The sequence below is a fragment of the Pinus tabuliformis genome, chromosome 8 (genome assembly GCF_031772625.1).
Source record: "Pinus tabuliformis cultivar Carrire ecotype Pingquan chromosome 8, CPIR1, whole genome shotgun sequence".
In the NCBI taxonomy this organism is placed as follows: domain Eukaryota; kingdom Viridiplantae; phylum Streptophyta; class Pinopsida; order Pinales; family Pinaceae; genus Pinus; species Pinus tabuliformis.
Genome location: NC_142294.1, coordinates 169,066,846 through 169,138,934, shown reverse-complemented (window position 1 = coordinate 169,138,934; position 72,089 = coordinate 169,066,846).

Below are 72,089 nucleotides of genomic sequence, written 5' to 3'. Positions count from 1 at the left end.
TTACCGGCTCCTTGACAACAATCCAAGGTTTACCGATAAGTGACCCCTGGCTCCTCGACAATGGTTAATCCGAGGTTTACCGTTTGTAATACGTACTGTCTGGCGTTGTTCCCAACGAGGGGGGAATGATCCCCTCACTGGTTCGGACACGAGCTCGTGCTTCTCCTTTAAGAGGAGCTTTCCCAGAGTGCAATTGAAACAATTGGATTTATTCTACTCAAGATAAACTATCTGTTTGGTTTTGTAGTCTTGGAGAGTTAAGTACTCACCTACTCCAAGACACTAGCCTAAGCTATGTTGGTGTTTCAGAGCCCTAGAAATGTAAAAATTACTAGATGAATTTTAATTAAGCGCTGTGTTATTAAGGTTGTTATTACTCAAATGGGTAAATGGAGATGAAACCAATGGTGTTATGACCCGACTCAACTGAATGCAATCGAATATGATAATGTGATCTTTTCAATTCGATGAATCCTATCTAAAGTAAGGAGAGAGTTTCCATTCACTTCCAACAATGCAAAAAAATTGATCACTAAGAGAAAATATAACAAATTCTCTAATGCACTAATTTCATCAAGAAAAACTAATGCAAATCAATTCCAGACCATTTTTTTATTTTTATTTTGTGTAAATTCAAATCAAAGAAAGCTGATCTAAATCTACGATTGATTTTTCAGAATGTAAACTATGCAATTGTAATCTATGCACAATTCACATGAAAAGTATGCAAATGTAATCTATGCACATTTTTCATTCATATTCTGAAACTGAGAACTCTAATTATGCAAATGTGATCTATGCAAGAGAATTCTCAAACACAAGATGATTCTAATGTAATCTAAGAACCAATCAAGTGCAAGTCGAGAAAATTGGGTGAGAGTTCCAAAGATCAAAACATAAAAACACTCAAAGGCGATTAACACTCATACACAATTTAGCCCCCCCCCGGCGAATGAGGGGGAAATTTTTTTGCAAAAACAAAAGCAAAAAGATGCAAAATTGTGAAAAGACTGAGAGAAACCTCCAAGTAATGACCAAAGGAAATCAAATTAAGAATTTCTCAAAAAAGAGACTCAAAACACCCAATTGATGAAAGCTAAAAGCAGGAATGCTAATGAAACAAGTTCAGGTGAAAATTTTTGACAGGGTACTAAAGGATCTGGGCAGAAAACACTAAGAAAAAACCAAAATCTAAAAGAAATTTAAAGCAAAAATGGAATTTTCTTAAATTTTACAGGAAGACGCAGGCCACCCATTATCACAGGTGCGGGCCCGCTCTGTGCAAACGACAACAGCGCGTCCAAAGACGCACTGTGCAGTACTCAGAGGGTGCGTCCTTCTGGAAAAATGAAGAAAAACCAAATCTAACTAAATCTAAAGCTAAGCCACCCAAATACTAATTCTCACAGTCAAAAACCAGAAAATAAAAATGATTTTCTCAAAGCAAAGTTCATATAAAGGAAAAGACTCTCTCATTAATGGATTCCCCAGCGGAGTCGCCAATTTGTCACACGGAATTTGTCAAGGGTGCGGACACGACTGACCTTCCTAGAAGTCTAAGACGTTCTAATGACAAACAAGACAAAATGGAGTGATCTTTCTCTAAATACACCTTTTACAACATGAAAACTACAAGTGTTTAGGCTTACCTTATTCCAAAACGCTGTTGTTGAAGTCCGTTCTTGACGATCCGGATGAGCTCCTCCTTCAAGTCAATTCCTGCAACCACAAACAATCAAACAATTACCAAGCACTTGCATTTCATATAATAAAACATATATTCAACATGCAGACCAAGGAACACATGAAATAACTCATTAACACAAGCTATTGAGAAAAATAAACCAGTTTGTATTAATAACGAAACAAAGAAACTCTTACAACCTGGCCTTGGTGTTGTGCAAGTTCCTCCCAGGGTCCATCAAGGGTTTTCCTCTACTTTGACAAAGCTCACCCTCTCCCAAGTAGAATCAAGTGAAGACAATCTCTCCTCACAAAGGCTCTAATGGAAGACCTAAATCCTGCAGCATTTACCCAAAGAAAATGTATAGCTCCAACCTCTCCTCCTTCTGGCTCAATGCCTTTATTTATAGTGCTGTAAAGAGGTTATTCAGGTCCACCATCAATGGGATAATCCCCCTCTTTGGGTGGGATAGCTCCCTTATTGATGGGATAAGTTCCTCCTTAATAGGGATACATGAACCAACTGGAGGCGCATCCATTTCATCAAACCGACCTCTAGAAAGTTCTAGAAGTAACCACAAGTAACTTTTTTAAGATGAAACTTGCGCATTTTGCCTTTTACAGAAGGACACACCTGTCCCTTAACATACAGAGCATCCAAGGACGCAGCCTTTGTGAACATTGTGAGCGTCCCCGCAGGTAAGGCTTGAGAGAACCTGCGTCCCCAGAGATAAACACATTTTTTACAAGACTTTCTCTCTTTTTTGAGTTTGAGATGGATAACAGAGGCATAAGACTTGCCTAAGAGGGTAGCATGACTGTTGATTGAGCCATATTAACTGTAAATAGTCATGGTGACATTTTTTAGTGTAACAGTGACTTGGTGAAGCTGTTGGATGGTCGAAACTAGATTGCAAAAGAAGAAGCTGTTGGAGATGGCGGCTGAATCTCAGGCTGGGTCTAGTCATGGACAAGATGCTACTCTAGCACTTATGGAAAAGATGCTGTTAAGAATGGAGGTTATGGAAACTTCCTCGGATAAGAAGATGGACTTGTTTGCTAAGGAACAAGAGGCCAACTTGAAGATGAAGGAAGAGTTTGATGAACTCCGAACACAGCATGAGTACACTGATCTTATGTGTACACAACTTGAAATAAGGGTCAAGGAGGTTGAAGAAGCAAGGCATCAGGGTCTTTCAGAGATCGTGAACTTGAAGAAATCTTTTGATAAAGCCAGGGATGAGATCGCGTTGTTGAAGAAGGCCGTGAGGCATAACTCAGGTGGAGGAGTGCCTCATGTGAAAGTCAAGGAACTGGAATCTTATGATGGAACAAGGAATTCAAAGACACTTGGAAACTTTCTATGGGACATGGAGCAATACTTGGAACGGTTGGGCCTATCTGATGATGAGACGAAGGTCAAGATAGCTACTCAATTCTTAACAAAGGATGCTAAGATGGACTAGATTGCCAATGGCAGTGCTGATGACATTACTTCATGGGATGAGATGAAGAAGGCTTTGCAGACCCATTTTAGTCCTCAGGATGAAACATGGGAAGCAAGGACGAAGATTAAGTACATAAAGCAGACTGGGAGCCTACAAGCATATCAGCGAGAGTTTGCAAGTGCATCTCTGGAACTTCCTGACATGGTGGAGAGGGACAAGGTGTTCAACTTCATTATTGGGTTGAAGCCTTGGGCGTGCAATGAAGTGAAGAGGCAGAAGATTAGGACACTTGAGGAAGCTTTTGCTGCTGTTGATAGGTTGGTGGAGCATTATGATGAGACTTCTGATGACAAGAAGAAGAAGTCTGATAAGCCAAAAGAGAAGAAGAAGGATGATGCTTTGAAATCGGATGATAGTTCGAAGACGAAGAAAGCCTTGAAGTGTTGGATATGTGCTGGACCACACACGATGAAGAATTGTCCTTCTATACCAAAAGGTGGCTGCTATTGCACAATCTGGTGCGAAGAATGAAGGTGCTTCTATGGGGATGATGCAGATACTTGGTGCTTCTGCTACTACGGAGGTGGTCTCTAGGAGGGATCCTGAGAGGAACATATTGGAGTATGTTCGAATGAAGGTTTGAGGTACTGATGTACTCACTATGGTGGATAGTGGGGCTTCTCACAACTTCACGGGCGAGGATACTGCGAGAAGGATTGGGCTGAAATTTGTACCGGAAAAGGCACAAATGAAGACAGTGAATTCTCCTCCTATTGAAATTCTTGGTATAGCTGAGAGGGTGGACACTACACTTGGTGAATGGAAAGGGAAGGTTGATTTCACTATAGTGCGGATTGACGACTATGAGGCTGTGTTGGGGATGGAATTCATGAAACAATTTGATGCTATGATTGTTCCACATTTGAAGAAGCTCTACATTTATGATGGGAGGGAAGATGTACCCATTGGTGTGCCAACCATTGGAATAACAAGACCTGATTGTAAATTGGGAGTGATGCAAATGGAGGATGAGAAGAGAATGGGAGACATGAGTAAGCGGTTGTCTACTGTTGAGGCAAATCTTACCGAGCAGTCATTTGTCATCAGGTCACTTTCAGATAGCATCTTGGACTTGTCAAGAAGGCTAGAGTTGGTTAAGGATGATGATGATGATGAGGAGGCATATGTGAGGCCGGATGTACAGAAGGAAGACCGGGTTGCTTATCTACAAAGGATGGAGATTGAGGATCCTGATAGATGGATCGAGTTGATTAGTGAGGGAGAGCCTTCAGGCTCTACTCCCTCTACATCTTCTTAGGTGGATGAGAGATGGGACTCATTGTTAGTTGCTCATGGCAGTGAGTCCCTAAACATGTTGAGCAGGTATGATTGATGGTGCAGGGATGGCTTGGCATCAAGCATCATGACATGTTGCAGATGAGATGGATGGAGTTTCCATGGACCTGAGCATGGATTACACTTATGGAGATAGATTCTTGATGAGTCAAGAATGTGGCAGGTTGTTTTGAGAAACGACTGGTGGTGATGGAAGAATGTGCATTCTTGTGGTTTGGGCGTATGGTTGGATTAGCTACCCAACTAGCTTGAGTCATGAGGGGATCCAGTGTACAGGATGATGTTGCTATTGGGATGAGATGTTGGCACATGATGGACATGTGTTAGCTCTTGTTGGAGTATCATGACAGAGGTTCACATGATGACACATGATGGGGTCGACACGAGATGTTGCAGTGGAGATTGTGACAGAGGGGTCGATGATCATGGATCGAGATGATATCTGATGTATGACATACCGTTAAGGTGTATACCTTGGTATGTGGTCTTGGTGACAGATGGTTGCTAAGGCGAGACATGATGGAAATGGAGCTCTACATATGTTGCAGGGATGTTTGCCTTATGTGGAGGAGTTGACATCATGGATAGTGATGATCTTGGTGGATGGCTATAAAAATGGTATGTTGTTGAGGACGACACCGATTTCAGGTGGAGGAGGATGTAAGGTCCTCAAGTTAGCCGGGCACAATTGGGCGAGTAGGCGTGGTTGGACGCGGGCAAGCCGGGCCGCATAGCAGGCGAGCTGGGCCGCACAACAGGCGAGACCGCGGGCACGTGGGTGCGCGGGCGCACAAGTGGGTGAGCGCACAAGTTGGAGTAAATGCGGGCGGGCCCACGATGCACGAGCGGGCGTGCGGTGAACAGGCGGGTGCCTAGGTGCACGGGTGTGAGCGCGGTGAACGGGCGGGCGAGCAGTGTGTTAGCTACCTAGACCAATAGGTTTCATTTTTCATGATTGGCAGGGGAAGTTCCAAATATGCTCTACTTTGGTGATGCAAAGATCTCATATTTTTTGCAAAACACCTATCTACAGTTGTTTGATGCTGTCCTACTTTTGAATGGGTGATCCAACAGTCTAAGCTGGGTCATGCCATATTTCAATTTTTGTTGTAGATTAGAGAAAGAAATCTATCCAAACTGTTCAATCTTGGCAGATTAGTAGTTAGGTAGAGAATGAAGGTTCCCAACTGCTTAATCTGGGGCCTTGGAAGTAATAAGGCTAGCCTTAGATAGAAAATCAAAAGAAAATGCAAAAAGAAAAAAAAGAGAGCAATTGAGGATTTGCCAGTCTAAGTGCACCCTCCTTGAAGTAATAAAAAATGCTAGGCAATAGAATGGGTAGGTAGATGGGGTTGCAGAAGCATGATTTCTTTCATATCACTGGCCTAAGCAAAGGAAACACATGGTGGCCAGTGCAGATCTTCCTATTCAGCAATTTTGTAGCAACAAAGTGAAGCATGTCTAATTTCCCAATCATTCCCTATCAAACTCCTTTCTAACATCCCACTATCACCTTTGTTCGTAACAGAAATCAAACTCATTTGTTCATTCTTGTTATGTAGAAGAGCCACATTTCTTGTGTAAAAATCTTTTCATTTTGATCTACTCTCATAACTAAGTTTGTTCCCTAGAAACTTAGTGTTTGCTTCCCCTCTTCCATATCTCCCATCCAATATTAACTACTAACCACATTATTACTTAACTCCCTATGTTACCCTTTTCCCTATCATTATATCACTATTGTATATAAAAAAACCCAAAAAAAAAAGTATATACCCCTTCCCCTAGGCAATATAGCCTTATAGCTCCAAAAGGTCAGAGCGCAAATAAATTGAAGCGCTAAAGGCAAAATAGCGCTAAAACTATGTCTCGGGATTAAATCAATACCTGCTTGGTTTAACAGCCCTAAGCGCGTCTTATTAATCAAATGTCCAAAATCCGTTTTGTCCACAAAACGTTGCAAAAACCCAAAAACCTGTCGATGGCTAAAGTTTCGCCCTGGCGCGCATTCCCAGAAAAAATAATTGTTTATTATCCGCTCCCCATCGTATTGTCCGATCAGATCTGCTCCCCGTCGACCGTCGGATCTGGGCCCTCCCATCCGACGGTCCTCTGCAATAGCGGGCTGCCTCCGGTGGCGGTACTTTAGCGCCCGAAAATATCAGAATGATGACGTAGGGCGCTGGACACGCGTCACAATTTAATTGTATCGGGCGGCCTCCTGCCAAAACCGTGCCCGTACGTTAAGCGGTCCGAAATTACCACTTACCACCTTTTGTTTACCGCCTGCCAAGTCGCCTTTACGTCACCTCCACTTCATTTCCAAGTCAGCACCACATCAGCGCCCGACCCACCATCGCTCCAAGCTGTCTGCCACGTCCCCCGTCCACGTTGACCACTCACAGACCGCCACGTCATCATTCCGTACCATGACCCCACCTATGACGTCATCCGACAAAAGCGTGCCAAAGGCCAAATTTTCTATATTTTTGCCCAAAATCACGTTTTTTCGCATTTTTCGCCAAAAAACTACTGTGCCTCCTACATGAAATTTCACGACGTTCCCGCCGCCAACCTGTAGAAACTGATTCAAAGCCATGGCCACCCAGAATTCAGCTTGGAAAAGCTTCCACCCATCGCGCCGTGACCAGGTATTTACCAATTCTTCCTGCACCTGGTTCAGTTTGTTCTTCACTGTAAAAACACCCGGAACTGCCATTTTCTCCTGAAAGTCAAGTTTCCTCGTCCTGCAAGTGACTCAATTTCTCCCAAGAGTGACCAATTGTGCCCCTTTTATGCCAGAACTTCCCTTTTTTCGTTGTAAATCCTTTTTACCTCAATTCGCCGCGCAAGGTCGCATTTGCCTACATTCCTAAGTGAAATTCTGCTTGAAGAGCACCAAACACATGGAGACACCAGTAGCTCTAAACATTGCACCTTTAAATGCCCCACACAGAGAGCTAGAATGGCTGCCCCTGGCTGATAGAGACTACCAGATGGCAGAGGTAATCCCAGATTACAACAGATACCATATTCATTTAATCAATGAGCTAAAAGCCAAACATCTCAATGGAACTAATATTCTAGGGATTTGGGACTCCTATTTGCCCATTTTCAGTCTTCCTCAAGTCAATGTTCTCCCGGATTTAATCCATCGATGTAGTGCCAACTACGATCCATGTCAGAGAGCTGTCCTCAGTCCCTCAGGCTCAGTCTTGTTCTATGTCATCCCTGAGGCTATAAATCAAATGCTGCCCTTTCATACTACAAAGCCATTGACTCCTCTATCCATGATGCACTTGATAGACCAAGGAGGCAAGTTGTCCAGTGCCCAAATCGTAAAGATTAATTAACTATTCATTCAATCAGGCTCTCAAATTGTGAGGTCTCCTCCTATTGGAAATGTATATCTCAATGAGTTGGGCAGGATTCTTGTGGATATGATCAGTTATATCCTGGGTTACAAGTCAACTGAGGATGTTGATGAAACCATTCTGGTTATGATGTCTGTCTTCTCCCCTGGAAAGCCTCCTTCGGTTCACTATGATTATGCTACACTCATTGCCAAAAAAATTCACGAGCAATTGATGAATTTAGAGAGGGAAAGGATGTTTAGATACACTTCTTACATCTATCACTTGTTCCTATTTAATCAGCCTGACAGCTTCCCTATTACTCTCAAGAAGTTTGATGCCCAGGGGAACCAAAGGTCTGTGGTATTTTGGTCTTCAATCTTTCATCACACATATTTTTCACCATATAGCTACTGTGACTTCATAGACCTTTTCATCCACCCGGCCATGTCCTTGTTGTTGAGTTCTCCTCCTCCAAGATTGACAGATGAGATGCAAAGAATCCTCCAGCTCTCAAAGGCCTACAGCATTGGGGATTGGTACTTCTACCAACACCATACAGTGATCAGGATATATGGTTGTGAGTTAGCCCCATACAGGCTACTGAGATATGTCCCTATGAGACTTTTTGCCTTAGAATATTTCAGACAGTTTGGAAATGCAGACATGATCCATTTCCATAGCAAAAATAAAAAGGCACAGCTCAAAGTCAAAAACCAGCTAGGCCCATTTATTTATAACAAAAGAGAAGAGGCATGGCAAGAAGCAGATAAGATCCTGAAGTGCCTCGAGTTGCAAACCAGTTTCCTCTGGTTACCCTATGACCCCAATCACTTCATTAGTCTTAGAAGGGTCAAATATAAATTGGCTAGCTATGATCATCTCAGGTTACCACATATTGAAAAATATGCAAATCAATTAGAATGGAAAGAGGGCACCCTAGAAGACGCAAGTTCTAAAGAGGAAATAGCACAAAAAGCAGCAAAGAAACTTGAGAAGGAAGCTGACTTGGAATATTGTGGGCAGGTTTCTTCTTTTCATCATACTCAACTTGGAGCAGCTGCCTCATCTTCTATAGCTCCCCAGCAAGCAACTCAAACCACTACTCTAGCAACTAGCACAGATAAGGGGAAAGAAACGGAGCAGGATCAGACACTCCCAACAGCAGAACAACAGAAAGAACAGACAGAGCAGCAAGAAGAAATGGCTGAGGCCCCTGTATCCACAAAGCAACAGGTTCAAGAAAGTGTGCCTCCAAGGTAGGAAATACCAGTGGAGACCTCGGTGCTCCAAACCCCGATGAATGAAGAGAGAGCCAGGAAGAGGGACAGACAGCAAGAAACTCCCCTTACTACATCAGCAATTCAACAAGGGGAGAAAAGGCAAAGACTAAACCCTTTTTCTGAAGAAGAGATGCCTATTGGACCATCCATGGGTATGGGCCCCCCTAGTATGGAAGCATCAGCCAATTCCTTCCAGCAGGAACAAGAGAGACCACTTGGAGGAGAGGTCAGCTCCTCAAGCCAGCAAAGAAGGGCAGAGTCTGGAATCAAAAAGCAATTTATGGATATAAAAGCTAGGAATGAGCCAGTTAGAATCCAGCTTTACAATCATTTGCTCAAGATGGCTCCCACCAATCAATAGAGGCTCATGTCAGCATATGACATTGTAGAAGGAAAGATGACTATGAGCCATTTCATGCCTGCCATGCTGCAGCCACAGTCAGTTGCAGATTACATCAGAACCAACCTAGAAGTGTTTGCAAAAGACATCCACCCAATGGACCAAATAGAGCTGCATAAGCAAACGGGTGAGATGGTCTACTCTACTCTTGCAGATAAAACACTTCTAGCACACAAACTACAAAATTCTCTCCATAATACTACTGCCCAACTAGAATTGGAGAAAGCTTCTTCTCAAGCCAAAGACAACAGGATTAAGTCTTTGGAAGATATCATCATAGAGCTTGGGCATGACCCAAGTGATCCCAAACCTATGCAGGTGCTAATGAAGAAAAAAGATGAAGATATATCAGCTTTGAGGAAGATGGTCAAACTTCCAGCAACCCTTCACCCCCAAACAGAAGATGTTGTTTAGCAGAGAAAGGATCAAGATGTAGTGGCCATGCTGTTGACATTACATAAACAATTGGTAGAGACAGAAGGACGATTGGTAGCAACAGAGGGTGCATTAGAGGCAGCCCTGAAACAAAAACAAGGAGAGCGGATACCTCAGCCCTCTCAACTAGTAATAAATCTTGAGGAGCCTCCTCAAATTATAAGTCCTCCCCTAGTACAAACAACAGAGGCAAGTGCCTCAATTGCTGGGCCTCAAGCCACAGAAAAGGAAGTAGCAGCAGAGCAAGTCCCAGGCCTCGGTATGCGAGATATGATGAAGGAGCTGCAAGCTCTTGAAACCCAAATGATTGAGCTGAAGGATGCCAAAGAAAAGCTAGCCCAGCTGGACGAGAAATATGACAAATCTAAGCAGCAAGTGGCAGAAAAGACCAGGGAAGTTAGGACACTAGAAAGAAGGATAAAAGAGCTTGAAAAGGAGCTCACCATGAGCAAGGTCATAACTGAGGTCAAAAAGATCCTGTGGGCTAAGATTGGCCAGTTAATCACAGATCAGTGGCAATACATAGAGACAATTCATGAGAAAATGGATCTGCTGAACAGGGCTCATGCTGAAAGTTAAAGGGCCAGAGCCTCTCTGGGAAGTATGCCTGATATTGCTACCAGGATGATCAATGTCCTGAATAATAAAACTGGCCTTCAATTGGCAACAATGGGTATCAGGGATAGGACTGATACAATTTTGTTAATCAAAAGGGTGCTCACCCTCAGGAACTATGTGCAGACATTAGAAAGAAAGTGCCAAGATATTCAAGTAGAGATCAATGCTTTTGCCACCAAAATCACAGCATTGCATGGCAGAGGGCTTCCCAGCCTAGTGACCAGTGCAGGAAGACTGTTGTCCCATGAACAGTATGCTAAAAGGGTCAACAATTATGCAGCTAATCAGTTGACAGCTACAGCAAGCAGTCCAGAAGGTGCTGGGCCACCATCAGGGCAAGAGATTTATGATAAATTAGAGAATTTATTCTTCAATGGAACATGAAATTAAGCACCTTTTTGAAGTGCCCCCTAATTATTATAAGTATACAAAGGCAGATGAGACCCTAATCAAGATGCAGAGACATCAAATGCCCACTGAAGAGTGGTGGACGAATATGATTAAAACTTTGCTTTAAATCAAGTCTAAATTTTGGTCTAAAAGTTTTTCACAGCAACAAGAAAACAGTTGAATGAGGTGGACAGTGGCTATGCACAGCTTGAGCATCACAGATGAGCTATCTGAATACAGCAGTGCCTTGATGCGGTAGCATAAAGGCAAAGACAATTGACATCTCTGCAGAGGAGCTCAGATGGCCCATAAACCCAAAAGTCAAGAATTTCTGACAAACAGCAAACAGCTGTTGTATGTTTATTTAAGTAGCTTTTAATTTTGTAAGAAATATCTTAGAAAGTTGGTAAGAGCAGTTATTGTGCAATAACTCATTGCTGAGATATTTTTGTGATATTTTGTATATATGCACCCCCGCATAGCTTATTGGGGGTTGTTGTTGCTTAGTTGTTCAAGAGAACTCGGCTATATATCCTCTGAAAGATATAATGCAAAGGAGCTGTTGGTTTCCAAAGGAATGAGTTTGGCTTGGACATGATGTGATGAAACTATTGACTGCTGCAGGATTCTCGTGTTATGGTGTGATACAATAAGTGTTTTCTAACTGTATTTGTGTTTCATATCTTGCATAATCTATCTGTGATGTATGGTGATTAGTCTTGGTAGAAAAGAAAAAGAATAGTTCAGGATTTGTCCACTAAGAACACCCTAAACTCAATCTTTACTACTAAATATGTTTTCTCCAGGGTTAGCTGCAACTATGGAATTCTTAAATGCTCCTATTTGCTCTAATCACATGATAAGTCTTTATTCAGTAATTCTCACTTGCTGCTGATTAGGATTTGTCCGTTATTCCCTGTTGCACTGTGAAAGAACTCTTAATTGCCTTTTACTGGTGTAATTTATACTGTTTCTTGTCTAAAAATCAAAGTTTGTATCATGAATACCCATCTGGCCCTGCAATGAACCTCTCTTTATCACAGATATCAAATGCTATTCATTTCTGGACTCCACATGCCCAATGGATTAAACTCTTTTTGATACTTGCATGCCCTTCTTTGAACAATAGCCGACAACCAAAATTCAAGCAAAACTCTCACCTCATAACTAGCCTAAAATCTTCAAAAAAAACAAAGTCAAAACTAAAAGAGAGAGCCCTCTCTGATTATAGGTAGGCTAGAACCTGTAATCCAAAGCTTGGTTAGTGGTTACCCCGGCTGTATTCCCTCAGGAGTCAAAGGGAACAACCTGGGTGTTAACATAAATGGCGACTCCATTGGGGACCCTGAATGAAATTCATAAGCCCCTGTCTGATTCTTAAAACCGTAGATAAAGCCTAAGTGATAGCCATACAGCCTCAGAAACTGCCTTTGCTTTCCATTTGTAGGACTATATAAAGGTTGCCTTAGTCAATCTTTATTCAGTCTTAAGTTCCATACAGTTGTGCTATACTTGATTAGTCCTTTTCAAAGATTAATATTGCTTAGAAAATTCTCCCAAAGAAAATCATAGAAGCTGGCTCCTAAGAAGAAAACTCATTATACAAGATCTAACCCAGATCCAGATCCATCACCTGAGTTCCAAAATCCAAACCTGATTCCAAGAATCCTTAAGAAACAAAAATCGGAAGAGACTTTATCAGATTCAGGTTCTGAGGCAGGATTTCAAACTAATATTCCAACCCCTGCTAAGGTTTCTCTACATCCTCATACCACCGTTCCACACTCTCCTAGTTCTTCATCCACTTCACAAGGTGTCCTTTCAACCCCTCCATTAACTACACATACCCTTCTCATCCCCTTTCCTCCACTTGTCCCATTCGTTCCTGTTATCCCTATTGTCCCACCAAACATGGCTAATAGATATGCTCCACTGCAGTTACCTGCCAATCCAGGGCCTATGCCTCAAGATTATCAAACCAATATATCATATTTTGATGGTACTGGCTCTTCTTCAGCCCTTCAACATGCTAAGAAAATGCAGGATTATTTTGAAAATTATGAGATAGATGATGATGGGGTTAGAATGAAAATATTTGTGCAAAGTCTAACCAGAGATGTAAGATCATGGTTCAGGTAACCTCCAGCAAACTCCATAGCTGACCCCGAAGCCCTGTATCAAACCTTTATCAACAGATGGGAGAAAAAAAAGGATCCACTCCATATTTTATCTGAATACAATGCTATCAAAAGAGGTCCCCAAGAAACTGTCTTGGACTATTGTGCTCGATTTAACAATGTGTACAATGCTATTCCCCAAAATCTGAGACCCCCACCTGATCTAGCCTTATACACCTTTCCTGATGGGTTTGATCCAGATATGGCATACCAATTGAGAGAAAGGGCTCCCCGAACTTTAGCTGAAATGCAAGATATAGCAGTTAGTGTAGAAGCCAACCTGATAGCTAGGAGAAACAGGACCAGAACGGAAAGAAAAACTACCTTCAAAGAAGCAGGCTGGGATCAGAAATTAGATACAATAATCTCTGGTATGCACAGATTAGGTGACAGAGTAGAATCAGTGGAGAGGAAGTCATCATGGGAGGCACCACAGAATAATCCTATCAGGAATCCCAATTTTAGAAGAAATCAAAATCCTAATGCTGGCAAGCTCAGCCTTGAACAAGAGATTAGACCTCCGTTCCAAGAAAACTATGCTGAAGCATCCACTTCTAGTGAGCAGATAGATGATACCCACATTAATTTGATGGGCCTGAACGATGATCAGCAAGTTTTTCTGAGTCAAGAAGATCATAAGGATGATGACATTAATCAGTTCCAAACTAAATCAGGTGAATCATTTGATTTCAAACAAGGCTATGACACAGCTGTTTTTGAAGTTCATAAACAATACAAATTGAGAAGCAGAACTATAAACGTGACACAGCCTGAGAAAACAAAAGATAGCCAACAGCCCAGGAAGGTTATTATCACAGAGCCAATTGACAAAACTGATTCAATTACAAATGAAGTAACAGTTGAAGAGGTAACCGAAGCATTTCCCTCAAATCAACAGCCATTGGCTACACTGCCTTTACAGCATAATCCAAGTAACACTTCTCAAAGGTTGAGCAAAAAAGATAAACCTCAAGATCAGATAGAAAGTCAAGAAGAAACCTATAAAAACTCAATTGACAAAGAAAAAGTTGTTAACCAGAACACCAAGATCCAATCTGAAAAACCTTTTGACTTAGAAGCTGAAATTGGTAAATTAAAGATAGTCATTCCTCTTTCAGAGTTGGCTAAACATAACATTTACAAGCAACAAATCAAGAAGTCCCTTCAACTGACCCACAACAAGGATGATGTCAATGTGTTGGATGACACCCCAGAATTGCTTTTCGGTCCAGAAGTTGATGGAAAGACAGGAAGTACTGGAATCTTACCTTTTTATGTCAGTCTGCATGTTCATGATAAGATATTACACAATGCAATGTTTGATTCAGGCGCCTCTCATAACCTTATGCCTAAGTCAGTAATGGAGAGATTGAATCTAGACATCACAAGACCATATAAGGACCTATTTTCATTTGACTCCAGCCAAGTTAAGTGTTTAGGCTTGATAAAAGATCTGTGTGTTTCCCTTGTCCAGTACCCAAATAAAACAATTTTAATGGATGTCGTGGTTGCTGATATCCCACCTAAATATGGAATGTTGTTATCAAGATCATGGGGAGCTAAACTCCAAGGTTCCCTACAATTAGGCATGTCATATGCCACCATCTCTGTCTTTGGGAAACCAAAGAGGCTATACAGAGAATCACTCATGAAATACATGGTGAGCAGTGAAGAAAAACCTCAAAATTTCCCTATTTATGCAGTCCATTCTGACATGGATTCCTTCATTCTGTTCAATGATGATATAAGTCCAATAAGTGATGACAAATCTGTCATACTTGAACAAGATCTGCATATGAATGAGCAACCAAGTTCCCAAGAAATCGAGGTTGAGCAATCAATTGATGAGACCGTTCTAGAAGACAAACCAGATGAAAAACAAGACCTCCAGCTTTTAATTCCAAGTCATAGAGAGGCTGTTAAACCTCCCCTAAATCAAGAAATCCTTTGGTTTCTTGAGTTTGATGGATCAGTCAACAAATTAGGGGCAGGAGCTGGAGTGTGGATTCATAACAAACAAAGCAATCATGCAAAAGGTCGAGCCTATAGGCTTAATTTCAGATGTACTAATAATGTGGCAGAGTATGAGGCTCTTTTGCTAGGCCTCAAACTGGTAAAATCCTTACAGGCCACAAAAGTTTCAATCCTGGGAGACTCAAACCTCATTATTCAACAAGTGAAAGGAAATTTTGTCACCAATGACAAAAGACTAAGATCATACAGGTCTGCTGCTATTGAAATACTCAAGGCCTTCACTGAATTTCAAATGACCAAAATATCTAGAACCCACAACCTTCATGCACATAGTTTAGCTACATTTGCCAGTACATGCAAATTACCTTTTGAACCTAACCATTGTTTTACAGCTGAGATAAAACACAGACCTTCTATCCCAAACAATGTCAAAGATTGGCAAGTATTTGAGGATGACACACAGATAAATAGTTTCTTGACCTTGCAGCATGAATTTTCAGGTTTAAACATTGATGTTGATTCTGTGAAAGACACACAACCACTAAGTGAACAGGACCAAACAACTGTATCACCCAAAACAACAAATCAAATACTTTGTCCAACAACCTTTGACAAGGTAAATATACAAGAACTCAAACAATTACATTTGGATGAAATAGCTGGCGCAGAGGCTGAAGTCATACAACTAAAAGACAATTTTCTACCAACAGGTCTGACTCCGTTGGAGGACATTTTTTACTCAAATGATGTTCCTAGGAAACCAAAAATGCAACCCCTTAATGCTGCCATTGAAGAATACAACATTGGAACTACTGAAAAACCCAAGATAATAAAATTGTCTACATCTTTACCTCTCGACCAGAAGCCCAAATACGTTGTTCTCTTTAAAGAGTTCCAAGATGTGTTTGCATGGAGTTATGAGGATTTGAAATCCTATGACACCTCTGTTATTCAACACACCATCCCTCTCAAGCCTAATCAAAAGCCATTCAAACAAAAATTAAGAAGAATCAATCCTATGCTTCTCCCTTCAATTGAGAAAGAGGTACAAAAAATGTTTAAAGCCAGTATCATAGCACCAATCAGGTTTTCAGACTGGATTTCAAATTTGGTCCCCACAAGAAAAAAAACTGGTGAAATTAGGCTTTGTGTTGATCTAAGGAATTTGAATCAAGTGTCCCTCAAAGACAATTATCCCTTACCCAAAATGGATCACATTCTCCAAAGAGTGGTGGGGGCTTCAAGGATCTCATTACTCGATGGATTCTCAGGCTTTAATCAGATCCTAGTCCACACTAATGATCAGGATAAAACAACATTCACAACCCCATGGGGAACTTTCAAGTATGTCAAAATGCCTTTTGGGTTGAAAAATGCAGGAGCTACATTTGAGAGAGCAATGGATATTGCTTTTGCTAAAGAGATTCGTGATTTCCTTGTTATTTACTTAGATGACCTCACACCTTTTTCAAAGTCTGACCAAGAACATCTGAAACACTTGAGACAAATATTCATAACATGTAGGAAATATGGAATTTCCTTAAACCCCAAGAAGTATCTATTTGGCTTGGAGGAGGGTAAGCTATTGGGTCATATCATTTCAAAGGATGGCATTAGAATTGATCCAGACAGAATACAAGCCATTTTGCAAATGCACCATCCAAGAAATATTAAAGAATTACAAGCCTTCTTGGGAAAGATCAACTTTTTAAGGAGATTTATCCCAAACTTAGCAGAATTGATCAGATTACTAAACAACATGCTAAAAAACGATTCAAAATTGAAGTGGACAGTAGAAGCAAATCAAGATTTTGAAGGTATTAAATTGGCCCTTACCCAAACCCCAGTCTTAACAAATCTTCAATTTGACAGAGAATTTATCATTTTCTCTTTTGCCTCCCAGCATACCATTGCTGCTGTCTTATTGCAGAAAGATGATCAAGGGAATGAAAAACCGATTGCTTTCTTCAGTAGAGCCCTTAGAGATGCACCTCTGAAATATCAGATCATGGAAAAGCAAGCTTATGCTTTGGTCAAGGCCATCAAAGACTTTAGGATTTACATCCTATACTCCCATGTTATTGCTTATGTACCAAATGCCATTGTGAAAGACATATTGACTCAAGAAAGTTTAGAGGGCAGAAGAGGAAAATGGATTGCTAACATTTTGGAATTTGACATTGAAATAAGACCTACAAAACTGATAAAAGGGCAAGGTTTGGCTAAATTGATGTCTGAAGCAAACTTCCAAGCCTTGGATATTAACCAACTGGACAATGAACCGGAGCTGGCGACTCCAAAGATCAGTGCAGCCTTTGAACAATCCCTTTGGTATTCTGATATCTGTTATGTATTGCAAAACCTGTGTGCTCCCCCAGGATTGTCCAGAACCAAATCTAGATTTTTAAAAATGAAAGCTTCAAGATTTTGTGTTATAGATGGTAATTTACTATGGAAAAATCATGAAGGTATATTGCTGAATTGTTTGAATATGGATGAGACTAACAATGTTATGAAAGAATTTCATGCAGGTGATTGTGGTGGACATTTGTACTGGAAGTCCACTGTGGATAAGATATTAAGGGCAGGTTACTATTGGCCCACTCTGTTCTCTGATGTTAAAAATTTTACCACTTCATGTCACAAGTGTCAAATGTTTGAGGGAAAAAGAAAGTTACTGCCACTTCCCTTAAAGCCTATTGCAACAGAAAGGCCCTTTCAGCAATGGGGCTTGGATTTCATTGGGGAGATTCATCCTTCATCTTCAGGCCAACATAAATAGATCCTCATAGCCACAGATTATTTTACTAAATGGATTGAGGCTGTTCCATGCAGACAAGCAAGTGATTCTACTATCATTCAGTTCCTGGGAACTAATATTCTTTCCAGATTTGGTTGTCCTGACAAGATTATCACAGACAATGTTGCTGCTTTCAGATCCAAGAAGATGGTGAACTTTTGCCACAAATTCCATATTACTTTGGGCCATTCTACTGCATACTACCCTCAAGGCAATGGTTTAGCTGAATCATCTAATAAAAGTCTTATCAACATCATTAAGAAGATATTGGAAGAGAATAAGAAAAATTGGCATAAGAAGCTTGTAAATGCCTTATGGGCAGATAGGCTAACAACTAAAAGATCTATTGGGGTCAGCCCATATGAGTTGGTTTATGGAATGGAAGCCAAATTCCCTTCATCATTAGGGGTCCCTGTCATGAAGCTACTTCAAGAAAGTCAGGCTGAACCAAATAACATGCAAAGAAGAATCAACCAGATAATTTGTTTACAGCAAACCAGAGATCAAGTGTACAGCAGAGTTCAAGTCCTACAAGAGAAGCTGAAGAAAGCCTTTGATAGAAGATCAAAGGCCGAAGATTTTTTCATTGGTGATAAAGTGCTTAAATGGGATTCAAGAAGAGAAGACAAAGGAAAGCATGGAAAATTTGACTCCCTTTGGAGGGGACCCTTTGTAATTCAAGCAGTACAAGGAAATAACACTTATTTCTTGAAGAATTTGGATGGTACTGAAGTAGAAGAGGGCCCTGTGAATGGCCAGATGTTAAAACATTATTTTGACTACTTTCCATGTATATAACATGGCTTTTCCCTGTACATTATCAGTTGTATATAGTATTTTCTTTTATCATATAGATACTGTAGCTTCACAAGTTTTGTAATAAGCAGGAAAAGGCCTTTTACTTCAGAAGTTCCACAATGGTGGAAGATTCCAATTTTGAAATCCAAGGAGAAACCTTCAAGTTTTGATAAGAATTCAAGAGCCAAGGCATTCTGACCTGCTGTTCTTGGTCTTTCAAGCAGAAAAACCATCCCCAAGTGGAGCCACTGTTAGCTACCTATACCAATAGGTTTCATTTTTCATGATTGGCAGGGGAAGTTCCAAATATGCTCTACTTTGGTGATGCAAAGATCTCATATTTTGTGGAAAACACCTATCTACAGTTGTTTGATGTTGTCCTACTTCTGAATGGGTGATCCAACAGTCTAAGCTGGGTCATGCCATATTTCAATTTTTGTTGTAGATTAGAGAAAGAAATCTGTCCAAACTGTTCAATCTTGGCAGATTAGTAGTTAGGTAGAGAATGAAGGTTCCCAACTGCTTAATCTGGGGCCTTGGAAGTAATAAGGCTAGCCTTAGATAGAAAATCAAAAGAAAATGCAAAAAGAAAAGAAAGAGAGCAATTGAGGGTTTGCCAGTCTAAGTGCACCCTCCTTGAAGTAATAAAAAATGCTAGGCAATAGAATGGGTAGGTAGATGGGGTTGCAGAAGCATGATTTCTTTCATATCACTGGCCTAAGCAAAGGAAACACATGGTGGCCAATGCAGATCTTCCTATTCAGCAATTTTGTAGCAACAAAGTGAAGCATGTCTAATTTCCCAATCATTCCCTATCAAACTCCTTTCTAACATCCCACTATCACCTTTGTTCGTAACAGAAATCACACTCATTTGTTCATTCTTGTTATGTAGAAGAGCCACATTTCTTGTGTAAAAATCTTTTCATTTTGATCTACTCTCATAACTAAGTTTGTTCCCTAAAAACTTAGTGTTTGCTTCCCCTCTTCCATATCTCCCATCCAATATTAACTACTAACCACATTATTACTTAACTCCCTATGTTCCCCTTTTCCCTATCATTATATCACTATTGTATATAAAAAAACCCCAAAAAAAAAGTATATACCCCTTCCCCTAGGCAATATAGCCTTATAGCTCCAAAAGGTCAGAGCACAAAGAAATTGAAGCGCTAAAGGCAAAATAGCGCTAAAACTATGTCTCGGGATTAAATCAAGACCTGCTTGGTTTAACAGCCCTAAGCGCATTTTATTAATCAAATGTCCAAAATCCGTTTTGTCCACAAAACATTGCAAAAACCCAAAAACCTGCCGATGGCTAAAGTTCTGCCCTAGCGCGCATTCCCAGAAAAAATAATTGTTTATTATCCGCTCCCCGTCGTATTGTCCGATCAGATCTGCTCCCCGTCGACCGTCGGATCTGGGCCCTCCCATCCGACGGTCCTCTGCAATATCGGGCTGCCTCCGGTGGCGGTACTTTAGCGCCCGAAAATGTCAGAATGATGACGTAGGGCGCTGGACACGCGTCACAATTTAATTATATCGGGCAGCCTCCTACCAAAACCGCGCCCGTACGTTAAGCGGTCCGAAATTACCGCTTACCACCTTTTGTTTACCGCCCGCCAAGTCGCCTTTACGTCACCTCCACTTCATTGCCGAGTCAGCACCACATCAGCTCCCGACCCGCCATCGCTCCGAGCTGTCTGCCACGTCCCCCGTCCACGTGGATCACTCACAGACCGCCACGTCATCATTCCGTACCATGACCCCACCTATGATGTCATCGGACAAAAGCACGCCAAAGGCCAAATTTTCTATATTTTTGCCCAAAATCACGTTTTTTCGCATTTTTCGCCAAAAAACTACTGTGCCTCCTGCATGAAATTTCACGATGTTCCCGCCGCCAACCTGTAGAAACTGATTCAAAGCCGTGGCCACCCTGAATTCAGCTTGGAAAAGCCTCCACCCATCGCGCCGTGACCAGGTATTTACCAATTCTTCCTCCACCTGGTTCAGTTTGTTCTTCACTGTAAAAAACGCCCGGAACTGCCATTTTCTCCTGAAAGTCAAGTTTCCTCGTCCTGCAAGTGACTCAATTTCTCCCAAGAGTGACCAATTGTGCCCCTTTTACACCAGAACTGCCCTGTTTTCGCTGTAAATCCTTTTTACCTCAATTCGCCGCGCAAAGTCGCATTTTCCTACATTCCTAAGTGAAATTTTGCTTGAAGAGCACCAAACACATGGAGACACCAGTAGCTCTAAACATTGCACCTTTAAATGCCCCACACAGAGAGCTAGAATGGCTGCCCCTGGCTGATAGATACTACCAGATAGCAGAGGTAATCCCAGATTACAGCAAATACCATATTCATTTAATCAATGAGCTAAAAGCCAAACATCTCAATGGAACTGATATTCTAGGGATTTGGGACTCCTATTTGCCCATTTTCAATCTTCCTCAAGTCAATGTTCTCCCAGATTTAATCCATCGATGCAGTGCCAACTACGATCCATGTCAGAGAGCTATCCTCAGTCCCTCAGGCTCAGTCTTGTTCTATGTCACCCCTGAGGCTATAAATCAAATGCTGCAATTTCATACTACAAAGCCATTGACTCCTCTATCCATGATGCACTTGATAGACCAAGGAGGCAAGTTGTCCAGTGCCCAAATCGTAAAGATTAATCAACTATTCATTCAATCAGGCTCTCAAACTGTGAGGTCTCCTCCTATTGGAAATGTATATCTCAATGAGTTGGGCAGGATTCTTGTGGATATGATCAGTTATATCCTGGGTTACAAGTCAACTAAGGATGTTGATGAAACCATTCTGGTTATGATGTCTGTCTTCTCCCCTGGAAAGCCTCCTTCGGTTCACTATGATTATGCTACATTCATTGCCAACAAAATTCACGAGCAATTGATGAATTTAGAGAGGGAAAGGATGTTTAGATACACTTCTTACATCTATCACTTGTTCCTATTTAATCAGCCTGACAGCTTCCCTATTACTCTCAAGAAGTTTGATGCCCAGGGGAACCAAAGGTCTGTGGTATTTTGGTCTTCAATCTTTCATTACACATCCTTTTCACCATATAGCTATTGTGAATTCATAGACCTTTTCATCCACCCGGCCATGTCCTTGTTGTTGAGTTCTCCTCCTCCAAGATTGACAGATGAGATGCAAAGAATCCTCCAGCTCTCAAAGGCCTACAGCATTGGGGATTGGTACTTCTACCAACACCATACAGTGATCACGATATATGGTTGTGAGTTAGCCCCATACAGGCTACCGAGATATGTCCCTATGAGACTTTTTGCCTTAGAATATTTCAGACAGTTTTGAAATGCAGACATGATCCATTTCCATAGCAAAAATAAGAAGGCACAACTCAAAGTCAAAAACCAGCTAGGCCCATTTATTTATAACAAAAGAGAAGAGGCATGGCAAGAAGCAGATAAGATCCTGAAGTGCCTCGAGTTGCAAACCAGTTTCCTCTGGTTACCCTATGACCCCAATCACTTCATTAGTCTTAGAAGGGTCAAATATAAATTGGCTAGCTATGATCATCTTAGGTTACCACATATTGAAAAATATGCAAATCAATTAGAATGGAAAGAGGGCACCCTAGAAGAGGCAAGTTCTAAAGAGGAAATAGCACAAAAAGCAGCAAAGAAACTTGAGAAGGAAGCTGACTTGGAATATTGTGGGAAGGTTTCTTCTTTTCATCATACTCAACTTGGAGCAGCTGCCTCATCTTCTATAGCTCCCCAGCAAGCAGCTCAAACCACTACTCTAGCAACTAGCACAGATAAGGGGAAAGAAATGGAGCAGGATCAGACACTCCCAACAGTAGAACAGCAAAAATAACAGACAGAGCAGCAAGAAGAAATGGCTGAGGCCCCTGTATCCACAGAGCAACAGGTTCAAGAAAGTGTGCCTCCAAGGCAGGAAATACCAGTGGAGACCTTGGTGCTCCAAACCCCGATGAATGAAGAGAGAGACAGGAAGAGGGACAGACAGCAAGAAACTCCCCTTACTACATCAGCAAGTCAACAAGGGGAGAAAAGGCAAAGACTAAACCCTTTTTCTGAAGAAGAGATGCCTATTGGACCATCCATGGGTATGGGCCCCCCTAGTATGGAAGCATCAGCCAGTTCCTTCCAGCAGGAACAAGAGAGACCACTTGGAGGAGAGGTCAGCTCCTCAAGCCAGCAAAGAAGGGCAGAGTCTGGAATCAAAAAGCAATTTATGGATATAAAAGCTAGGAATGAGCCAGTTAGAATCCAGCTTTACAATCATTTGCTCAAGATGGCTCCCACCAATCAACAGAGGCTCATGTCAGCATATGACATTGCAGAAGGAAAGATGACTATGAGCCATTTCATGCCTGCCATGCTGCAGCCACAGTCAGCTGCAGATTACATTAGAACCAACCTAGAAGTGTTTGCAAAAGACATCCACCCAATGGACCAAATAGAGCTGCATAAGCAAACGTGTGAGATGGTCTACTCTACTCTTGCAGATAAAACACTTCTAACACACAAACTGCAAAATTCTCTCCATAATACTACTGCCCAACTAGAATTGGAGAAAGCTTCTTCTCAAGCCAAAGACAACAGGATTAAGTCTTTGGAAGATATCATCATAGAGCTTGGGCATGACCCAAGTGATCCCAAAGCTGTGCAGGCGCTAATGAAGAAAAAAGATGAAGATATATCAGCTTTGAGGAAGATGGTCAAACTTCCAGCAACCCTTCACCCCCAAACAGAAGATGCTTTTCAGCAGAGAAAGGATCAAGATGTAGTGGCCATGCTGTTGACATTACATAAACAATTGGTAGAGACAGAAGGACGATTGGTAGCAACAGAGGGTGCATTAGAGGCAGCCCTAAAACAAAAACAAGGAGAGCAGATACCTCAGCCCTCTCAGCCAGAAATAAATCTTGAGGAGCCTCCTCAAATGATAAGTCCTCCCCTGGTACAAACAACAGAGGCAAGTGCCTCAATTGCTGGGCCTCAAACCACAGAAAAGGAAGCAGCAGCAGAGCAAGTCCCAGGCCTCGGTATGCGAGATATGATGAAGGAGCTGCAAGCTCTTGAAGCCCAAATGATTGAGCTGAAGGATGCCAAAGAAAAGTTGGCCCAGCTGGACGAGAAATATGACAAATCTAAGCAGCAAGTGGCAGAAAATACCAGGGAAGTTAGGACACTAGAAAGAAGGATAAAAGAGCTTGAAAAGGAGCTCACCATGAGCAAGGTCATAACTGAGGTCAAAAAGATCCTGTGGGCTAAGATTGGCCAGTCAATCACAGATCAGTGGCAATACATAGAGACAATTCATGAGCAAATGGATCTGCTGAACAGGGCTCATGCTGAAAGTCAAAGGGCCAGAGCCTCTCTGGGAAGTATGCCTGATATTGCTACCAGGATGATCAATGTCCTGAATAATAAAACTGGCCTTCAATTGGCAACAATGGGTATTAAGGATAGAACTGATACAATTTTGTTAATCAAAAGGGTGCTCACCCTCAGGAACTATGTGCAGACATTAGAAAGAAAGTGCCAAGATATTCAAGTAGAGATCAATGCTTTTGCCACCAAAATCACAGCATTGCATGGCAGAGGGCTTCCCAGCCTAGTGACCAGTGCAGGAAGACTGTTGTCCCATGAACAGTATGCTAAAAGGTTCAACAATTATGCAGCTAATCAGTTGATAGCTACAGCAAGCAGTCCGGAAGGAGCTGGGCCACCATCAGGGCAAGAGATTTATGATAAATTAGAGAATTTTTCTTCATTGAACATGAAATTAAGCACCTTTTTGAAGTTCCCCCTAATTATTATAAGTATACAAAGACAGATGAGACCCTAATCAAGATGCAGAGACATCAAATGCCCACTGAAGAGTGGTGGACGAATATGATTAAAACTTTGCTTTAAATCAAGTCTAAATTTTGGTCTAAAAGTTTTTCACAGCAACAGGAAAACAATTGAATGAGGTGGACAGTGGCTATGCACAACTTGAGCATCACAGATGAGCTGTCCGAATACAGAAGTTCCCTGACGCGGTAGCATAAAGGCAAAGACAATTGACATCTCTGCAGAGGATCTCAGATGGCCCATAAACCCAAAAGTCAAGAATTTCTGACAAACAGCAAACAACTGTTGTATGTTTATTTAAGTAGCTTTTAATTTTGTAAGAAATATCTTAGAAAGTTGGTAAGAGCAGTTATTGTGCAATAACTCATTGCTGAGATATTTTTGTGATATTTTGTATATATGCACCCCCGCATAGCTTATTGGGGGTTGTTGTTGCTTAGTTGTTCAAGAGAACTCGGCTGTATATCCTCTGAAAGATATAATGCAAAGGAGCTGTTGGTTTCCAAAGGAATGAGTTTGGCTTGGACGTGAAGTGATGAAACTATTGACTGCTGCAGGATTCTCATGTTATGGCGTGATACAATAAGTGTTTTCTAACTGTATTTGTGATTCATATCTTGCATAATCTATCTGTGATGTATGGTGATTATTCTTGGTAGAAAAGAAAAAGAATAGTTCAGGATTTGTCCACTAAGAACACCCTAAACTCAATCTTTACTACTAAATATGTTTTCTCCAGGGTTAGCTGCAACTATGGAATTCTTAAATGCTCCTATTTGCTCTAATCACATGATAAGTCTTCATTCAGTAATTCTCACTTGCTGCTGATTAGGATTTGTCCGTTATTCCCTGTTGCACTGTGAAAGAACTCTTAATTGCCTTTTACTGGTGTAATTTATACTGTTTCTTGTCTAAAAATCAAAGTTTTTATCATGAATACCCATCTCGCCCTGCAGTGAACCTCTCTTTATCACAAATATCAAATGCTATTCATTTCTAGACTCCACATGCCCAATGGATTAAACTCTTTTTGATACTTGCATGCCCTTCTTTGAACAATAGCCACAACCAAAATTCAACCAAAACTCTCACCTCATAACTAGCCTAAAATCTTCAAAAAAAACAAAGTCAAAACGAAAAGAGAGAGCCCTCTCTGATTACAGGTAGGCTAGAACCTGTAATTCAAAGCTTGGTAAGTGGTTACCCCGGCCGTATTCCCTCAGGAGTCAAAGGGAACAACCTGGGTGTTAACACGGTGCACGAGCGGGCGCGTGGCACGACGGGTGCATGCTACACGACAGGCGGCTGTGCGACAGCATTCTGACGAAAGGTGCGACGAAAGTGAAACAAATGAAGGTTGTGCAATGGACTTATACCCACACAATGAGTGCATTACAATGAAGGGTGGTTGACTTGCAATGGGCGAGTGAGGCTGACCTATGGAGCACGGAACGGGTGTGTGTATGGGGTGTGTGGGCGGTCGGCTGGGCAGCCCACCCACGCACAAAGATGGCTATATATATGTATTGCGATGGAGCTCAAAACTCATCATTTGATCACTTGGAACTTCGGTCAAGGATAAGGAGCTGTTTTAGGTGCGCAAAAATAAGAGAGCCAAGTGCATAGCTCATGCGCTCTCTTGGTAAAGTCACACTTGTGGAAAACGCACTTGGTGAAGGGTGAAGTCGTTGGGCAAGGTGTGCCTGGGTGATTGTGTGAAGGTGCACAAAGGTTGTAAACTACAGGTTTGCCTCTATTGTAAATTTGGCCAAGTATAGACTTGGATTTTGCCAAGAATACTTGTGAAGCTTGTATTATTGAAGAAAGACTGATTAATATATATTGTTGGGTAGACTCATTGTTCAGGGAGTTGCCCCTCCCTTTATACTGTGCAATTTTCTTCTTTATTTATAATTGCTGATGATAATGAATGAGTATGGGTGTTCATTAGTATAAAGGACAAACATAATATTGCTTGGTTGCGAAACACAAACTAAGTAAGGAGAAGTGAATTAGGCGTAGTCCATGAACATTAGTATTGCTGAAAAGAAAGTGTTTGGTGGTGTCGCACCTCGCTATAAGTGGTTGGAAGACTACCGCAGGTGTAGGGGCGTGACACTTTGGATGATGGCAATTTTGTTGGGATCCACCTGTAATCCTTGCTAAGAAATTGTATGACTGAGTACAATCCCTTCAGTCATCAGGAATTCACATTTTTCAGGACTGAGGGACAGGTTCATTTCAATGCACTTGTCTAAAACTTTTCCCGGGTTAGTCAAAGCTTCCTAGAAGTTGGAACGATAAGGGGTAAAGTCATCCATATAAATTTCCACTGAATCATGAACTAGTTCAGTAAATATACTCAGTACTACTCTTTGGAAAGTGGCGAGAGCATTGCACAACCCAAAAGGAAGGACCCGGTATGCAAAAGTACCCCAAGGACAAGTGAAAGTGGTCTTATATTGGTCTTCCGGGCTGATTTGGATCTGGTTGCACCTGCTAAACCCAACTAGGAAGGAGAAGAACTTATTCCCCGCCAGGCCATCTAACACTTGGTCTATGAAGGTAAAGGAAAATGGTCCTTCTTGGTGGCCTTGTTTAGTTCTCGATAATTGACACAAATTCTCCACTTCCCATTTTTCTTTGGGACTAGCACCAAAGGAGAGACCCATTCACTGTCAGAGATGGGGTAGATGAATCCTGCATCCAGCAACTTTTGCAGTTCTTCTTTGACAAAGTCCTTAACGGCTGGATTCATCCCCCTTTGAGGCTGCCTGACTGGTTTACAATCTTCCTTAATGTAAATGTGATGAGTGCAGACTGAAGGGTGCACTCCCTTCATCTCCTTATAGCTCCAAGAAAAATCATCCAAGTGGTTTTTCAATAAGCTACACAGTTCTTTCTCCTGAGAGGTGGATAGGGATGAGTTGATCTTCAAGGTTCTTTCTGGGCCAAATTCCACATTTTTAACTCAGAGAGAGGTCGGATCAGCCACACAAAGATCAACTAAAGGATTGGCTTGGGTTTCTTCCACCAGCTCTTCTAATGGCAACACACTGGGGGGTGGATTCTGAATCAAGTTTTCAATAAGATCATCCTCAGTTTGTGGGCCCCCCATGGTAGCTTCTACTGTACACAATGGTGTGGAATATATTTCATCCTCATATTCCTCCTCCAACCAGAGAGGTAAATCATGGTCTAACAAAGGTTGGGAAGGAGGATATAGGACTAGCTGCTTGGACATATGTCCATTCTTGATTTTCATGTTCCCAGCTCGACAAATGATGTAGGCATCTGCAGTAGCCAACCAAGGTCTTCCCAGGATGATAGGATACCCAGTTAGCTTTTCCTTTGGCTGGAGAGCCAGGAAATCAGTAGGATACTCCCAAGAATCGATGGAGACCATTACATCTTCCACAATTCCCTCAGGGGTCGCGGTGGAGGGGTCTGCTAATTGCAGTACTGTTGTGGTATTTCTCAAGGAGCCCTGAAGGTTGAGCTTGAGAATAGTGTCCTTGGTCATCACATTAATGGTAGCCCCTAGATAAATCAAGGTATGGGGGATTATGGTGCCATTGATGTGGACATCGACTACAAGACTTCCAGGGTCTAGATATTTCAGACAGATCACCTACCCCAACATCAGGTGGAACAGTGGTCCTATGACATTGATAGTTGGAGCATCTCTCCTACGCCTGCCTGGGTTCCTGAAGCACTTCTCCTTGATCATCTTGTTGTATATAGGCACATCCTTTATGGCTTGGAGAAGTGGTATCTTTACACATAACGTTTCAATTCTTCCAGAAGTTCAGTTTCTTCTGGGGTCGGTTGTGTGGTTCCAGTTAGTCTCTCAGGAAAGGGTGGAATGGCTTTTGGTTGAATTTCCTATTTTTCTTCCTCATCCTCCTTAGGGGGAGGTTGGTTATCTGGGAGAACCTCCCCAGATCGTAGGTTAATCTCCTGAATTTCCACAACATAGGTCGGGCTTGATGTTTCCCCACTATACACCTGTTGGGCCTATCTGTTATTGGGGTTTGGGTTTGGTTGAGCAGGCATTTGAGGTTTCCTTGGTGGAGCAAGAGGCAATGGTTGTGGTTAAGCAGGTGGTGGAGGCAAAAGAGTGGGAAGAGAGTTGTACTGGGGCCTCCACCCCTAATGAGGTGCATTCCACTGAGGTTGTGGCTGAGCATAGGAGTGAAACGAATGAGTAATTAGTGGAGCATGGTATTTAGATGGATATGACCAAGGAGGGGGTGTGGACCAGGAAGGATAAGCAGGGGGACCCCAAGAAGGCATGGAAGTGGCTTGATTGGGGTTGTAATAGGTCTAGGATGTCCCTTGCATTCCCTGCTAGTAAGGTCTGGGCCCATGTTGCCTCCTTTGGTTCATGAAATAGAGTGGTTCAGTGGCTCCTTCGGCCCCCTAATATGCCACTTTAAGTCCAGGCAAGGAAGGGCACTGATTTGTAGAATGGTCTTCTTCACAGATTGAACACACTTCTATAGAATTCAATGGATGTTTGTTCCTAGGATGCCTTCTAGTGCACCTAGGACAAAAGATGGCCAAAGCCCTCTCGGCTTCCTCTTGTTTCCTTTTGATATGCAAGGTATCCATTTCCATGGCAAGAGTTTGTCTCATCTCACTCTTGAAATATTCCAGCCGATTCTCAAATTCACTTCTAAGGGATGAACTGGATGAGGGTGTGTTGGCTAAAGGTTGACTTCCCCTACCTCTTTTTCTGGCTACCCTAGAATGGTTTCTAAACACAATCTTTATGTCATCATAAGGTAGTTGGTAGATGTCTCCCCTAGCCAGCAAATGGAGGGTATCTAGAAGGTCTTCAGGGACTCCTCTGAGTAGGACCAACTTCAGAGAGTCGGGGTCAAGTATGCACCTGGCCCTTTTATACCTAAGCTGAAACCTCTCTTTATAGTCTTCTAAGGATTCATCACTTCCCATGGTCATTCGGAAGATTTTCTCCTTGGTATCCTTTGACCTATAGGAGTCTCGGTATTTGTTGTTAAAGGCTTGTTGCATCTGAGCCCAAGTTGTGATGCTGTTTCCAAGTAACCCCATAAACTAGTGCAATGTTGCATTCTTGAGGGTAGAAGGAAACAATGTCAACTTCTGCTCATCTTTTGCATAGTCATAGGTTCAACAGAGAACATAAAATTCAAACAAGAAGGTATCAAGATCTTTGGTAGTCAATCCATGGAAGTGAGGTAAGTCTAAAGGACTTATGTTTTTCATTTTAGTGTCCCCATTGGTCTCTCGGATAGGAAAGGTACCCTATATTCTTTCCCCATTTCCTCTAAAGTTCCTGTTTTCAGCCATGGTCTCAGGAGGAATGGTTTCTTACTCTTATTCTACTATAGGATCTTCGTATATCTCTAGAGGTTCACCAGTAGGTTCTTCTAGATCACTGATGAGCCCCAATTTTTGGTATAATTTGGGCTCATTTGGCCTACATGCTTTGCTCAAACCATTCACTTTTTATTGCTTATGCATGCATTTCTTAGTTTATTCGTGTTGTTTGTAGGAAGAAGGGTAGACATTTTATCTACGTGACTAATGCATGATGCTTTTAGGTTTTTGGCATTAAAAGGGAGAAAAGACCACGTGAAAAGGAGACAAGGAGACAGTGAGGTGGCACTGCTGGTTTTTAGGAGAGGATGTCCACAGTCTTGGGACCTTCCTCGTGATTCCCACCATAGCTCCGAGCTCCAATCCATCTCCCCACCGAGCTTAGAGACAGCCAACTATTCTACAGGAACAGCAGTTATAACTGTTCTACAGGAACAGCAGTTATGACTGTCCTACAGGATCAACAGTTTAAACTTCAGTTGGACAGCTGAGCTCCTCAAATCAAGGACACCTGTTGGATGATCATTTTGCATAAATACTGAGGCCGTAGCCTTGGATAGAAGCTTTTTTGAACTTTTGCATTACTCTTGTAATTTTGAAGTACGAGCTATAGCTCGGTGTTTGTTCCTTTTGTAAGCTAGTTTTGGCATGATATCAGATTATGAATAAAGAAGGTAGATTTTGATCTCATTCTGAGTTTTCTAAGGGAGCTATAGCTCTCAGGTTAGGGCCCAACCTGAGAGCAATAGATCTCCTCGGTGTTGTAATGTTGTTGCATTTCGTTCCAGCACTTTGAGTTTTTTACTTTACCATGCAATTCGAATTTACAGTTTGTTAATTTAGTCTTTTTCATGAGCTTAGATAGGATTAGTTTATGGTGAATTTGTTTCCAGTTGCTTAGGTTAGAAGAGGATAGATATAATCTATTGGAGCTCCAGAAAAAGGTTGTAAAGGCTCACTGCCATCTCTATTAGGGATTGGGGTGCAGTCCATAACCAACCACCAAAAAGAAACGCAGTTCTTCTCACTTCCATGCAAGCTGCAACATAGACACTTTCGTTGAAGATCCATCCATGCACTTTTGACATAGAACCATACTTCTACATTTCACTTCCATGCACGAGTTTCATTTCTTGGTTTTCCATTGCTGTTCATAGGTTTCATGGCACAGTTATCATAGGTTAATGAATCCTCGTTTTGGTGTATAAGTTATTTGTTTCATTTACGCTGCTCCATATCATTCCACTTTCTTCTTCTTCTTCTTCTTGATCTCTCCTCAAGTCACCCATTCAGCCTCTGTTCAGCTCATTACTCATCCATTATTCACTTAGCTCCATTTACTTACACTTTCGTTGATCCCATCCTTCCAACCATCAAACCACTGCATGCACTCTTCCTCCATCTGATTTTTCTGCTCCTGAGCCATCACCAGGTCCATCTCCATCTCACCTATCCTCCCACACCACTCCATCACTTCACCATCTCCCAAAACTTCCACGGCCAAACATCCTGTAGAAATTCACAACCTTCCTGTAGAAACCTCTGAGTTTCCTGTAGGATCCCCTGCAGACTTCCTGTAGAAGCCTGCAAACTCGGTTGCTGAGCATCCGAACGTGGTAGACTTCTGGGGATCGATGCTAGAGACCCTCTGGGACCTCCCCTAGCCATCCTGACCTTGCCCATGCTTTCCTTCCACTTGATCTGCTCCTGCACAGTCAAACCCTAATCAAAAGCATCATCACAATAAATCCAACCACTTAATGAAAAAATACAAAAACATGTCTTTTCAGATGCAAGTAGCTTAGATTCATGTATTTCAACTCACTGCATGTAATAGCATCATTGGTAGAAGTTTCATCCACGTTTTTGCATTGTAAGGGTCAAGCTAGTTAAATTAGGGTTTACTAGGGTTTCTATGCTTTGTTGGTGTTGTGGGGAAAAGTATCCGACTCGGAATGACCCTATCCCGACTCTAAGGGTGACAGTTCCTTAGCAACAACTGAAAGTAAAGCTTTGATATTTTCCTTTATGAAAGTACAGAGAAGGAAGAAAAGATTAACCAACCGGTGTCTTTCGCTTTTGTCGATCCTGTCCTCTCTCTTTGTCTCTTGTTCCCAGCTCCTTGCTCTCTTTGCCGGCCCAGCTACACACAGATCCTGCAAAAACAAGAGAGGGAAACTACAAGAAACATGTACTCATAACTGATGCATGGATTAGAGTGAATCAGATATACAAGTAAATACAATACATCAATGCAATACAAGTATATAACAGAACATTCAAAGCTTTATTGATAGAAGTAAAAGGGTTCTGAGAAGGTTACAACCATCAATGGCTCCAATCCAGCAGCACCTCCCCAGCAGCAAGAAATCTCCTCTTCACCTCTATAAAAGCAATCACCCAATAGCTCTAACTGTAAACCAACAGCACTTCCTTGCTTTGCACAAAATTCTAGCCTCCCTAGACCTCATGAGAGAGCTCTATATATAGGAGATTTGGAGAAAGGATGAGTCAGCTTGAGGCTGGCATAAAGCTGACTAGTGTCCTCTCCCACTTTAGTTAAACTTCAGTTCTTGAGTCCACTTGGAGATCCTTGCTTACACATGGAGATCAAGTACCTCTTACTCATCACAGGGTGAATCCCTTGAACCAAGTGTCAGTTTGGAAGCTTCCTGGGCAATTGACACCTTGCAGAATGACTGTGCCACTTGGCCAATCTCGCCCAGCGCAGGTAGCCTTCATTGGTTTTGACTTTCAGCGCAGGTACAAGGAGGAGCAGTTGACATTCAGCGCAGTTGCTCAGTGGAGCAGCTAACATGATCCAAAAATAGCCTGTTTTGAGTGTTTTTCAGGTGGAGAACTGATGGGAAGTGCTGTGGTTTGCTGAACTTGTTCTTCTAGGGGTAAGAACAACATGTTTAGGGACTGAGGATCCCTGTAATTATTGACATTTCATGCTCCATGCTGCGAGGCACAAAAATGTCTATAACAGTTGCCCCCTAAAGTATGAGGTCGTTTATCGGGTGAAATGCTTTATCTAGAGGGTCCGAAGTTCATTCCAGTGCTGAGGAGGCGCCCTGTAATACAATACAATACAATACATTTATCTTTCATTCTGTTTTCATGATCTAGCTGAGGTGGGCATTCCCATGCTCAGCTTTATAAATACATTTTGGTACATAGAACAGACGATCGTCTGATGGTAGACTGATAATTCTCTGCTGAAATTATCATCCTTTGAGTAGGATGATCATCTGCTGCAATGATGTACATGACAAATGCTTTTATATTTCCTGAATATGTATCGCAGCCTGGATGAATGAAACTAGATCCGGGGTCTTCAAACTCGTTCGATCTTCACTCTAAGTACAAGTCGATCCATGTGAGAATTTCGCTGAAGTCGAACATGGAAAGACATCGCTTGATTACCGGTCAATGATGAAAACCGTTAACAAGCGCGAGAGGAATCACCGATAATGATAATGACCCTCAAGGTACTGCAGTACAATTCACGTGGCGTGAATAAAGGACTTGGCGTCGAACGCCACGCAAAATCTTCTGGTCGAAGGTCATTGATGTATACCTGTCGCCGGAAGTGAGAAACTTGCCATTGAGGCATGCAAGCTTCAAAGTACTGATGGGGTTGTTCCTAGATCAACTTCTTGGATAATGAGCTGAAGTCGACAAGAAGCGATCCGTCAAAGGAGGGCCTTAATGAATCCCACATCAATGACATGGAACGGAGCTAATGATTTTAGTGGAGGTGAAAACAAACTGTGACATATGATTCAGGGTGGCGATCATGAATGGATGAAGGATAATGTATGGCAGTGGATGGGACACGGTTGACACTTTCAGAATGACCTCTCTTGAACATATAACGACACTGACGCGATGGATCGGTAGCATTACCCCAAAATGTGGATGGTTTGGCGAAGACCATGGTGATGAGACCGGTAAATGAAACAACCCAACCCGATGTGGTACGGAAGAAAAGTGTCATGTTCAAGAGCGACTTGCTACCATTAAGCTTTGATGTTCTCCCAATTTTTCCCCAGTCATTTCTGACCAGTACCTCTTTATTTTTGTCAAGCTTGAGGAGGATAACATATGCTTGTTCTATAACCTGCCCTTCGGGCAAGCCCATCGCTATGATTTAACGAGCTTAGCGATAGGGAAACTCGTTCTCGTCTAAAGACAAGTTTGTCGCTATTTAATCATTTTAACGAGTCTAACGACAAGGATAACTCGGTCCTTTTCATTTTTAGAGAGTCTGAAAAGATACATAAAGTCAACTCCAAAATTCCTTTTTCGTCATCTAATCCCTTAAGTCCGAAAAAGTATAAAACAATATAGAAGGGATGAATTTTCGATTGCTTTAACGAGCCGAACAAAACAAGCACTTGATCTTTTTGTGCAATAATCCCTCAGGTCCAAAAAGATTAAAATCTAGAGGAGGGATAGCTCTTCCGGTCGCTTTAACGAGCTGGAAGGCCAAAACTCGGCAAACTTTTCATATTTTACGAGTCAGTGAAAAGAGCTCAAAGAAGACTCATCTTTTGAGGAACGAGTGATAAACAGGGATAGCAACTGATTCCAGGTACAAGTTGGAATATTCCAATCACGGCAGTGTCACAAGGATGGCTAAGTGAAATCACTCTTCGCAGATGTTCCTCAAAAAGGGTAAACACACAAATGGAAGTGAATGATCGGCCAAATGACGGTGGAGGTGACGGTGCACAAACACGACCAAGGCTTTTATGGCTGATGAATTTACGATCTCAGAAGGGTATTTACCGGTTCATTTTTTCTGAATGAGCTTGAACTCTAAAGGAAAGCCTGCTCATAAACTTATGTTTATTTTTTAACGAGCATGAACTATGCGCTAAAACTGCTCGGATCTTGCGTTTATTTTTTAACGAGCATGAACTATGTGCTAAAACTGCTCGATATACCAGTCATAGAATAAGAACGCCTCCTGTGAGATAGCTATTTTTTAAGGAGCTTTATCTCACGAAGCTATGCTCCAATTTGGCAAGTTTTTACCTTTGCCCCACAGACTTTCTTCATGCAAGGTCGGAAACGGCTAATCCTACGAGTTTAAAGGGTTAGACCTACAGGTTTAAAGGGAGGACCTAAAAATTTAAAAAAATAAATAGTCGTCCCTCGCTCACATTCCAAAAGTTTGCATGCCCCCAGGTATAGGATACAATTTCGAGGCTGCCCCTCCTCTCCTCTACCTCTTCTTTTCTTTGGGTGTTCACAGCTACTTGTCATCTTGCCAATCTAATGTTAACGATACTAGTCTTCTCGTTATTTTAAGGGGTCTTACGCGGTACTCAGGCTTCCCGTCGGCCCAACTTTTAACGAACAGCTATTTGTGACAAGAGAAGAACACTACTCAAAGACAAAACAATGGTATTATTGAGGGAGGCTTGCCTCTTTCTTATTATCCGAAGAGGGTTCTATTCGCTGCCGCAAATCAATCTCTTTCTTCGGTGATGTCTATCATCAGGTTACTAAAGATGGCGACCACCTGTTGCAGCAATAGAATCTCTTTCTTTGGAGGCTGCCCCTACTTATCCTTCAAAACATATGTTTTAATGGGTGAGGCTTGTCTTCAAAGATGGTTACTACTTGCTACCGAAAATGGTCCCCTTCCTTGGTATCCTGATTATCTAGACAAGGGGAGCGAGAAGCTGATTATCTCACTCGCATAACTTTGACAAAAGAATATTATTCTAGAACAACCCCTCTTCCATCGCCGGACGGGGTACGGACTAGTCCATTCTTCTGCGGAAATTCTACCTTATACCCAGGGTTTCTTCTGCCCGAAGCAGACCAGGGTGCATGCCCCCTGGGTTCCAGTCTTTCTTTCCGAATCACTCGCACTCATCGGGAAGGAGGACTGGGGGTGGAGGCGAATCTTGAGTGAACAGACCATTTAGGATTGGTATTTGACTATTTGCGATGCGAGATCCCGGAAATGAAAGTTGGTCTACGAGCTTGACCATCCTTCCTTCATGTGGAAAACACATTACTCTAAAGAGTGAGGAGACTATCGCTCCCATGCAATAAATATAGTCACGTCCAAGGAGTAGGTTATAATCCAAGGGTCCCTGGACGACCATCACGTTTAAATTGACGGTCTTCCCTTTCAATGTAACAGGTACATTGGGGAGGATTCCTAATGGTCGACTGGTTCCTTTATCAAAACCTGAGAGATTTCTTAACTCAGGTAGAAGCGCTGGGGAACCCAGTGCTTTCCAAGCAATAGAGGAAAGGATACTCACAGACGCCCCTTCATCAATGATAGTACCAGCCATAATCATTCTATAGATCTGGACAATGATTCTGAATGGTATACTGGCTGGTAACCGGGGTCTGCCTAGTTGATTCCAATCAAAGGATACAACCAGGTCGCTTGGTGGTGGGACCGAATATACGGCCAGGTATGACCCTGATGATGTTCCTTCCTGCGATAAAGGAATGGGCGCATTGCCCTGATGCTCATCAGAGTCGGTGCTGATGAAAAGAACCTGGATGGTGTCATCCTTATTCTCTTCAGTGAGGGTGTCGCATGAAGCTGACTCTTCGGCGACGGTGTCATTTGAAGACGGGTCTTCAATGACGGAGTCATTGGACGATGAAACCTCTGAAGGAAGAACCGGGTCAACTGCCGTTTCGACCTTTAGACTTTCGTCTGGTCTGGATTCAGTAGGTTCATTCTCAATGACCGACACTTCAGCTGACCACTTGAGCGGGTCAACTGGATTTTCAACTATCGAGGGATTAGGCGCGAGTTTTTGGTATCCAGGAGGAAGTCGCAACGGTGAAACCGGGCGATCTTCCAAAACTCTCTTTGCCTCATCTAAGAATGGACATTTGTGGATGGCATGATTGCCTTCACACAATAGACAGGGTGATCTTGGTCCCCTTCTTTGTCCTTCACTCTCGTTAGTTGACGGACTGCAATCAACATGACAACCAGAGGTTGATGCTACCGGATTGTGCAACCTTGGGGACCAGTCCCTTAGTATCCGGGGAATACAAGGACAATCACGATGGAAGTGGATCCCTTTGCAAATGACACATGGCAATTTAGGCCCGGTCGGTGCAGTGTGTGGGTTTTTGTCAGCTTTCTTCTTCTTGCCCCCAGTCGCCTTCGCCAGAGGCTCCTTCTGCTTCTTTTCTCTCTTCTTCTTTTCCTTCTTCTCCTTGGGAGGCTGACTCTTGCCAGCTCTACCTTGCGAAGATGAAGGATCAGAGGAAGTATCGTAAGAAGTGGAAGGCTGGTGGGTAGTTCTAGATTGTTCTGACTGTTGATTCGACTGCTCAGGATTAGTGGCGATCTGGACTATATTAGTTGAAAAGAGCCATACAGGTAGGCCGATTGTCAATCCTGGAAGTGACAATGTTGCCATATGAGGCGCACCAACATCTCCCCAAGAGGAGAAGGGATTTGGACTTCCGCCAAGGTTACTTCCTTGGTTGGTGGGCCCCATACTTTTCAACTGAAAGATCAACGTGGGAATAACAGGTGATTATGTTCCGCTTAAAATAAATTTTATTAACGACGCTTTTAGACACAAACTTGCTTTTTCATGTTTTAAGAGTCGAGAAAAAGCTAAAGATGACTCTAGTCGACTTCGATGTATTAACGAGCCCGAAGTGACAAATGCTCAGTTGGACTTTTTCAGTTATAGAGTTTGAAAAAGGCCAAAAGAAACTGCTCTGGAGATCTAGGCAGAGGGTGTGCCAAACCTTTCGCGAAACCACAGAATACGTTTTACGGTACGGGTGGTCGATCTTAGTGAATGCTGTGTTCACTGCATCGCGATCAGTAGGGCGGCCGACACGGCTTCCTAAGGATAAAGGATAAATGCCTATAGGGGTCTCCCAATATACGCGACGGTACGCGGGAGCACAAGTCCGTATTAGTGCCACCGACTCTCAGGAGGAATCACCCACCTTCGTAGAGATCGACAATCACTACGTTTAACGACGCCGGAACACGTCTCTACCTAGACCTCTAGATGTTTGTGTTATGTTACAAAGCGTTGTTATGTAAATTGGATTTATTTTAATGTTGATCTCGCTTAGCAGTTTGCCTTTAAGGATCACCACGAGATGTATATATACAACTTCCTAAATGCAATCTAAGATGAGAAGCAAAACTTTTCAATCTTTCAACTTTGAAAACCTTAATCTACTGAGGGAAAAGAAAGACACAATTTTTCGCACAGATCATAGAACACACACTAAAATGCAAATTTTCCTAAATCGTCAAGCACACAGTCAAATGCAAATATGCACAATGCATGTATTTCTTTTTGTTATCCTTAATGTTGATGTAAGACAGAAAGGAAAACTGTTGTATGACTTTTGAATCTAATTTCAAGCGAAAAATAAACAAGCTTGTCCAAAATCAAAAGACACCTTAAGATCGACTTGTTTAGACACTGGAAATGTATAGATTCAAACCGTAAAATGAAAAACAAACAAACTCAAACAGCCATGAACAGTAATAAAAGTAGCTCTTAAGATCACAAAGACACTTTTACAGTTCAGGATCTAAGAGGTCACCGCTATACTGGTTCGCTTTTCACAATGGGAAACTGTAACTGAAGCAAGAAATGCTGAAAGAACACTCACAGTTTCATCACACAACTGAGGCGGAATAATGTCAAGGAAAGTTGGTTTACAGCAAGTACAATGACCAGCAATCAGCAGCAAAAATCAGTGAAAACAGGGCTAAGACACAGTGGGAAACCTCAGGAAGACATAGCCTAACTGGGTCAGCGCAGGCTCTGGTCTGTCAAATTGACTCTCAGTGCAGTTCCCGAAGGGAGTACCTGCGCTGAAATGCAGACTGCCTGTGGACAGCCTGCACTGAGACACGAGAGTTGCGTTTACAAGGATTTCCGGGTCATAAAAAGCTCAAAAATGCACTGTTTTTGCTGAAATAAAAAGCTATAGGTCAAGTACAAGCTAAGGGATGATCAAGAGGATGAAAAGCTATCACAAAGAGTACAAGAGTCTTTTGTAGATCAGCTCTTCAAATCATGAATCTGCTCAGAAAATGAGCAAGAGTAGCAGCCCCTCTACTTTGCTTTTGATATAGTCAAAAGCTTTTCGATTTGGTACTCTTTTCTTCAGGAAATGAATAGCAAAGATACTACAAACACCAACAAGATACTAGGCTCCCCAGTGGAGTCGCCAGTTTGTTGTGGGGAAAAGTATCCGACTCGGAATGATCCTATCCCGACTCTAAGGGTGACAGTTCCTTAGCAAGAACTGAAAGTAAAGCTTTGATATTTTCCTTTATGAAAGTACAGAGAAGGAAGAAAAGATTAACCAACCAGTGTCTTTCGCTTTTGTCGATCCTGTCCTCTCTCTTTGTCTCTTGTTCCCAGCTCCTTGCTCTCTTTGCCGGCCCAGCTACACACAGATCCTGCACAAAGAAGAGAGGGAAACTACAAGAAACATGTACTCATAACTGATGCATGGATTAGAGTGAATCAGATATACAAGTAAATACAATACATCAATGCAATACAAGTATATAGGAGAACATTCAAAGCTTTATTGATAGAAGTAAAAGGGTTCTGAGAAGGTTACAACCATCAATGGCTCCAATCTAGCAGCACCTCCCCAGCAGCAATAAATCTCCTCTTCACCTCTATAAAAGCAATCACCCAATAGCTCTAACTGTAAACCAACAGCACTTCCTTGCTTTGCACAAAATTCCAGCCTCCCTAGACCTCATGAGAGAGCTCTATATATAGGAGATTTGGAGAAAGGATGAGTCAGCTTGAGGCTGGCATAAAGCTGACTAGTGTCCTCTCCCACTTTAGTTAAACTTCAGTTCTTGAGTCCACTTGGAGATCCTTGCTTACACATGGAGATCAAGTACCTCTTACTCATCACAGGGCGAATCCCTTGAACCAAGTGTCAGTTTGGAAGCTTCCTGGGCAGTTGACACCTTGCAGAATGACTGTGCCACTTGGCCAATCTCGCCCAGCGCAGGTAGCCTTCATTGGTTTTGACTTTCAGCGCAGGTACAAGGAGGAGCAGTTGACATTCAGCGCAGTTGCTCAGTGGAGCAGCTGACATGATCCAAAAATAGCCTGTTTTGAGTGTTTTTCAGGTGGAGAACTGATGGGAAGTGCTGTGGTTTGCTGACCTTGTTCTTCTAGGGGTAAGAACAACATGTTTAGGGACTGAGGATCCCTGTAATTATTGACATTTCATGCTCCATGCTGCGAGGCACAAAAATGTCTATAACAGTTGGCTTTCCATTTCCTTTTGCAAAGTAGGTTAGCTTCCTTCAAGATAGCTTTCGTCCATCACTCATAAAGCTTCTTCTGAGAGCCTATAGAAGTTGGCTTGAGCCCTAGCGGACTTGTGCCAGCTGACCAAGTGACAGCTGCGACAAGAGCTAGTACTTGTGCATACAGCACTGTCGCTTCCAAGTTTGTACGAACTACCGGGTTGATAAAATTAGAGATAGGGAGCTCCAGGAGTTGTAGCATTATTGCTACAATACTGGAGCCCACCATCTTTTTGGCGCCGTTGCCGGGGAAGCGTCAGAGTATTAGTAATTGTTGCTTTTCTTCTACTTTCTTACTCTTACCTTCTGCTAAGTAGTTTATTTCATTTCCATTCTGCAAAAGTAGCATAGACATTTCCTGCTTTCATAGATTAGCATTTCCTGCTTTCATAGAATAGCATTTCCTTTCTGCAAGCGTAGACTAGCATTTCCATTCTTGCAATTTCAGTTGAGCAAAGTAGATTAGTTCTTTCCTGCTTTCAGTCTAATTCTGCATCTTTCATAGTTAGTTGTATATCAGTCTATTTCAGTTTTGCAGGTACCAAAGAAAAAAAGCAAAAACAATCAAAAGAAAAAGAAGGTCTTTTCCATTTCATGCCTCGTAGGAACCGAGATAGATCAGGCAAATTCCTACCAAACACCCCCACCACATCACTAAGTCACCCTTCTCTCTTCTTTGGTGACAGTGACCCAGAAGAACCTATAGGTGAACATCCTGAGATATCCAAAGACCCTATAGTAGAAGAAGAGTTAGAGACCACTCCATCTGAAGCTATGGCTGATAATAGAAGAGAAGATGAAAGAATAGAAGGTGCCTTCCCCATTCGAGAGACCAATGGAGAGATGAAAATGAAGAACATTAGCCCCTCCACCTTACCTCACTTCCATGGGCTGACCACTGAAGATCCAGATACCTTCCTGTTCGAGTTTGCTGTCCTTTGTAGAACCTATGACTATACTGAAGATGAGCAAAAGTTGAAACTTTTCCCTTCCACCCTTAAGGATGCAGCACTACGCTGGTTCGTGGGCTTACCTGGGAATAGTATCACCACTTGGGCTCAGATGCAGCATGCTTTTAACACCAAGTACTGGGATTACTGTAGGTCCAAGGAAACAAAGGGGGAAATCTTTCGGATGTCCATGGGAAATGATGAGTCCTTAGAGGATTATGAGGAGAGGTTCCAACTAAGCTATAAGCGGGCTAGGTGCACACTTGACCCTGAATCCCTCAAGTTGGTCCTACTCCGAGGAGTCCCTGAAGACCTCTTAGATACCCTTCACATGTTAGCTGGGGGGGACATTTACCAACTGCCTTATGAGGACATCAAGACTGTGTTTAGAAACCACTCCAGGGCAGCTCGGAAATGAGGTAGAGGAAACCACCTCTCAACTAGTGTCCCTTTCTCCAAACATGAGCTTGCAAGTCAATTAGAAGATCTTAAGAGTGAGGTGAGACAAACCATTGCCATGCAGCTTGACACATTCAGGATTCAACAAAAGAAAGAAGAAGCTGAGAGAGCCTTGGCGGTCTTCTGCCCTAGGTGCACAAGGAGACACCCTAAGAACGAATGTCCATTGCATTCTGTTGAAGTGTGTTTTGTTTGTGAGGAGGACCATCCCACAAATCAGTGTCCAACCTTACCTGGGTTTAAAGCCATGTACCAAGGGACAGAAGCTCCCACCGAACCTCTCTATTACCTCAACCAAAGGAGGCCACAAGGATCTAGACCTTATCAGCAGGGGATGCAAGGGGCATCTCAAGCTTATTACAACCCCAACCAGTCAACTCCTATGCCTTCCTGGGGTCCCCCTGCTCATCCTTCATGGTCCATGCCTCCTCCATGGTCTTACCCACCTCAGTACCCCACTCAACCCACTTCTCATTCATATCACTCACATGCCCAGCCACAGCCTCAATGGAATGCACCTCAGTCGGGGTGGAGGCCCCAATACAACACCCATCCTGCCATTTTGCCTCCACCACCAGTTCAACCTCAACCATTACCTCCTGCTCCTCCAAGGCAACCTCAAATTCCTGCTCAACCGAACCCGAACCCCAACAATAGACAGGCCCAACAGGTATACACTGGGGAAACCTCATGCCCTACCTATGCTGTGGAGATCCAGGAGATCAATCTCCGATCTGGAAAGACTCTACCAGATCGCCAACCTCCTCCCCCAGAGGATGAGGAAGATAAACAGGAAAGTGAACCAAAGGCTATTCCACCCTTTCCTGAGAGACTAACAGCCACCACACAACCTAACCCAGAGTAAGATGAGCTTCTGGGTGAGCTCAAGCAGTTGTGTGTAAAAATACCACTTCTACAAGCCATCAAGGATGTGCCAATATACAACAAACTGGTTAAGGAGAAGTGTTTCAAACATCCAGGCAGACGGAAGAAAGATGCTTCAACTATCAATGTCATAGGACAACTGTCTGACCTTATGCTAGGACAAGTCATCTGCCCAAAGTACCTAGATCCTGGAAGTCCTGTAGTAGATGTTCACATCAATGGCACCATTATACCTCACACCTTGATTGATCTGGGGGTCGCCATTAATGTCATGACCAGGGATACCATGCTTAAACTAAATCTTCAGGGTTCCTTGAGGAAGACCTCGACAGTACTGCAATTAGCAGATCACTCCACCGTGACTCCCGAAGGGATTGTGGAGGATGTCTTGGTCTCCATTGACTCTTGGGAATACCCTGCAGACTTCCTGGTTCTGCAACCAAAGGCCAAGCTTACTGGATATCCTCTCATTTTGGGAAGGCCTTGGTTAGCTACTGTAGATGCTTACATAAGTTGTCGTGCAGGAAACATGACCATCAAAAATGGTCCCATGTCCAAGCAGCTAGTCCTATACCCTCCTGCCCAACCCTCCTTAGAGCATGACTTACCACTCTGGTTGGAAGAAGGAGACGAAGACGAGGTGTACTCAGCACCTTTGTGCACCTTAGATACCACTAGAAGAGACCCCCCAACCGAGGATGACTTGATCGAGACCTTGATCCAGAATCCACCTTCCAGTGCACTACCCTTAGAGAAATTGGTGGAGGATGCCCAAGCTAGCACCCTAGTGGATCTTTGTATAACCAACCCTGTTACTCCTAGAGTCAAGAATGTGGAGTTCGGCCCTGAGAAAGCATTGAAGATCAGCTCCTCCCTATCTCCTTCCCAGGAAAAGGAGCTGTGTAGTCTGTTGGCCAACCACCTAGATGCTTTTGCTTGGAGCTATAAGGAAATGAAAGGAGTCCATCCTTCGGTCTGTACCCATCATATATACATCAAAGAGGATTGTAAACCGGTTAGGAAACCTCAGAGGAGAATGAATCCAGCCCTTAAGGACATTGTCAAGGAAGAGTTGCAAAAACTGTTGGATGCTGGATTCATCTACCCCATCTCAGATAGTGAATGGGTGTCCCCTCTAGTGTTGGTTCCCAAGAAAAATGGGAAATGGAGAATCTGTGTGGACTACCGAGAACTGAACAAAGCTACCAAGAAAGACCATTTCCCTCTACCTTTCATAGATCAAGTGTTGGATGGACTGGCAGGAAAGTAGTTATTCTCTTTCCTGGATGGGTTTAGCGGGTACAACCAAATACAAATTAGCCCGAAAGACCAAGATAAGACCACCTTCACTTGTCCTTGGGGTACCTTTGCCTATCGAGTCCTTCCCTTTGGGCTATGCAATGCTCCTGCTACCTTTCAGAGAGCTGTCTTGAGCATCTTCTCGGAGCTGGTCCATGATGCAGTAGAAATCTATATGGATGACTTTACTCCTTATGGGGCCAACTTCCAGGAAGCATTGTCCAACTTGGGAAAAGTCCTAACCAAATGCACTGAGATGAACTTGTCCCTTAGTCCTGAAAAATGTGAATTCCTAATGACTGAAGGGACCGTGCTAGGCCATACCATTTCTTGCCAAGGATTGCAGGTGGATCCTAACAAAATTGCTCTCATCAAGAGGGTTCCACCTCCTCAAAAGGTCAGGGACGTCCGGAGTTTCTTGGGATTAGCAGGATACTACCGGAGATTCATTAAAGATTTCAGCAAGCTAGCCTCGCCATTGTTTGGTCTGTTGGCAAAAGATGTGGAGTTTAAATGGACTGACGATTGTCAGAGGGCTTTAAATGAATTGAAGGACAAGTTGGTGTCAGCCCCAATCCTGAGAGGTCCAAACTGGGCCCTACCTTTCCAAATCCACACTGATGCCCCGAACAAAGCCATAGGTGCAGCTTTAGGACAAGTTGAGCAAAAACTTCCATATGCCATTTACTTTGTTAGCAAAAACTTGTCCAAAGATGAGCTGAATTACACTGTAACCGAGAAAGAATTCTTGGCTGTGGTCCATGCACTGAACAAGTTCCGACATTATATTACTGGTTACCAGACCTTTGTACATACTGACCATGCTGCAATTAGATATTTAATGAATAAACCAGATGTGAATGCTCGTATTATTAGATGGTTACTCTTATTGCAGCAGTTTGATTTGACCATTGTTGACAAACGAGGCAGAGAAAATGTTGTTGCTGACTTTTTATCTAGATTGGATTTGTCTGCAGATGAGGATGGAACAGTGGACGACCAGATGCTCGATGAACATCTGTTTGCTATTTCAATACTCTCTCCATGGTTTGCTGATATAGCAAACTATCTTGTTTTAGCACAGTTCCCTCCACACCTATCTTCCAGAGAGAAGAGCATAATCATCAGAAAGAGTGCCTCATTCACTTGGATCGGGGGCAATCTGTTCAAGCTTGGCCCCGATCAGATCTTAAGGCATTGTGTAAGGGAGGAGGAAGTCTTTGATATCCTCCTCACTTGTCATGATGGGCCTTGTGGAGGACATTTTGCAGCAAAGAGAACTGCCTTCAAAATCCTGCAGGCAGGCTACTATTGGCCCACACTTCATCAAGATGTCAGAAGATATGTCAGTCAGTGTGACCAATGCCAAAGAATGGGGAAACCCACCCAAAGGGATGAGATGCCTCTCCAACCTCAAGTGACTCTTGAGCCATTTGAGAAGTGGGGCATGGACTTTGTGGGCCCAATCAACCCCTCTTCGAGGCAAAGGACTTACATCATTGTGTGTACTGACTATTTGACAAAGTGGGCAGAGACCAAAGCAATCAAAGCAGCAACAGAAGAAAAGGTGGCCAAGTTCCTAAGAGAGAACATCTTCTATAAGTTTGGCTATCCAAGAGAGCTGGTCACCGATTAAGGGAGCCAGTTCACCTCCAACCTGGTTGAAGATCTACTAGCTCATCACAAGATCAAGCATAGGACTTCCACCCCTTATCACCCTCAAGCAAATGGGCAGGTGGAAGTCACCAATAGAGCATTAGAAGGGATCTTGACTAAGGTGGTGAGCAGCAGCAGAAAGGACTGGGCAGATCACCTGGTTGAAGCCACATGGGCTTACAACACCACTTGGAAGACCACCACCGGCTTCACACCGTATGAGCTGGTCTATGGGAAGAGAGCTTTGCTGTCCATTGAGTTTGAATACAACACCTTGAGGATGGCAGCTCAGCTGGACCTAGATCTCAGCCATGCACAACAAGAAAGGCTATTGCAGTTGAATGGCCTGGATGAGCACCGAATGCAGGCCCTCCTTCACTCAGAAGTGGTTCAACTTCAGAGAAAGGTGTGGCATGACCAACATCTCCATGACAAGCAATTTCAGCTGGGAGATTGGGCTTTGTTGTATGATTCCAGATACAAAGATTTCAAGGGGAAGCTGAGAACCAGATGGCTAGGACCATATGCAGTGGAGAAATGCCATGACAATGGATCTGTCCTCATTCGAACCATTGATGAGGAATCCATTCCCATGCTTGTCAATGGGCATCGGTTGAAGATCTACAGGAGACCTCTCTCAAGGCAAGAGTTCATCAAGACTATGGAGAAATTTGTATTGGTCATAGAGAAGGGTTCTGCCTCTGCTTTTGGCATACCCTGAAGGACATAAAAAAAAAAAAAACAAAAAACAAAAAAAAGAGGGAAAAAATAATAAAGATCCTTGTTTGAAAACCTCTCTAAGGCGCCCAAGGCAGGTAGTAGGGGTGAAAACCTCATTGAGGCGCCCCTATTGTCTTTCAAAAAAAAAAGAAAAAAGGTTTGAAAAAGATCCTTGAGTGAAAACCTTTCTGAGGCGCTCAGGGCAGATGGCATGGGTGAAAACCTCTTTGAGGCGCCCCTGTTATCTTTCAAAAAAAAAAAAAAAGAGAAAAAAGAAAAGAAAAAAAACAATAAGAAAAATATGGTAAAATTGCATGCAGACTTTCTACAGGAAACTCTGTGTTCTACAGGAAACTTCCTGTAGAAGGGTTGAAGATGCTCTATGGAGGAGAGGAAACCCTCCAACTCAAAGCCAAAGGTCCGTATCATGCTGTCAAGGGACCTCACCAGCACCTCCTCCAAGGATATCCATGTTTTTTCCAAGGTATGTGCAATTTTATCATGGTTGGAATCTTCTACAGGATAATGCAGTCTTTCTACAAGAAGACGCGGATTTCCTATAGGAAAGTACAGACTTTCTACAGGAAGGCCGAACTTTCTACAGGAAGCTCTGTGTTCTACAGGAAACTTCCTGTAGGAGTTTTGGACGGCCAGAATTCATCTTAAAAGAAGATTTAGCGCCTATGAATTGGTTTGGATGCATGCAAGCCTCTATTGGCACCCTTGCACATCGCTGTCACCTTGCTCCACCATCCTTGTCGACATGCGACCAAGTTCCCTGCACCAACAAAGAAGATCGATGAGTTCTCGCGGGAAAAGCCATTTTCAAAGTTAAACAAATGCTGGGATCTCATACCGCAGGCATCAAGAGCTCCGGGAACGTGATTGGAAGGCCAGAACCTCCGTCATGCAGCATGCACCCAAGGAGAAAGGACTGTTACGAGACACCTCGCGGGAATCCTGTAACAGTTCAACCTGCTCGAGTGGATACCATTCACAGCACCGTCATCTGAAATGAAACGCGGGCGCATGCAAGCAAAACATCCACTCCATCGTTGGCAGCCTGTAACCACGAGCCTCCGGGTCTGTGTAAGTCGCATGCAGCAGGTAGATCCACTCACCATCATCCAAGAACTGGAAAAATCGTGTGCAGCCACGCAGGTAAGTGTCTCAACCCTTCCTTCCATCAAATCGCATGAATCTTACTTTGAAATTGTTTGCAAAGCGTAAAATTGAATGGTTGAGCGGCCGTATGGCCAGTCGACTGGCCACGTCGGCTAGTTAAAGTGTAATTGGATGTTTGGGTGGCGGCCACGACAAAGAGAATGAACGACATGCACGTGAGAACACTCTCGTCAGAAGCATGAGTTTAACAGGAAAAGGCGGTGGCAAATCTGTGGGAACGAATGCGGCAGCAAGTGAATACACAGGCGGATGATGGATGACGTCGCCCAACGGTCCGGCGGGGACAGCTCATCCCCCGCGCCACAGATTGCGCCGATTCAAAATCTAATCGGCTAGATCATGCGCATGCATTTATCATCCAACACTTCAAACTCGGGTGGCTATTCTGATCTCCTCTGCACTTTGATACGCCGAGCTGTTGGCTACCAGAACGCTGGTCAAGCACACCTCGAGCGCGGGCCAACTACAGTCCTCCCCGAGAATTGTGCACTGCTTCTACAGGAACGCAGTTCTACAGGAGCGCAGTTCTACAGGAACGCAGTCTACAGGAACACAGTCATCTACAGGAAAGCGGGTGCCTCACGAAAAAAGGTGGCCAATTAAAGAGGTAACCCTGAACTCTTCATGCAACTGGTTAGAAAAAGTGGCAAGACCATCGTCCACAGTCGGGTCATAAAGATATTGGTGGAATTGTTGTTTGCTGTGCCTATGCTGTCATTCTACAGGATGTCGGTATAAGTAGACTGTGTTGAATTTTGTGGATTATGTGCATGCTCTGTCTTAATAGACCAAATCTCTTTTGCATTTGCCACCTTTAATTAAAACGACCGTGTTCATCATGCCGGGTGGGTTTATAAGATGGGAACCCACTGAGTCAACTAAATTAAGGGAAAACCCGGCAGTGGTAGAGCTCTTCACCAGAGCACAATGGATGCCTTTTTGTGATAAGCTGCAGGGCTACGATGATGAAGTGGCCGAAGAATTCTTGCAGGCTCTGAAGCCTAAATCCCAGACATTGGCCACAGTGAACTTCAGAGGTCTAAGCCTCAAGCTCACCCCAGAACATATCAGTCGGATCACAGAACTCCCTATGGGTTTGCCATGGGATAAGGACGAAAGAAAGCTGAGCCAGCAAGCAAAGAAGGAATTCTTTCCACCTGAGGAAGAATTTTCGGAGGACAAAAACGGGGTGCGAAGAACGAGCCTATTGCCACCTTGGAATGAAGTCAGTTTGCAAATCATGAAATATATTACTTGTGAAGGCCGTTTCAGCATCGTGTACGCATATCACTTTCGGCTGCTCACTGAATTGAGGCACCGAATTTACCTTCCTGTAGAACAAAAACTGAGCATCCCTTATTACCTCCTGCAGTCTCTAATGGAGTGTGCTACAAAGCTAAGAGAGGGCATACCTGATCAGATAGCCCACCATGGGTTAATCAAGCTTCTTGTGGAGGATGCACTGCATTCTTATGAGGTTCCCCTCTCATGGGAATCCTTCCGGAATTTGACAAAAGATGGGGACATTAAAATGTTGATCGAAGAAATGGGTTCCTCCAGCAGTGAGGAACACGAAGCAGTGGCCGAGGAACAGAGGAAAGAAGACCAAGAGACCCCGACAACAGTACAGGAGAAAGAACAAAGGAAGAAGCATGAGGAAAAGGAGGACCAAGAAAAAGGTGGCACACCTATCCTGTCAGCAAGGGAAAAGAGGATGAAGAGCAGAATGGACAAAGCTGAGGTAGTCCACGTCAGCCCAAGTACCTCAACAGCACCTGCAACCAAAACAAAAAGAAAAACTAAAGCAGGCAAGCAAGCAGAGGTGGAGACACCTGTGGCTACAGGAAAGCAAAAACAGGCTTCTACAAGAAGCCCAAAAACAAAAACGAAGGCTTCTACAGGGAGCCCGAAGATCATTGAGAAGCAGGCTTCTACAGGAAGCCCAAAAGCAAAGACCAAGGCTTCTACAGGAAGCCCAAGAATCATTAAGACACAGGCTTCTACAGGAAGCCCGAAATTGCAGAAACAGGCTTCTACAGGAAGCCTCGAAAAGGTAAAACCCAAAGAGAAGAAGGTGGATATTCTGGCACGGGAAGCAGCAGCTGTATTAGCTGGCCTCAGCACGCCACCTAAGCAAAAAGACAAGAGGAAGAGGGAGACCCCTCTGTACTTTAAAGCTCGAAGAAGCGTTAGGATAAAGACGGGCAAGCCACCACCTCAATCCAGCAGCCTGATTGTCATCGAAGATACACCTGCTTCTCCCAAGGAAAAATCACCCTCCAGGATCACAGTCACCTACGAAAAGGGGAGTCCAAAGAAAAATACATGGCAAGAAAAGTTAGAAAAAACTCAGCTACAGGAAGCTGAAAATGTTCTACAGGATACTCTGGCCCGGCTACAGGAAACAGAAAAGAGGGAAGGAGAAGGGCCCTCATCACCAAGGGAGGGTGAGGCAGAACCGCCTGAAGAGATAGCAAGAGAACATATACCAGAACCTAGCCCTTCGCCCAATCTGAATTCATATTACACCTTTTTAGAGGCGGGCAAAATCATACCGCAGAAATTTACTGTGCCTCTATTTTTTGCACTAGAGGAGGAAAGAGTCCGTTCCCACACATGGATGCAGATCGCTAAATCAAAGGGCGTGGCGGACATCGGCCCCTTACAAGAGAAACTCAAGGAGGTCAGGAGTGAATTCACCATGGCTAAACATATGGCTAGTTGCCAGCAGGCGCTCCTACAGGAAGAAAATCAGAAGCTAAGGTTGCAGCTACAAGAACTAAGGGAGGGAGCAGGAACATCCTCCAAGGACATCACAAAAGAAAAACCAGCCAAAAAGGAGCTGACCACCAGTCTTGAAGAGCCAATGACACTTCTACAGGAAGTAGAACAGCAGACAAAAATTGAAGTGCAAGCCCTAAAGGAACAGCTGCAACAAAAGGAAGCACAATTGGCCTGCATGGCCAGTTGGGCCATGGAGGCAATTCAGTGCAGACCGCCCGCAAAATCCTATGGATTGTTCTTAAAGGATCAATGGCTGCAGTTCCAAATAAACACCTTGGCACAAAGAGGTATTGCACACATCCAAAACACACAACAATTTTCTGAATTATGCAGTACTAGTTCGGCAGAAGACAAAGCCAAATTGGCAGAGTTTTACCTCCACAACTTGGCTTTGCCTAATGAAGTCTCATGGGATCCCAACATTGCCTTGGGTGATATGCAATTGATGGCCTTCACCTCATGGTTAAACCATGAGGATCAAAGAGCAACTGAAGCAAAATCGGTCATGAACCGAGAAGTGAGTGAACCACTGTTCATTAGGCTGGAACTAGAGGATCCGGTGGCACTCATCTCAACCCACCAACAGTTAGCTACGGATCCCACAGCTTCCTTGAGATTTATGGACCAACAGGCCCAGGCCATAGCTCACTTTGAAGACATGGAAAGGTTGTTGGGAGAAAGTGTTGCCCAGGCTTGTGCACGCAGATGGAATACCCTGGCCCACAGCTTGACAATCCAAGAGTACCATACCCCCATCCGGATGAGAGAAGCTTTGGCAAGAGTTGACCTTTACAAGAAGTCCATGCAAAGCCTCCAGGCCAGCTGGATTGGCCTTAAACTCAGCCCACCACTATTGCTAGGATTGACTGAAGGCAATACAAAGGAAGATGACAGTCAACAATGGGAAGAGGTAAACAGGAAAGCAGGGTTTCACATCTACAGAGAGGACACTACCACAGAGCCTTGGGATGCAAGGGAAGCAGTGAAAGCAATGAAGGATGAGGACTTGGACTAAGTTGCTCAAGGATGAGCAAATAGTTTAGCTGGGGGGTGATGATGAGCCCCAATTTTTGGTATAATTTGGGCTCATTTGGCCTACTTGCTTTGCTCAAACCATTCACTTTTTATTGCTTATGCATGCATTTCTTAGTTTATTCGTGTTGTTTGTAGGAAGAAGGGTAGACATTTTATCTATGTGACTAATGCATGATGCTTTCAGGTTTTTGGCATTAAAAGGGAGAAAAGACCACGTGAAAAGGAGACAAGGAGACAGTGAGGTGGCACTGCTGGTTTTTAGGAGAGGATGTCCACAGTCTTGGGACCTTCCTCGTGATTCCCACCATAGCTCCGAGCTCCAATCCATCTCCCCACCGAGCTTAGAGGCAGCCAACTGTTCTACAGGAACAGCAGTTATAACTGTTCTACAGGAACAACAGTTATGACTGTCCTACAGGATCAGCAGTTTAAACTTCAGTTGGACAGCCGAGCTCCTCAAATCAAGGACACCTGTTGGATGATCATTTTGCATAAATACTGAGGCCGTAGCCTTGGATAGAAGCTTTTTTGAACTTTTGCATTACTCTTGTAATTTTGAAGTACGAGCTACAGCTCGGTGTTTGTTCCTTTTGTAAGCCAGTTTTGGCATGATATCAGATTATGAATAAAGAAGGCAGATTTTGATCTCATTCTGAGTTTTCTAAGGGAGCTATAGCTCTCAGGTTAGGGCCCAACCTGAGAGCAATAGATCTCCTCGGTGTTGTAATGTTGTTGCATTTCGTTCCAGCACTTTGAGTTTTTTACTTTACCATGCAATTCGAATTTACAGTTTGTTAATTTAGTCTTTTTCATGAGCTTAGATAGGATTAGTTTATGGTGAATTTGTTTCCAGTTGCTTAGGTTAGAAGAGGATAGATATAATCTATTGGAGCTCCAGAAAAAGGTTGTAAAGGCTCACTGCCATCTCTGTTAGGGATTGGGGTGCAGTCCATAACCAACCACCAAAAAGAAACGTAGTTCTTCTCACTTCCATGCAAGCTGCAACATAGACACTTTCATTGAAGATCCATCCATGCACTTTTGACATAGAACCATACTTCTACATTTCACTTCCACGCACGAGTTTCATTTCTTGGTTTTCCATTGCTGTTCATAGGTTTCATGGCACAGTTATCATAGGTTAATGAATCCTCGTTTTGGTGTATAAGTTATTTGTTTCATTTACGCTGCTCCATATCATTCCACTTTCTTCTTCTTCTTCTTCTTGATCTCTCCTCAAGTCACCCATTCGGCCTCTGTTCAGCTCATTACTCATCCATTATTCACTTAGCTCCATTTACTTACACTTTCGTTGATCCCATCCTTCCAACCATCAAACCACTGCATGCACTCTTCCTCCATCTGATTTTTCTGCTCCTGAGCCATCACCAAGTCCATCTCCATCTCACCTATCCTGCCACACCACTCCATCACTTCACCATCTCCCAAAACTTCCACGGCCAAACATCCTGTAGAAATTCACAACCTTCCTGTAGAAACCTCTGAGTTTCCTGTAGGATCCCCTGCAGACTTCCTGTAGAAGCCTGCAAACTCGGTTGCTGAGCATCCGAACGTGGTAGACTTCTGGGGATCGATGCTAGAGACCCTCTGGGACCTCCCCTAGCCATCCTGACCTTGCCCATGCTTTCCTTCCACTTGAACCGCTCCTGCACAGTCAAACCCTAATCAAAAGCATCATCACAATAAATCCAACCACTTAATGAAAAAATACAAAAACATGTCTTTTCAGATGCAAGTAGCTTAGATTCATGTATTTCAACTCACTGCATGTAATAGCATCATTGGTAGAAGTTTCATCCACGTTTTTGCATTGTAAGGGTCAAGCTAGTTAAATTAGGGTTTACTAGGGTTTCTATGATTTGTTGGCTTTCCATTTCCTTTTGCAAAGTAGGTTAGCTTCCTTCAAGATAGCTTTCGTCCATCACTCATAAAGCTTCTTCTGAGAGCCTATAGAAGTTGGCTTGAGCCCTAGCGGACTTGTGCCAGCTGACCAGGTGACAGCTGTGACAAGAGCTAGTACTTGTGCATACAGCACCGTCGCTTCCAAGTTTGTACAAACTACTGGGTTGATAAAATTAGAGATAGGGAGCTCCAGGAGTTGTAGCATTATTTCTACAATACTGGAGCCCACCAATCACTGCCACCAAAGAAGAAAGAAGGGTAACTTAGTGATGTGGTTGGGGTGTTAGGTAGGAATTTTCCTGAATTGTCTTTGTTCCTACAAGGCATGAAAGGAAATCTCTTTGTAGGTGATTTTATTTATTTATTTATTTATTTTCGGCTTGTACCTGCAAAAACTGAAATGGATTGAACAACAAATTGCAACTAACTAAAATGAAGCTTGCTGAAATGAAATTGCAGAATTGAAATGAAAGCAAGGAAATGACTAATCTACTTTGTTGGAATGGAAATTGCAGAATTGAAATGAAAACAGGAAATTCCTAATCTACGCTTGCTGAAATGAAATTGCAGAATTGAAATGAAAGCGGGAAATGCCTAATCTATGCTTGCTGAAATGCAATTGTAGAATGGAAACGAAAGCAGGAAATGCCTAATCTACGCTTGCTGAAATGAAATTGCAGAATGGAAATGAAAGCAAGGAATTCCTAATCTACTTTTGCAGAATTGAAATTGCGGAATTGAAATTGCAGAATTGAAATGAAACAACTACTCTACTTTTGCTGAAATAACTACCTAGCAGAATGTTGTAGTAGAAAATAGAAGAAAAGCAATGATCACAAAATACTCTAACGCTTCCTCGGAAACGACACCAAAAAGTGGTGAGCATCAGTATTGAAGCAATAATGCTGAAACTCTTGGGGGTTCCTACTTTACTTTTATCAACCCGGTAGTTCGTAAAAAACTTGGAAGTGACGGTGTTGTATGCACAAGTACTAGCTCTTACTGCAGGTTGTCACTTGATCAGCTGGAATAAGATCATTAGGAGCTTAAGACAACTTCTATGAATTATTAGAAGAAGATTTTAACTATGATAAAAGAAAACTAACTCTAAGGAGGCTATTCTATCTGCAGAAAGAGAATGAAAACTGAAATGAAACGCAAACCCTAGCAAACCCCTAGTTTACCTACTAACCCTACTTTTGCAAGAAAAGAGATGGAAACTAATGAAATGAGTGCCATTGACTACTGGAAAGGTAAATTTCATTTATTCATGCTACTTCTGAAAAGAAATGAGATAAAATCATCTTTCTGTACTTTTGAGTGTTTTTATGTGAAATTATTATGCTTATGATTTATCTGGTTGTCACTGTGTAGAGGTTTGGTGGAAAAGGAAGATGGGGTTGGTTTTTGCAGAGGGTGAGGAAGGTGTGGAGAGGTCCTAAGAAGCCCCTAGTACCCTTCTGAAGACTTCCATAGTGATTGGACTTCAAAAAATCACTCATAGGAAGTTCTACAATAGGCTGCAGGGGATCTACAGGCGGATCTACAAGAGGAAGCCGAAAGCTATTTTTGGAGTTTTGAAGGTGGAAAAATGATGGGAAAGGGGCAATGATAGCTAGATGAAGGTGTTGAGGTGTCTAGAACTTGTCAAGGAAGATCACGGATGAATTTGATGGTCAGATTTGTTCGAATGGCAAGAAAGCAACTTTATGGAAAGAAACACAGAAATTATGGAAGATTGGCGAAATGTTGCGAATGAGCTGGGAAATCTATGAGAAGTGAGCTGGTGCTAGTTTTTTTATGGAGGGATGGTGAGCTGAGATGTCCTGCAAGAGATCTGCACATTTACTTATCAAAACTGACCAAAGAAAGAACTAAAAACAGAATTTTGTCTAGCTTGACCTAATTTCTGACCTACAAACAGAAAATGTTGAATAGTACCCTATGAACAAAAAATCATGCGAGATAACTATGGTAAAAGAATAGGAAATGATCTAAGCAAATGAATCTGAACCAATATCAACCTTTCCAACTCAAAGTATCACACTAGCAGTTGCATGGAAGAGAAAAAACTGTGTTTTTGGTGGCAGCAGTAGTGCCTTGACCTCAAATCATAGTCCCAGGAAGGGAGAAAGGAGATCAAGGCCTACTGTTGGCCTTTTTTGATCTTCTTCCATCACTATAGAAACCTACTTGAGCAACTGAAATAAAACAACTATACTAACCATCAAAAGCAACCTAATCTAACAAAGTAAAATGAATCTATGCAACAGAAATTAACTCATGAATGGAAGAAAAAACATATAAGTACACAGAAGGAGGTGTTGGGTAGCTTGGGTTGGGCCCTAACCCAAGAGCTTCAGCCCTCTGAAAGAGATCAGTGCTGGCTCAAAAACTGTTTCATCTTCATTTTCAAAAATAGCAGTTACATTACATAAACTGTTCTCAAAAAGGAACTCGAAAATAAGCTGAACAATGTGCTGCACAAAAGTGTGAAAATTTACTAATAACTGGCTAACCTACTGAGGCTCTAAGCCTCCTTATTTATACAAATGGGTACCTCCAACAGTCCTCCTAAAACTAAGGAACTCAGCTTCATAGAACTGAAGATAAACAACAGTCCTACTTGACTTGCTCGGTTGCCCCTTGGAATCATCAATGTGGACCTTGGTGCTTCGAGTTGTTGATGGAGGATTCGAGGGAAGGGGTCATAAATGAAGGAGACACCCCCCTACAAATCCTCTTCCATGTTTTTCTCGATTTTTGGCTGCCATTTCCCATAAATTCCTTGACTTTGTCCAAAATTGTCCAAAAAATCTGCATAAAACATTCACTAGACTACATTGCAAAGTGACTAACCCAGTTCACTCTATTAGCATAAATATATTCAAAAACATGCAAAAAAATAATGAGAATGGTGGATTAAGTCGAATTAGGAGGCGGAATGAGCCCATATAGTTACCCATTTCTAGGGCTCATCAGCAGGCGTCATTGGCATGGACTAATGAATGCAAGGGGGTGAAAATGGCCCAAGCTTTCGAGGCTAGATTCTTGGGGAAGCGACTCGCACCATTGGCATAACTTATATGAGGTGATCCAAAATCTTTTGCTTATAGATGTATTAAAGAATTACATGGATAAATTGCATCTTAACCATAGAAATTTAATGTGCACATGAGAGAAGAGGAGAAACACATAAAAGCATGAAAGAAGACAAGAGACTTGATAATAGAGTTCATCCAATTTCTACTACGTCTCTGGGCCCTACACAATAAATTGGGAGGCCCTCATTCATTAAGTGGCATGAGAAATAAGAGTACAATCAACATTTACATGAAGGAGTATTATACCTCCAATCTGGAAAATGGCCAAAAAATGGAGATCTATGTTGCAGAAACTAGCATCACCATTGAGTTCCTGTCGCTGAGAGGTGAAAAATCGATATAAAACTTGCCCAATTCTAACACAGGACCAAAATTGACCCCTTGGAAAATGTGCTCAGGCACGATTTTTCCCCCTTTCATAGGCCTACTCACGCTTCTGCCTCCTACAATTCATTCACCTTGAAAAACGTGCACTCTCTCTCCTGGGCGCACTGTGAAAACAGGTTCATATATGGTTCAGTGGGTGGACAAACCAATGAAGCCATTGGGTGCATTGGTTAAAAATTTCGAGTGGTTGAGGAGGGGTCGGGGGATTAAATCCCGCCCCTCCATTTTTATCAACAATGTTGGGCCCCTATAATACTAGTGATTACCCCATTACTATTGTAGTTATACCCCTTATTAATATTGTTGTGCCCCTATTGCCCCCATATTGTTATTACTGTGCCCCATAGAATCCCTCTATTGTTATTTTTGTGGCTTTATATTATTATTTTTAGGTCGGCTGGATTATATTGTGACTCCTTAGACTCTTATATATAGAAAGGAGGTTTTGTCATTTGAATCATCCAAGAATTGTTCATTTATGTAATGTAAAGGATGTTGCCCCCTCGAAGAGGCTGAATTCTAAGGCGTTGATCTATCTTTTCTATCTTTTCTTGAGCTGGTTTCATAACATTTGGTATCGGAGCTTTGGATTCTAGGGTTTCGCTGCTCCAAACAGGTCATTGTGGAATTTTCGCTATAACTTTTTTTCTATGATGTTTCAGAATTCACAAAAAAAAACGATTTGAGAAGAAATCGCGCTGAACATTGGGTTCGAATTTCAGAGCTTTTCGCGCGATATTTGCGGAGATATGATCTGAGGAAGTTGGTCTTTTTGCAGACTCCTGAATTACATTCAAAACAGGTGACCTGGGGAAAATCGTCATAACTTTCTCTCTGGGGATCGGATTTAAATTTCGTAAGAAGGTACAAAAAGAGGACGGACTGTAGCTTCTTGTATGAATGTTTCAGATCCAAAGGTTGAAATAGTGACTCATGGCACGTTGTACAAGTTCGCTCTACAGAACTAGTCTATAAGCAAGTCACTGTGGGAGATTTCACATAACGCTTCCTTGGAGAATCCAATTTGGGTCAGACTTGTGGAATTGGAAAGAGGACACAGAGGGCTACTACAACTCACAAATTCAGAACTATATGATTGGAAAGTATAGAGATACATCAGAGGCAATATCGACCTCCTACAAAGTGAAAAAAGGTGTGTAGATTTTCTTAATTTTTTGCTTAAGCTTGGTTTGAAAATTTATTTTGAAGGAATTCAAAGGGCATAGTAGAGCATTGTTATCAGTAACTGATGCCCCGAGGAAAGAAAATTCAAACACCTATTAAGGAACCTGAAAGCTCTAGCATGACTCATGAAGAAGAGGAAGAAATGCAACATGATATATCAAAATTACAAGACCAAGTGCAACAATTGTCCCTTGCACAAAAAGGAACAAAATCTAAGATGGATGGTTTAAAGAAAGATGTAGAAGCTAAGATGGATGGTTTGAAGAAAGGTGTAGAAGCTAAGATGGACTGTTTAAAGAAAGGCGTAGAAGCTAAGATGATTGACGTGGAAGCTAAGATGGATGATTTGAAGATAGATTTGAAGACAGACATGGACGAATTGAAGATAAATATGAATAAGTTGCTACAAGAAATGGTCCCTAAGGGTGAAAGGGTACAAAAGGAAACTCATGATGAGAACAAAAGAAATGTTAATCATGATTCCATAGACGCTAATGTTGGATTGAAGACTCACCATATTCCAAAAATCGATATGAGGAAGTTTGATGGCAAGGATCCTGCCACATGGATATTACAGATGGAGCAATTCTTCGATCTCAATAATGTGAAAAATACACAAAAGGTACGTATGGAAACTTTATATTTGGAACCAAATCAATTTGTATGGTATCAATGGCTTTGCTCTCGTAAACCATTTATCACTTGGGCAATTTTTATGAAAGAATTGATAGCACATTATGAGGATACAAAAAGAAACACTTTTTTTAGCCAATTGATAGGTCTCAAACAAGAGGGTTCAATAATGGAGCACATTGAGGAGTTCCAAAAATTGAACATAAGGGTAAAAGATATTCCAGAGGAGCATAGGATTGATGTGTTCATAGGGTCTTTAAAGGATAATATCCAACATGATGTTCGCCTTTGGGAACCTGATTCATTAGAGAAGGCATTCAGGTTAGCAAGAAAAATGGAAAGCAAAATTATGGCAACCAGGAAGCATACCACTCACAACTATAAAGATGGAAGTGTTGTTGCCCCTAGTCTTCCACAACCTATAAGGTTGACACCACAACAATTGGAAGAAAAAGGGAAAAAGGGCTTTGTTACAGTTGTGATAGCAAATACACTAAAGGTCATAAGTGTGCTGAGAAGAAATTATTCTACATAGATTGTGAAGAGGAAGAAGAAAAGGAGCAAGAAAGGTTAAAAGAAGAGGATATACTCCAGGAACAAAGCCTAGATGAAGAACAAATAAATCCGACCATATCTTGTAATGCATTGGCAGGAATTACCACTCCTCAAACCATCAAGATAGAAGGACAAATCAAGAAGAAAAAGGTAATAGTGTTGATTGATTCAGGAAGCACCCACAATTTTATTCATTGTAAGGTAGCAAAAGAATTGAATTGCTTCCTATATCCAGCACCAGAGTGTCAAGTGATGATTGCAAATGGAGGAACAATAAATTGCTCTAGAAAGTGCCATAATATCAAGCTATCCATGGGAGAATATGTATTGACTAGCCCAATGCTTTCCATTCCAATGGGAGGTGTTGATGTTGTACTAGGAGTCCAATGGCTACAATCCCTGGGTACAATAACTTTTAATTTTCAAGAACTTTTCATCAAATTTTCTACAGAAGGAAAGGAAGTTGAATTAAGGGGTGTTGTAGGGAAACCAGGAAAGATAATTAGCTCTAATAGTATGACAAATCTTCTAAAAAATGAGCAAAGAGGTGTAATTGCACAATTATGCTCACTAGATGTTTCCACATCGGAATCATCTATTTCTCCAAATCTCCAAAAATTCCTGGACAATCATTCCAAGGTATTTGAGACTCCCAAAGGTCTCCCACCTATGCGTGATCATGATCAGGCTATTCATATGATTCCAGGAAGTGTTCCTCCAAACATCAGGCCGTACAGATATCCCTATGTCCAAAAGAGTGAAATTGAACGTATGGTTGCAGAAATGCTAGAGGCTGGTATAATTCAACCGAGTCAAAGTTCTTTTTCTACTCCAGTAGTATTGGTGCACAAGAAGGATGGATCATGGCGCATGTGTCCGGATTATAGGGAGATCAACAAGCTCACTATTAAAGAAAAGTTCCCCATTCCTATCATTGATGAATTACTTGATGAATTTCATGGATCAATTTACTTCACCAAGTTGGATCTTTGTTCAGGATATCATCAAATCAGAATGAAGACTGTAGACATTCCGGAAACAACATTTAGAACTCATGAGGTTCATTATGAATTTTTGGTCATGCCTTTTGGCCTTACCAATGCACCTTCAACATTTCAAAGTTTGATGAATTCAATTTTCAAACCATTCCTTAGAAAATTTGTGTTAGTATTTTTTGATGATATACTAATCTACAGAAAATCTTGGAAGGATCATGTTGAACATGTTGACAAGGTGCTAAAACTATTGAAGGAGAAACAATTATATGCAAAAAGATCCAAATGTTTCTTTGGAGTCCAGGAGGTGGAATATTTGGGTCATATTGTATCTCATGAAGGAGTTAAGGTAGACCCTAGCAAAATTAAAGCCATTAAGGAATGGAAAATCCCCACATCCATAAAGCATCTGCGAAGATTTCTTGGGTTGACAAGGTATTATCGCAAGTTTGTTAAGAATTATGGGAGAATAGCAGCACCTCTAACAACATTATTGAAGAAAGATGCATTTTCATGGACTCCAGAAGCAACAAAGGCCTTTGAACATCTTAAAGATGCAATGTGCCAAGCACCGATCTTAGCTACACCGGACTTCACAAAAACCTTTATTGTGGAAAATGATGCTTCAGGAAATGGAATTAGCACTGTTCTAATGCAAGATGAAAGATCCATTGCTTTTGAAAGTCGTCCAATCAAGGGAAAGTTTTTAGGCAAAGCTATTTATGAGAAGGAAATGTTGGCAATACTCCATGCACTTAAGAAATGGCGACCCTACCTAATGGGTAGACACTTCAAGGTAAAAACAGATCATGATAGCCTTAAATACTTTTTAGAACAAAGATTATCCTCTGAAGAGAAACAAAAGTGGGTCACAAAGATGTTGGGTTATGACTTTGAAATCATCTACAAAAAAGGGAAGAAAATGTGGTGGCAGATGCACTCTCAAGAAAGGATGAGGATGTGGAAGCATTGTTGTGCGCCATTTCTATTATCCAACCAGATTGGATAAACGAAGCAAGGGAGGAATGGAAGAATGACGAAGAAGTGTGGGCACTTATTCGAAAGTTACAACAAGATTCAGTACGTCTGGTACATTTAGCTGGCAAAATGATTCGTTATGGTACAAAGATCGCTTATACCTCTGTAAGAATTCCAAGCTAAAACAAAAGATTCTTATGGAATTGCACACTTCTCCCTTAGGAGGGCACTCAGGATTTTTAAAAACTTACCACAGGGTTAAGAAGGAATTTTTTTGGGATGGCCTTAAATCAGATATTCAAAAGTTTATGGCTGAATGTTTGGTTTGCCAACAAAATAAAGTTGAAACAATTAAGACACCGGGTCTATTACAACCTTTATCCATTCCAAGCCAACGTTGGGAGGAGGTTTCAATGGATTTTATCACAGGTTTACCCAAGTCTGAGGGAAAGAGTGTCATCATGGTGGTAGTTGACAGACTTACCAAGTATGCACACTTTTGTGCATTATCACATCCATTTAAAGCCAGTACAGTTTCTACTGCATTTATGGAAACAATTCAAAAGCTACATGGAAACCCAAAGATTATTGTAAGTGACAGAGATCCCATTTTCAATGGAAATTTTTGTACAGAATTATTTTCTTGTCTTGGTACTCAGTTAGCTCATAGCTCATCTTATCATCCTCAATATGATGGGAAAAATGAGATAGTAAACAAATGTTTGGAAGGATATCTTCGTTGCTTTGTATCAGATAAACAGACACAATGGGTCAAATGGTTGCCTCTGGCTAAATGGTGGTATAACACTTCCTTCCATACAACAACAAAAATGACCCCATTTATGGCACTTTATGGGTATCAACCACCATCCATCACATCATATTTAAGAGAAAATTCTAAGGCTCAGGCAGTGGAACATCACATCGAACATCAACAACAAGTCCTCCAACTCTTAAAGGATAACCTCATGTTGGCACAGAATAGAATGAAACAACAGGCAGATCAACATCGCAGTGAAAGAAGTTTTGATGTAGATGATTGGGTATTCCTATGGCTACAACTATATAAGCAAATGTCCCTCAATCAAGCTAAGAAGGATAATAAATTATCACCAAAGTATTATGGTTCGTACAAGGTGTTGCAAAAGATTGGTACTATGGCATACAAATTGGAGCTTCCTGCAGCTTCTCGATTGCACCCAGTTTTCCATGTTTCATGTTTAAAGAAGGTTATAGGCGACAAGCTCCCAGTTCAAACAATATTTCCAGAACTTGACAAGGAAGGAAAAATTATATTGGAACCGGAAGCAGTCACCGAAACAAGAACTCGACAGCTACGAAATCGTTCAATTTCAGAGTATCTTATCAAGTGGAATAACTTATCCGCTGAAGATTCCACATGGGAGGATGAGAATTTTATGCAAAAGTATCCAGAACTACTCAAGCGTTGAGGACAACACTTTTTTGAAGGAGAGGGGCATGTTGGGTCCCTATAATACTAGTGATTACCCCATTACTATTGTAGTTATACCCCTTATTAATATTGTTGTGCCCCTATTGCCCCCATATTGTTATTACTGTGCCCCATAGAATCCCTCTATTGTTATTTTTGTGGCTTTATATTATTATTTTTAGGTAGGCTGGATTATATTGTGACTCCTTCGACTCCTATATATAGAAAGGAGGTTTTGTCATTTGAATCATCCAAGAATTGTTCATTTATGTAACGTAAAGGAGGTTGCCCCCACGAAGAGGCTGAATTCTAAGGCGTTGATATATCTTTTCTATATTTTCTTCAGCTGGTTTCATAACAAACAAATTCCTTGAAATGTTATAGTGGGAGGCGGGTCCGCCAGTCCCGGTGGCCTGCTCCCCCCAATCTCCACCAAGAGGTTTGTTGTGTACAGGTGAGGTGGAGGGGCGGCAAGGTTGATAGCCCGCGCCCCCACCATATATGTATATGTGTTGTTGGTGGACTCCGGGGGTGGCAGGGTCATGGATGCCCACCCCATTTAAATGTATTTTTTGTTATGGTGGTTCTGGGGGCGGCAGGGTCATGGCCGCCCGCCCCATGTTTTTATATCTATCTTTTTTTATTTAAAAAAAGTAAATAATGGTTCCACCGCCCATTAGAAATTTTCCAGAACCTTAGGGGATATTAGACAAATTAATGGACCCACAATTTTTCCCAGAAAATTGGTCAGATTCTAGTGCTGGATTCTTGCCAAATTGCACCCTCCTTAAACCTGCCACATGGATAAGTCAACCCCAAACTTTGACTGCTTCTATCTTCTTCATACGGAATCGTATTGGAGTGTCGTTCGCACCGTTGGAATGACAGTGACGAGCACTTCGATCTAATCTTAAGTTAATCGACTTTCTGCCACTTTGAATTTTGAGCCTTTTTCATGCCACTGGTGTCTGTATATCCACCTGAATCAATCCTCCCCATTGAGGAGCTTTTGGACCGCTAAAGGCTTTATCAGTCAAAAGTGATTGAATTGTTCCCTCAACTCTTTATTTTTCCAGTCATTTTTCCTTGCTAGGGTGCATCCCTTTGAAACCAACTCAAAGGTATTCGACATCTCCCCATCGTGAAGTCCTGGTTCTTTTGTCAAGGATAATATCTTCAGGCAACTCATCCAAATACTCTGGTGCAAAATCATCAACTGTAGGAATTGATCCCACCTCTTTGATGTCCATAATCAATGGTGGCTCATAAATCTTTAAGTTTTCCACATTCACTATGGAGTACATTTGCGTATATGTCAGCAAATCGAGATGAAAGGCATTGTCTCCAATCTTCTCCAAGATGGTGAATGGACCATACCGAATTGGTCACAACTTCTTCCCTTCTCCCTTCATTTTGTCCTTGTTGATATGGAACCACACTTTTTCGCCCACTTGAAATTGATTGTTGACTCGGTGTTTGTCATGTCGAGCCTTATACCAGGCTTGGCTTTTCTCCAACTGCTCCTATACTTCTTGGTGAATCAACTGGATCCGTTGAATGAATGTTGCACTTTTTCCCTGTCATCACATCCAATGGAGTCATCTTCCCTTCCAAAGACCATATCAAAAGCATCTTTGGGCAGATATCCAAAACACATCTCAAATGGTGAACGATGCATAGATGAATGCACTACTCGGTTGTAGGAATGCTGCACATATGGAAGATGCTCATCCCACAACTTAGGATGTTTTCCACAATAACCTTGCAACAAGTGTACAATAGTGTGGTTGACAACCTTTATCTGTCCATCAGTTTGTGGATGAAATGTCGTGCTTCTTTTCAACTTGGTGTCCATCATCTTCCGTAAGCTAGTCCAAAACTCTCCGAGAAAGTGAGAGTCCCGATCTGACACAATTGATGTGGATAACCCAAAATGGACCCAAACATGCTGAAAGAAAAGATAAGAAGTCTGCTCTACAGTGATCTTATTTTTACAAGACATTAAAATACACATCTTACTAAAATAGTCAACAACGACATAGAAATAGTCGTGAACTTTTCTAGATAAAGGCAAACCTCCTACAAAATCCATCGACACACTTTCCCATGGATGACTCGGAATAGGGAGTGTGTTATAGAAATTTTTGGGCACTACAACCCCAAGCATAAATTTCCATAAAACAAGGGCTCCTAAGTCCCTAAAGGTGTTGTTCCAAACCCTAGAAGAATAAGGTGAACTAATTACAACATCTCCCAGAAGTTCTCCATGAAAAACTACTCAAAACTGGTCAAAACTGGACCATTTCACCTGTCCCATAGGCAAAGTGCGTTGCATCCCACCTAAATACACACAGTAGGTGTGTTTCATGTCAAAAGGCCCTTCTATGGGGTGCGATGGGCGAGAAGGGACAAATGGCAGGGTCAATCCGCAAGGTGGAGAAGCATGGAATCTTCCAGAAACTTCTCCTATGACACTTGCCTCTCTGAATTCAACCAGGGATGAGTAAGAGATCATCAATCTCCAAGTGGAATCAAGAACTATCAGAGGGAAGACACTAGTCAAATCTCAAGCTGACTCACCTTCCTTGCAGACATCTATATATGGATCCCTCATCCCAGAGATCCAGGGAGGCTGGAATTTTGCATCTTGTAAAGAAGTGTTGCTGGTTTCTTGGTGCAACATCATAGTGTTGGGTGATCTAAGCTTTTCATGAGGTGAAGAAGGGCTTACTTGCTGAGAGGATGATGTTGGGTCAGAACAATTGGTTGTAATTCTCTTGGCTCTTTCTTGATTATCAATAAAGCTATTCAAGTTTTCCTCCACATGTTTGTATGATTAATGTTTTATGCATTTGTGTGGTCAATGTACATTTGATCCTATATTGTTTATGATAATAGATCTATATTCTTGGATAGTATTATGTTGCTTTGATTCTATAGGTGCCCTGTGAAGCTGGGTGGACAAGGAAGCGAGTAGCAAAAGATCTATCAGAAGGGAGAGGAATTGAACAAAGAACCAAGCACAAGACAGAGGTTGGTCTCCTTTATTCTTCTCTCATCTATCTCTCATAAAGGAAAACGAAAGCAGTTTTAGATTGTTTGTTTCTAAGGTAGCTACCAGCCTTAGTGGGATTAGCAGCTCTGCATAGACACTATTCCCGGTAACAAAATGGCGACTCCACTGGGGAGCGAGTAGATTGTTTGTTCATCTACATTTGTTTACTTTATAAACTTACAGACAGAGCCTGAAGTCAAGCCAACTAGCCTTCGAACTGCATTTGCTATGCAAGTGCAAAGTAGATCAATGCTGCTTCAATAAATCTCCAGGTTTTGTTTATGAATTAAATGATTGATTTACAAGATTTCTAATTGCCCTCGTGGTGGCTCTAGTAACCTCCTTAGATTCACCCCTGTGATTGATTTACTGATTACCACTTACTTGGCCTAAATCCCTGAACTGAACTGCAAACTGTGACCCGGAATCTAATCAAAGTCTTGTCCCTAGTCCAGTGCACTGTTTGTTCTGTGAACTTCAAATGCAGCGCACTTCCCGAGTGTAGTAGGTGCGTTTCATTTCAGTTTCACTATGTTACATGTGCGCTGATTAGACAAGGCCTTGTTCCTAAATTTTGGTTTCTGTGTTCACTATTTTCAGCTCTATTCAGGAGTTTTGCTGCCTGTAGTTAGTACACCTCTGTTTGAAACCCCTTTCCTTGCTGTTATTCCGCCTCCATTGTGCAAAGAACTGTAAATGTTTTTATGTATTTTTGAGTCATTTTCAGTTCTCCTTTACAAAGAAGTAGCGTAATTGTACTGTCGTTTCTTGATTTCAAAGTGTCGCAAGTGTCGTTTTCAGTAATAGAAGAGAATCTGATTGTTCTTGATAGTCGATTACACTGTTACTCTTGTACTTGATCTGAATTAGTAGTTTTTCTAGTGTCGAAAGCAAGTTTTCAATTCCAAATTGCAAAAGTGTTGTCATTGTCCTCATTTTGTTTTGAAAAGAAACTTGTTAGTAATTGTTGCTTTGAAAAATAATTCAGATTTGCGCATTAGCTTTCTTTTTATCATTCACACATTAAGAAAGCTGAAAACAAATACATGCATGTGCATTTGCATTTAGACTGTTTGTTGGTTTGATTTAGGACAGTGCATATAGTGTGTGCTCTTTGCTCTTTGTTGAAAGAACACCATCTCTCTTTCCTTAGTAGCTAGGATTTTCATTTGCAAAAAGAAGACTAAACGACTGTTTATCATCTTACATTGCATTTTAGGAATTGTACATCTACATCACGCGGTGAACCTGAAAGGCAAATTTCTTAAGCAAGATCAACTATAAAATAAATTTAATGAATCTAAAAACGCTTTGGAACCTAACGCACAACATCTAGAAGTCTAGGCTAGAGACGTATTCTGGTGTCGTAAAGCCTGGTAACTATTGTTTTCACTGTTGGTTGGGTGATTCCTCCACTTTGAGACGATAAGTGCCAGTACGGACTTGTGCTCCCACGTACCGTCGAGTATATTTTGGGAAACCACAATAGGCTTTATCCTTTATCCATAGGAAGCTGTGTCTGCCACCCTATCGATCGCAATGCACTGAACACAGCATTCGGGAAGATTGACTGCCATACCGTAAAAATTATTCTACAGTTTTGCGATTGGTATGGTAATCCCTCTGTCTAGATTTCTAGAGCGGTCCCTTTCGTTCCTTTTCAAACTCCTTAACGGAAAAGGTCCATCTGAGCACTTGTCACTTCAGGCTCATTAAAAAACGAAGGCGACTAGAGTCATCTTTTGTTTTTTCTCGACTCTTAAAAATTGAAAAAGAAAGTTGTGTCAAAGCGTCTAAAATTTATTTTAAATGGAATAATCATCACCTTTCCTACGTTGATCTTAAGTTGAGAAAAATGGAGTCCACCAACCAAGGAGTTCCCCTTGGAGGAAATCCTAGTCCCTTCTCCTCTTGGGGAGATGTTGGTGCACCCCATATGGCCACATTGTCTCTTCCAGGATTGACAATCAGCTTGCCCGTATGGCTCTTCTCGACTTCTGTCGTTCAGAACACCGCGATTCCTGAACAATCAATTCAATAGCTAAACGATTCCAGAGTTACCCCCCAACCATCTACTTCATCCAATTCTTCCTCTCCTCCTTCCTCTTCGATTGATGAAGCTGGTAAAGCCAAAAATCAAGTACCTGAGAAGAAGAAGAAGGAGCCAAAGGTGAAAAGGGGCAACCAAGCATCGTCTAGCGAAAATCCACACACTGCACCGACTAGGCCCAAATCTCCATGTGTCATTTGCAAAGGAGACCACTTCCATCGAGATTGTCCTTGCATCCCTCGGATCTTAAGGGACTGGTCTCCTCGTTTGCACAATCCGGTGTCATCAACCTCTGACAATCATGTTGAGCATACACCGTCAACTAGTGAAAGTGAAGCCCCTGGACAAAAAGGAAAGTATAAATTTCCTTGTAAATTGTGTGAAGGCGATCACGTCGTCCACCGTTGTCCCTTCTTATATGAAGCTAAAAGAGTTTTGGACGACCGTCCGGTTTCAACGTTATGACTTCCTCCTGGATACAAGAAACTCTTACCGAGTCCGTCACTAGTTGAAAATCCGGATGACACGCCCTTATGGTTGGCCGAAGCATCTATCATTGAAGATAAACCATCTAAATCCATACCAGACGAAAGTCAAAAGGTCGAGGCGGCAGTTGACCCGGTCATGCCTTCAGAGGATCAATCTTCAGATGATACAGTCACCGAAGAGAACAAGAACGACACCGTTCAAATTCTCTTTGTAAATACAGACACCGATGAACATGGGGGCATTCTACCTATTCCTTTACTGCAGGAAGGAAGTTTGTTAGAGTCATACTCGGCCGTCTATTCGGTCCCACCTCCAAGCAACCTGGTTGTTTCCTTTGACTGGAATCTACTAGGCAGACCCTGTTTACCGGCTAGTGTACCATTCTGAATCATCGCTCAAGTATATAGAATGGTTATGGCCGGTACCATCATAGGTGAGGGGGCGTCTCTGAGTATCCTTTCCTCAACTGCTTGGAAAGCGCTTGGTTCACCATCACTTTTGCCTTAGATGAGAAATCTAACAGGCTTTGACAAAGGAACCAGTCGACCGTTAGGGATCCTTCCTGATGTGCCCATAACATTGAGAGGGAAAACCATTCAAATGAATGTAATGGTAGTCCAAGGACCCCTAGATTATAATCTACTCCTTGGATGAGACTATATTTATTGCATGGGATCCATTGTCTCCTCACTCTTTAGAGTAATGTGTTTTCCACACGAAGGAAGAGTGGTCAAGCTCGTAGACCAACTTTCATTCCCCGGTTCACACATAGCAAATAGTCATATACCAACCCTGAATGGTCGTTTCACGCAAAGAATGTCTCATCAATCCCCAGTCCATCCTCCTGATGAGCGCGAGTGATTCAGAGGGCATGACTGAAACCCAAGGGGCATGCACCCTGGCCTATTTCGACAGGAAAACTTCAGGTATAGCGTAGGTTTCCGCGAAGGATATTTGACTAAGTCTGACACTCCCGTCCGTTTAGGAAAAGGGGATTAGACTAGAATAATATTCCCTCGTCAAAGTTATGTGAGTGGAAGCGTCTGAGCCACTCACCTTTGTCCATTTAGGTAGACATCGTCGAAGAAGTGTTTTGTTTGTGGCACAAATAGAGCAATCTTTGGTAACCTGAAAAAGGTAGGCCTTTCCCGATAAAACAAATGTTTTGTCTGCAAATTGAGGGGTAACCTTAAAAGGTATGCCTTTCCCAATAAAACAAATGTTTTGTCTGCAAATTGAGGGGTAACCTTGAAACTCTATTTCACTATACCTGGGGGCATGCAGACCTTTTGGCATGCAATCGAAGAGCGACCATTTATTTTTTAAATTTATAGGCCTTCTAACCCTTTAAACTTGTAGGATTGGTCATTTCCTAACTTGCATAAAGAAGGGATGTGGGGCAAAGCTTTGAAATAATGCCGTTTTTATATATGAGACATCCTTATTATGCGACTGGATTAATCGAGCAGTTTTATCACGAAATTCAAGCTCGTTAAAAAATAAACATAAGTAATGAGCAAGTGTTTCCCCCAGCATTTAAGCTCATTAAAAAATGAACCAATTTCTAGTAAATAACCATCGTGAATGTATTACTTCAGCCTTTGAAGCCTTGGTCGTGTTCTCGTCATCACCTCCACTCTATATTGGCCGATCATTCACCTCCACTTGATCATTTACCCCTTTTGAGGAACAGCTGCGAAGAGTGGTCTTGTTAGCCATCCTTGTGACACTTCCGTGATTGGAAAATTCCAAACCTTACCTGGAATCAACTGCTACCCGAATCTATCACTCGTTCCTCAAAAAACGAGTCTCCTTTAAGCTCTTTTCAACTGACTCATAAAATATGAAAAGATTGCCGAGCTATTGGCCTCTCTAGCTCGTTAAAGTGACTGGAAGTGATATCCCTCCTTTAGATTTTAATCTTTTTGGACCTGAGGGATCATTACACAAAAAAATTGAGCGCTCGTCTTGTTCGGCTCGTTAAAATTACCGAAAATTCATCCCTTTCGTATTATTTTATACTTTTTCGGACTTAAGGGATTAGATGACGAAAAAGGATTTTTGAGTTTCCTTTACGTTCCTTTTCAGACTCTCTAAAATTGAAAAGGACCGAGTTATCTTTGTCATTAAACTCGTTAAAACCTAATAGCGACAAACTTGTCCATAACAGACAAGAACGAGTTTCACTATCGCTAAGCTCGTTAAAACATAGCGATGCGTTTGCTCGAAGGGAAAATTATAGAACAAGCATATGTTATCCTCCTCAAGCTTGACAAAAATAAAGAGGTACTGGTCAGCAATGACTGGGGAAAAATTGGGAAGAAAACTTGAAGAAACTTTGTTGGTAGCAAGTCGCTCTTGAACATGACACTTTCACTCCGCATCCGAGTCGGGTTGGGTTGTTCCATTCACTGGTCACATCACCATTGTTCCATCACACCATCCACATTTGGGGTTAATGCTACCAATCCATCATGTCAGTGTCACCGATATGTTCAAGAGAAGTCAATAAGAGAATTCACCTGTGTCTCACCCACTATAATACATTTTCGCTCCATTCTTTCATGACCGCCACCCTGAACCGTATATCACCAGATTGTTTTCACCTCCATTAAAATCATTTAATCCATTCCGTGTCATTGATGTGGGATTCACTAAGGCCCTCCTATGATAGATCCCTTCTTGTCGACATCAACTCATTATCCAAGAATTCGATCTAGGAACAACCCTTTCAGTACTTTGAAGCTTGCATGCCTCAATGGCAAGTTTCTCACTTCTGGTGACAGGTTTACATCAATGGCCTTCGACCGAAAGATTTTACGTGGTGTTCGATGCCAAGTCCCTTATTCACACCATGTGAATTGTACTGCAGTACCTTGAGGATCATTATCATTATCGGTGATTCCTCTCGCGCCTGTTAACAACTTACATCATTGGTTGGTAATCAGGCGATGTCTTTCCATGTTCGACTCCAGAGCATCTCTCGCATGGATCGACTTGTACTTTGAGTGAAGATCGAACGAGATTGAAGACCTCGAATCTAGTTTCATCCATCCAGGCTACGATATATATTCAGGAAAATAAAGACATCAAATATACATCATTGCTGCATAGATAATCATCCAACCTAAGGGATGATGGCTCTACCAGAATCATCAGTCTACACTCAGACGATTGTCTGTCCTATGTACGTGAAAATGAATTTATAAAGCTGAGAATGGGAATGCTTGCCTCAGCTAGATCATGAAAATAAAATGAAGATAATGTATTGTATTGTATCTTATTACAGGTCGCCTCCCAGCTTGAAAAAACTTCGGATCCTCATGATAAATCATTTCACCCGACATCAAAAAGATTAATGACCTCATGCTTTAGGGGGCAACTGTTATAGACATTTTTGGGCACTGCAACCCCAAGAATAAATGTCCATAAACCAAGGGATCCTAAGTCCCTAAAGGTGTTGTTCCAACCCTAGAAGAACAAGGTCAACTAATTACAACATCTCCTAGAAGTTCTCCATGAAAAACTACTTAGAATTGGTCAAAACTGGACCATTTCACCTACTCCATAGGCTAAGTGTGTTGCATCCCACCTAAATACACACAGTAGGTGCGTTGCATGTCAAAAAGCCCTTCCATGGGGTGTGATGGGCGAGAAGGGACAAATGGTAGGGTCAATCCGCAAGGTGGAGAAGCATGGAATCTTCCAGAAACTTCTCCTATGACACTTGCCTCTCTGAATTCGACCAGGGATGAGTAAGAGATCATCAATCTCCAAGTGGAATCAAGAACTATCAGAGGGAAGACACTAATCAAATCTCAAGCTGACTCACCTCCCTTGCAGACATCTATATATGGATCCCTCATCCCAGAGATCCAGGGAGGCTGGAATTTTGCATCTTGTAAGGAAGTGTTGTTGGTTTCTTGGTGCAACATCATAGTGTTGGGTGATCTAAGCTTTTCATGAGGTGAAGAAGGGCTTACTTGCTGAGAGGATGATGCTGGGTCAGAACAATTGGTT